Source organism: Scomber japonicus, chromosome 21 (genome assembly GCF_027409825.1).
Source record: "Scomber japonicus isolate fScoJap1 chromosome 21, fScoJap1.pri, whole genome shotgun sequence".
NCBI lineage: Eukaryota > Metazoa > Chordata > Actinopteri > Scombriformes > Scombridae > Scomber > Scomber japonicus.
In genome coordinates, this window is record NC_070598.1 from 11,503,110 (window position 1) to 11,575,198 (window position 72,089).

The window sequence follows — 72,089 nt, forward strand, 5'->3', positions numbered from 1 at the left end:
GTTTCTCCCTCCTCTGTACCCATATTGACCTAAGACACGTTGCATCCACATACTTGGGCACGCATGTACACACCCTGACACCAGTATACCCTACACTCCCATTCTTTCATCTGCAAGTTCTCGTAAAGTAATTATTGAAGGAGCAAAACCAGACTAAACACACTGAAGGATCATTCAGCCGACTCCAAAATAACTTATAAAAGGCACTTTGTATGACATTTTTTTCTCTGCTTACTATAAACGGAGCTTCTGTGGCTTCTGTCATCTCCCCATCGTCCACCCATTTTACATTATGCTTTTGTCCATAAATCAATATCTTTCTGCGAGTATGGGGCTGTTGATTGTTGTTACAGAGTGTTGCTGTGTAATTTTGTTAAATGTTACTTGCACTCCCTTTACTCTGAGATGGTAAACAGTCTGGATGGTAAAAAGGGGATTGTGCTGAGACTCATAGCATACAATCAAGCTATAATTGGTATTATGAACTGTGGATATGTTTGATTGCGTACGTGGGAGATAGACATGATGGCAGGCTCATAATAAAATGTATTACTTTGTTACATTATGGTGTGGCTCACGTTCACTGCATCGCATTTTACCTGATAAGTCTGCTTCCTTTCTGGATCCGCATATAATCACAGATATTAGCCTAAAATGAGAGATTTCCAGGACAAAAGTAAACAGGGACTACATAGTTACATTCTCATGGCCTTCGTTTTTTTAAAGAGCCCAATAAAGTCAACAGAAAAAAAAACTTTTTCAAAGAGCTGTTGTTGTTGCCAGACTGGGTGGTTTAAAGTTGTTAGAATTAAAGAATTAAAGGCTCCTTCTTTTTAACTGTTACTGCACTTTAACTTGCAATATGATGATAGAAACCCACAAGCTTCAATGAAAAACCAATTGATACAGAATATGGTTAAATGTAGATTCTTGCAATAAGTTATGGTTATAGATATAGTTAAATAGTTATAGTTTTCTGTTTTTAACAGAAACAAAGTTGTAAATAAGTTGTGTAAATGCCTGGTGAGGGTATCCAAGCATGGAGTTCTTTTTGTTTGCTTTGCGCTTTTAAGACCAACAAGTTCCTCATAAGCCAGTGGGGTTCATCATGTAGACATGTTCATCTTTATTCATTATAGTGGTGAAACCCACTGACATTTTGCAAGAAGCTGTCCTAAACTGTAAACCCTAAACTTTTTATTCAATGTGTCTTAATTTAATGCTTAATAAACAAGTATCAAATCAGCAGTAGGCTTCAATATCCTTCTCAAATAGTGTTTGAAAATGAGGACGCATGGCAGAGGTTTCAAAATGCCAATTAGCAAATGTACACCGAGGGGGTCTTGTTTCAGAAATAACTAAATAAAATGTATCTTGCCCACACAAAGACCCTAGAATGCTTTGCTCATCTAAGTCCTGCCTGTATGAACTGTGAAGTTTAATTAAACTTTCCTTGAACTGCGCACACAAGTAAATATCCTAGATGTACACGTACACCCACACCCGCACCCACCCCTGCACTGACACACACATGCACTCAAAAGCTTTTCTGCACAGCTGTATTGTAAGTGTCCTCACTGCATTTGTTTTTATCCCAGTACTTTTCCACTAATGTCTGACTCACAATTGCACTCAGCCTAAACCCGGATACACCCTCACCCCCCTCCCCCTTTTCCAAACATAATCTAAGAAATTTATAGTGGGCTAACCATGCTGTACATTGTATATATCTATCTGTCACACACACACACTCACATAGCTGACCTACTTGAAGATGGTGACACGTCGCATTGCGTTCTGTGCAGATTATTCTTTAGGAAGCACTGTATGTTGGTTTTTAACATGATTTCAAATGAGCCAAAGTATTTTTAAAAAAACACACAGTTTCAAAACAGAAGGAAGGAGAAATGACTTTTTTACATAAGGCTAGTGATATTCTGTATTTTTCAACAGATTCCATGAAAAGACTAAATAAATAACTATGAGATGTGTTGCCATGAAGATTTGTACAGTGATTTATAGACCGCAGAAGATGAATCTTACTTTCTCTGGTGACACCATGACGTTGACATTTGTTGTTTTGAATGAAATATCTCATTAACTGTTGCCATATACTTTGGTAAATGCATTCACGTTTCCCTTCAGGTTGAATTGTAATCAGTATTTTAATCCCCAGACAAGGACAAAAATGTATTTTGTCTAATATTTTGGCCAAATACCTGCAAAACTGATGACATTCCCATTATCCACAGCTGTGCTCTCTGTTTAATACTAAGACTGGTGCCCATGTATTAACAATTGTGTTCATAGTCCCAAGTGGTAAATGTGCGACCTTGGGTTTCGTGAAAGGCGCTGTACAAAATAAAGTTATTATTATTTTATTATTATTATCTGTAAATCAGGAAATGGTGCATTAGTGGCACTTTAAACAGGCTCGGAACTGCCTGTGCCTGCCACATAGGAAGATTGGCTTCCTCCAGACCAGTAACACCATGCCCACACGTAGGCTGGCCTCAGGGCCTTCCTTTTCACATCATTGCAAACACTTAATTTAAGTCCTTTGTTTAGTCAAGACCAGAGTGCACGCCACAGTAATAACTAAATCACTAACTGTCACTGGGCACCCTGGAGTTTGTGGCACACTTGAGTTTACTTTGGTATATGATTGTGTTTCCTATGTCTAGAGCCATTGACCTTAAGCATAGGTATTCATGGGGTTAAATAGAGTTTGTGGCCTCCTGGTGTGTTCAGATCTCACTATTAAAAAAAAGGAGCTCTCTTGCTGGATCCTCTTATAATTCAAAGAAGGAAAAGGATCTAAAACATCCTTCCTTTCATTTCAAATGTCCATTCTGCTTTGTTGTTACAGAAATAGGTCATGCTTTAAAATGTATTCTTCTGAATTTCTGTCTTGATTTGATAAAATCATTCCTGTGCGAACTTGCTGGTTTAGTCGGTATGTGGATTTTCCTTCACGCCTGGCTGGGATCAATGTCACCTTTCAGAGGGACTGGACACAGGACAGACCAGGGGAAACGATGGCCACAAAGGGCTCTTTCAGCAAGAGAGCCTTTCCTCCATGCTGACCTAAATCCCCTCCTCCTCTCTGCCTCATAGCAGCTACTCAGACATTCAGCCTTCATCTAGGTTTCACAGGAGCAGAAACGTGTGCCGAGTCAGATAGTCAGCCCTGCGGGGGAAAAACACAGGACTCATGAGGGGAAAGCCAAGCCTCCAGAAGCTACGGGTACTAAAAAGTGATGAGCTTTGATAAGTGATGATGATTCACAAGTGACATGCTGACCTAAGAGTGAGATTGTATTTTGATTACTGGCTCCAGTAATCAGCAGTTGATCAGGTTTCATCAGATAGTCCCAGTTTCCAAATCCAACAGTCAGATTAAAATAACAGACGCAAATAAATGAGCTCTTGAACCTCCTTTCTGCATAAACAGACTTTCTGTAGGCTCCACCTTCTATACTTCCCTTCATTCATCAATCTTAACATTTCTCATTTGTTTAACTTTCATGAGGTTTGGGTTAGAGTTCCAAAGGTAAACTGAACTATATTTGCACTGATGTATGTCATCATACCACGCCCCAAATACCCCACCACTGGTCCCTGCAGCAGAAAAGCACTTCATTCCAGACCGGGCCTGATTGTTTTTACATGTGGCGTGTTCAATGGAGAACAAGTTGAAAGACTTGGAAAACAATCTGATACGCTGATAAAACAATAGGAGGCTGGCTGAGGTCGTGATCACTTCTAGACCCCACTAACTGTCTGCCAGGAATATCAGTTTCCTGATGTGGAATTGTTGAGTGTCTGACGTTATGCTGAGTTCTCCGAAAAAGGTGTATTGGACTGTTATAATGATGACGATAATAATCCGAATAATAAATCCCAAAACATGTTTTTTATAAACACTTTTTTATTACATTTTGACAATAAGTTAAACTTAATTTGCTGAATTACAAAATCATTCACACATGTCTCTTAGAAAATAAAAGCAGAAATATTCTCAGGAAAGAAAATTAATGTTTTGATAAAGATATAAACTAAGAACCTTTCAAGTAAAACAGAACCTTTTAAACTTCATTCAAACATAACTCATACTGAATTTTGTTCTTCTTTTTTTTCTGGGGTGCAAAATTACAAAAATAGATTTATTTTTCATCGGGCACAAAGCAAAGTTTAATTTATTCAAAATCATCAATTGATTATTAAGTGTACGAAAACACTTTAACTCGTACCCTGCCAAATAATGAATTTTATCTCGTCTATTGCAGAAACACAGAGTTGATTAGCACCAGTAGTAACTGTTGACCCAATTACGAGTTTTTACAGTGTAAATGCGCTCAGTGACATTTTACCTGAAACACAAATAGATACACAAAAACAATCTGCACGCTAGCATGGTACAGCTAAACGCTAGCAATTAATGACAGTTAGCATGACAATGGTAAAGCAGAATGGTTAAAATCATGTTCACAAAAATTCCTGCAATTAACCTAATTTGCAATCCAAAAATAAATGGTTTATATTTAAATTGAAGGTAAGACACAACCGTGCACTCTGCTAGCATATTGTTCTTCCCATTTTGTGTATCTAAAGCGTGAATTACTTTTCGTCACTTCCCTTTCCACTCTACACTCTGTTTGACAGAGATTAGTTTAATGTAATCACTCGATCTTTTAAAGCAACTGCTTTAAAAATTTGTCAGCAAAACCTCAGGGGCACAAAACATGAAATGACAAAACAAACATGATGGGGAAAAAAAGCAAAGCTCGGACAGGCTAATTTACAGTATAATCAGACAGTTCAAGGGTCGATGAAGGACACTGCAATGTAGCGGGTGCCGTTAGTTGTGGGCAAGCCTTCATGGAGATGAGTCAGTCGCCCTGGGTGCATGAAGCTCCAGCCTTTTCTTGGCGACTCTATGGAACAGTTATATCTATGGAAACGACAACCCCCACCCTAAAAGGAGAGAAAAGACAGTTTGATGGTTGTGTATAGTCAGAATGTATTAATAGGGTTAACAAGAATATTAAGGAGATGATGTAAGTGGAAATGACATTCGTGTTACATCTTACCTGAAAGTCTGTCTCTTTGCTATTGAGAGCAACGTTGATGGTGAAGGTAGAGGAGTCATGGTGGGGCCTCAGGTATGACTGTCTGCCAGGCGTGTATTTTACCACAAAGTTCATTACAGCGTAACCCTGCGATGAAGGGACAGAAATACATCAAGTTAGCTGACAGTCAGTGTATCTTTGAAAGTTTCATCCAATGGAAAACCTGTCAGCCACTGTCAAAGCTCACATTCCATTAAAGAATGTAACATACATGTAAAAACAGGTCCTATGAACAGAACTAACTTTTTCTGCTGATTCTGACTGCATTGTAGCTTTCAGGCAAATAGAGGACGGGTTTCACTGTTTATCTTTCCTTTATTTCTCCAAGGGGCCACAACACTAACCTTAGTGTAGTAGCCAGAGAAAACTTTTAATGTGACGGGCGATATGAACTCTCGGATGAAGTGTAGCCACTCCTTATCAAAGCCGATTTGCTTCATATGAATGTCATCCGTCGGTACGGTCTCATAGCCTCCAGTAATCCGCTTGTCCTGAGAGAAAGAAATGAGAGAAAATAAAAGCACGCTGCAGTGTGATTTACAATGGAACAAATGACCCACCATCCTCAATGTGTGGGTTACCACATCTTTCAAAGTGATGATGATGATGACGTGTCTCTGTGTATGCGTGTGTATTTAAAACCGCAGAGTGTACTGTTGTCTGCGTGAGGCTTAATGACCCATCCAACTCAGCCTGTTTCCCAAACAGAGTTAGTCATAGTGCCTGCATTAGTCCACATATGGTCCCCTGAGCAAACTTTCAGAGACATTAATTACCAATTTCAAACTACATAAAGCAGGCCACGCGAATAAGACACCATAAACATAAAACACATCACCATGATCTTGCTTCTGTTATACCTTTGGGATGGACCTGGAGAAGATAGTAATAAAAAGTGTGTGTGTACAGGTAAAATAGAAAAGCTCAAATAGCTTAAAGTAAATAGCTTTTACTCTGCTGCTACTGCTAAAGCTGTAAACATCTCGCCAGATCCAGCACAGATCTCTAGATGTGCTGTGTGGGATCTCACGATATTTCGACGATGTTTACAGCAGCAGAGTAAAAGCCATCAGGTAAGTGTTTATTTTAATAAACTCCTGGTGTACTTACAAACTTTCCAATGCATCGATTTATGAGTAAAGACCCTATTTGTCCTACTGTAGAAGTTTGATAACAATCCAGGCATTATTAGTGGGGTCATTTACGAGATACACTGGTGGTCCGGTTAGCGCCTGTACTAAGCCATTCAGCTGATGGCTCTAACTCCATTATTTTGCGACCAAATGAACAAAAAGGGCTGAGGCACTGATTAGATAGACCTCATGGTGCATATGACGCTAGGTCGAAATTACATAGAACCATCGCTTTAAAAACAACATCAAATCAAGTACATTGTTTTGATTTATTCATAACACACAACACAATACTTTATCACAATGAGAACATGAAGTGTTATCTTTACTATCATAATTATCTAACTCCAGCATTTGTTGAGTTTTCAAAGTTTAAAAAAAAAGTGTGCTGAATACATTACAGCAAATTGCTTCTTCTGCAGGTGGGAAAATGAGCCCTGGTATCTCCAACTGTGTAGACTTTGCTGGGAATTATGTGTATCTTAGTGGCAATTTACTGTCTCAACTTTAAGGTATTCATCAGTCCTAATAAAAGGTGTTGAGTGATAGAAAATATACAAAAATTGAAACTATTTGATCTGCAGCTCATATGTTACTAACTTAATCTCTTTTTTCATAGGTTTTCAAAAGAAAGGAATTAGATGATGCCTTTTCTCTGGATACATGTAGACTCCGTATTTTTTGACATTTTATCGAAACAATAATTTAAAAAAATGCTTAAATGATCATAAAAATAATTATCTGCAGCCCTAGTATTCTTCACACACTGCTGCCCTTTCAAAGATGTGTGAACATAACCACAGAGAAAGGGTTCATGTGTGTGACAGTAGTGCTGTGTTCAGTGAACCCGAGCTAACAGGACTGACCTCGTGTTTGCCTCCAGACCATGATCCGTAGTGCTCCATCTCCTCAACCAGTTCGTCACAGGCCTTCTCTGTGAAGACCGGGAACCAGAACACATCTGGACAAGGCTGCAATAAACATACACAGACTACATGAACAAAGAGTCTTCTGAGATTAGACACGAATCTCACCCCCACCTGGAAATGCAATGACTGTAATGCGTAATCCACAAATATCTGAAAAGCAGATGTTGGGATTTCTGTGGAACATTATGTCATTCTCTAACTGTATCTCTTTCAAAAGGAACACGTCCAGATTTGCACGCGTATATACAAACCTCCTCCATGAAGTTTTCAGTGAAAATTCGTGTGTAGTTTTGGTGGATGTACTTCTCCTTCCAGTCCTGAGAGATGGAAAAAATTCGGATTAGTGGGCATTTTTTTCGACTGTTTGCTGACCTGCATACCTCACAGAGCTAATCCCCACTCCAACAGGACAGGCCCTAGCATGCCAAATACAGTGTTGAATCACAAAGCCTTTATCAGTAGAAAGTCTTATCACATTGAAGTCATTATTTCAAAATCGTCTCAAATCTATAATCTTTTCATTATAGCTAATAATCTTTACAGGTGGTGTTTATCTCAGCTATTCAGAAAAGAAAAGTTATTTTTGGGGAGGGGGGTGGGAATAGTGAGAGATCATAATGACTTACCACAGGGTTTTCAAATATCTGCCACAAGTCATTGTTATAATGGGAAGTGTTATAATTGGCTTTGGAAATTAGCCTCCCAAAGTCGTGACGGTTTGTTATGTACATGAAGACTCCCTGCAGCAAACAGGAAAAAAGTTCAGTCAGTTTCATAAAAGTTTGAGGCAGAAAAAAATCTCTAATATCTCACAGGAAGGATTTATAACATATCTACATAACCATAATACATGCAGGTCTACGGTGCAAAAGTGCACTGCAGGATATAATTAGGGTAACTGTTTATGACTTGAACACTCATCAATGGTTAGCACTGTCATAAAACCTGTCGAAACTGAACAAAAGGCTGCATTTGCACAAAATGAAAACTGTGATTTAAGTGTGTTTTAACACACTGAAATCAAATGTTTGACTTAGATAGAACCAAAAGAGACACAAAATATAAATAATCTAAGATTATTTATGGGCGGTGGGAGTGGCAGGGTTGGTTGTGAACAGGACAGGGTGGGGCAGTGAGAGGAGGGTGGGGGCAGGAACAGAGGGTCAAAGCGAATCTAGGAATTATATTCCCTCTACAGTGAAGCATGGGGAGGACGCGTGTGTGGGGGATTTGGACTCAGTATCAGACTAGGCTTTATAGAGGACAAAAACTGATGAATTGGCAATGGTTTTGTAATCTGTGATCAGTTTCCTGGTGTAACTTTCCAAATTTGAATGCACAAAATCATCTTGTCGATTCTATGATTCAGACCAGATGGTTTATGGGTGTGAAAAGAAATACTTTTGAAGCCTAGTCTGAGATCAGTCTGGGTGTTTAGAGCAGCTGGTTACATGTTTGCTGTGAGGTTTGGCTGTTGGGGCTAAAGCATCAGGACAGGGGGACTTGCATGTGGACTGTCTCTCGGACCTTCCTTCTCCTCCTTGATCTCCTCTTAGAAGGCATTATGAAAACAGGACAGAAAACAGGTCTCTTTCTCTCTCTAGCTTAGACAAATATCTGCTTTTGGACCTAAACTCATCACAACCATAATGTCAACATCAATTTCCAAAGAGCTGCTGGACATCCTGATTTCTTCTGGAAGGACATAGGCAGCAACTCAGTATTACAATATTGTGTTTCTGAACTTTGTATACAATTATATAATATAATTAAAATAATAATAATACTAATAATTTAACTTGACCTAAATCACAAACAATGCATATGAGTATGCCTATGAAATTCATCATCCACTTAAATATTAGCCAAAGCTTGGAATGGCATCTTAGTGCTAACCCATTGGAAATGGATGTTACAGAAAGCAGAATAATCAAAACAAATGGAAACCTTTGGGGGCCTGAGCATATGGAATGATTCCGGAGAAGGGGAGTCTTTTTCTCTGTGACTGGTCTAAAATAAAGGAGAAGCATCATGTAAATAGTATAACATACATGATTGTTTAAGAATAAGAGAAAGGGTGACAGTTGAAATATATGTGTCACATACATAGCAACCCAGGAGGAGAGGAAACGAGCCTGCATGAAAAAGGAGCAAGATTCCCTCTGAAGCTGATGTTTTTGTGGGTTAACATGGGAGGAATGCATGCTGGGAAGAGAGCCGGGCAATACAAAAGACACCAAATCAGAACTGGTAGTGGCTTAGTGCTGAGCATGGGTGACAAGTTAACATGTTAAATGGTGTAAACACAAACACATAACAGGCAAGAAAATTGGTGTCAGCTAGCCATGCAGGCATTTGAACTGCACTAGCTGGTCTTTAAAAAACAAAGAAGAAAAGTGAAGAATACTGTATTCAAGTGGAACAGAGAACCATAATAAAGGACTGTAGTGGTGATCATGAACAGAGAAAGATCATGCCTTGATGACAGACAGAGACACTTCAAACCATATATACTTGCCATCTTTCAACTTTGGCTTCTGGAGAGCTGTTGACTTTTTCAGGGTTAAGATTCATTGCATTTGTCTTATATAAATGTTTTCTAAAACTGGCTATGTCCTCATGCAGACAACACTGGTATTTTAAGGAAAACACTACTAAAATCTCTTCAGAGTAGGTTCACAACACTAACACATAAATTCCTTAAGATGGAGGTTGAGCGTTCTTACCATTTCTCTGGCGTTTCTACAAAAAGCCATATCTGGGTCCAGTTTCTCAAGAACAAAGTAGTTCCTTTCTTTCAGCTCATTCCTCAAGGTACTGCCCTTGACAAGGTATACATGTGCCATGTAAGGAATGTTCCACACACCCCTAAAAACAACAAAACATGGTGAAAAGAAGCGCTCATTTTGCAGTAGCCATTGAAATTGCATTCCTTTTTATCCCTCATGCCATCCATGACTTCAGGTGTGTTGAATGACTTGTTAGAACATAATGGAGAACTACATGGTAAGAAGAGGCAGCATGTAAATGTCGGAACATGCTATCCATTCAATATCTTTTGAATATTAAGTTACAAATACATAGCATTCGGTTTTTCTAAATTTGAATTTGTTTTTCTCCCTATCCGGACACACACCATCTCGGTGGCAATTAACTCCCACCTCTGGCCTATCAACACTGGCATCCTGACCAACCAGTGGGAGTTGTTCCTGCTGCGACAAGAACCTGATCCCTCACTGTCTTCCTCCCCACAGGTTCATGGGTGATTAAACCTTGGTTTCTACTGTGGTGGGCGGGTGCTTATTCCTTCGCGCCATCTGGGCGCCATTTCAACTTATTTTTAAACACATAAAAAATGAGTCAGTCAGAGAGAGGCAGGGAATTTAACTGTGACTTTATTCATGCCTCCGGCTTTGATGCTCAGTGCTAGATCACAGCTCAGGTTGGATTGTTAATTTAATGATTCTTCTTGTGTGTATTCTAGGATGTAGCTCATAATTAGCCATCTTGTGTCTTGTTGTTTATGGCTAAACATGATTAGCACAACGGAACAACATTTATTTATAACACATGAGAGATCCAATACTTGCATTGCAGATGTGTGAGCCAAAAATGCAAAGCCATTGCTGTGTACACATTATGGAGAGTGTACCCTTTATTGCACTTCGTACTTACATTCGTTTTCTCTGCACAATGTCGACATAATCTTCAGAGCGAGCATAATAACCATCCAGGCTCAGGGCTCCCCAGAAGTTGGACCACAGCTTGCCATGGCGAGTGACAAGGGGACCAATTATTTTTCTGTAGGGAAGCAGGAGGCAGAGTGGACAGATGGTAATTCTGTCAGAGCAGATAAAACTCAGTGACATCTCACAGACAACCACCCACCTAATGTACTGGGTTTCATACTGGTAGCATCAGCATGCTGCATCAAAAAGATCAACCTCTCAGTGAAAAGATATGATCACTGCCAAGTCCATAAAGAGATTATAAAAGTGCATAATATAAACTAGAAGTACATGGATTACTGCATCAAGTTCCAGTTAAAAAAACAAAACAAAAACTGAATCTGGTGTATTTGTTTGAATTGGTATAGAATATAGAGGCTCAGAATTTCCCACTGCTGTTTTTTTAAGTCGTACAAACCCAAACCACAATGACAGGGTTGTTTTTTTACTATGATATGAAATGAACTGGACAGCCTGAACATAATTGATTTTGATGCAAATGGATGCACAATACAGTACTAATGCTAAATGTTCTTCTCAACAAAGGCTGGCATTTTCCTCCCACAACTTCAGTGCCAGCGGAGAATTCCCATACTGTCTTTAAATATCCTAGAAAGCCTTGTGCTTTGCATGCCTTCAACAGGTCACAATACCATGCCGCGGCCACAATGACATCTAGTTTATGGGAAACTTGCTCCGCAATCATGAGCTGCAAAAGGGAAAGACGGGTTTGCATGTTTGTTTGTATATAATGCAAAGTGGCATTTCAGGGTTAGTGCAATAGACTCTTTCACTCTTTCCATGTGCCCAGTGAAAAAAACAGGAAGCCAGAGTGACTTATTTTTAAACTTTCATTCACTCTGCTGTAATGTTCCTGTGGTTTTGCCACATGGAATAAATTGAGGAATAAATTCAGTGGTTCAATGATCACAACAACTACCCAGGAGATTTGTTGAACGGGTTCCAATGTGCCACCTATTTCAGTTTCCATATTATTACCTGTTTTGCTCAATGAGGAGCTTCAGTGTCTGTCTGTTGGTGAGCATCACATCTGAATCTATACTGAAGTAGTAGTCGCATGTGGTGTCCTTGCGGCAAAGATCCCTAATGAAATAAAGAACACAGACAGGACAGAGGAAGTAGTGATTATTCAATCTGGAGCTGATTACAGTCAATGAAATACTTGGATATTATCACAGTCACAAATTAAAATTTATCAGCTCCTAAGTATAAGATGTCATTTTCAATTGCAGAGTCAGGCTCTCACTGACTATCTTTAAGTCTCACACAGACAATGTGATTTTAAGGAAGATTAGAGACTACTAATAAACCTTAGACAACTTCATCATAGGGCTGTCCTGGCCAATGCACTGAGGCAAGCTGCACTTTTGATGAGGATCTCTGTGATGGGGCCACACAGATTGAGTTATCACCATGGCAACAGGCTGGTACTAAACACTGAGCAATGAAGGAAACGGCTGATACAAGGGAAAAGTGGAGACCTCATTTGTGTGAATGCTATATTTTGTATCATACGCAACACTGTATTGTCTGGCCGATTAAATACACTTTATTTTAACTCTGTAGATATTCTACAGGCCAAGATGGCCACTATAACCCCATGGGAAACAATGCATAAAGATTGGTAAATATTAATGCTTCTGCAACATAAAATAACTGTACCAGCATGATTTAGAACTTTAAAATCAATTTAACAGGGAAGTATTCCCTTAAACTATGATAAATTTGGGCCAACAACACCATGATCTGGTTTCGTCAATTTTGCTCTTCTAACCACTACTTTAGAGAGATGATAGATTTAAAGAGAAGGCACACATACATGCCCATGTTCCTGGCTTCTCCTTGGCTCAAATTTTCCTCTGGTCCCACAACCTTGAAACTGTTGAACACATTCCTGTTTTCCTCCCAAAACTTCTGGATGTGCTTCTCGTGGTAAACCTCCTGAGAAGGGGAGCCAATATTAATGAAATTAGAGGCCACATATACAGAGGTACCGTATAGACATGTAGAAAAATCGTGGCAGCTGCATACACTCACATTGTTATGGACAAAAACTTTGAGTTTATCTTTGGGATAATCCAGGGTCAGCAGGCGCTGGAAGAATTCAGGGAGAAATGGAGTCGGCTGCTCAATGAACACTCCAACCAACACATTTGGGTAGTCCTAAGTAGATTTGAGAAGTGACAGAAATTTAAACAACATGCCTTAGTAATGCAACACTGTTTAGCATAAATCATGGATCATTTAGACAACATGCATAAACAATGACTTTACTACAGATGGTATTCACTTCAGGACAGAAGTTTCCTATGCTTTATTGTCACATGGCTCTTGATTACATGGTATGAGTTCATATTTATTATTCTCTTTTTAAATATCATTTCAACTGTTTACAGTTAAGATTAACACTATCTGCAAGAAAGTGAACATATGTTCTTTCTACAGACCAGCTGGCTTTATTACTGAGTAAATTTCCCCCTTTAAAAACAAAAAAAGTATATTTAAAACAAACAAATGAACATACTGCTTCACAGGACTTTAAACCTAGATTGCCACGTATAACTCTTTTCAGAGGACAGTAAATGTACAACATGATTGCTCGGACAGTTGGGAAAAGGAAGATATAAAGACAAATAAAGAAAGAGACAGAAGAGCAGAGCAAACATTTTCCCATGACACTCAGCTCCAGCCCACACAGCTCACTCTGGACTCATGATCCCCTTGACCAGTTCACAGAAAAGGTCTGGGCCAGGGATGAAAAGGGATCCGAGCAGAAGCGTCTAATTTGCAAGTTCCGCAATGTCTGAGTTTTAGGCACAAGAAGGGAAACTTGTGCATGTTGCCAACGTGAGCTCAAACTGTTACTAAGATACAGTGGACTGGCAGCAAGGGGACAGAGTGGCAAAAACAGCAGAGCAAATATGATCAGAACTTTTATTAATCAGACAAGAGAAACACCTTGACTTTCATTTGTACACAAGAGACAAAGCTAGGCAATTAAGGGATCTGGCTGGGTTTTGGCGGTCTAACACTTTGCGAGGCTTATGTTCAATCCCAAAACCAAAGTACACAATGAACCAAGCCGGACTGCCAGTGACCTGGGTTCACCCCCACTAGAAAGGGATGGACACAGTATGAACAGTGTTTCCACATGACCTGATCCCTCCAAACTGTTGCATAAAGCGGTGAAGTGGAATGAAATGCGTTCACTATCTTGCTTGTTATTCAGAAGCAGAATTTTTCTGCATTCACTTAGGCAGGTCAATAAGAACAGCTTTCATAGAGCTGCTTTTAATGCAGGGTTTGCACTTAATCAGCTACAGCTACTGAAGAGCATTTATTTACAGAGAAAGTGATTCATGTCTCATTATTACAGTTTGTGGTGGTATGTTTTATTTATAGTGTGAAGAATACAAAGATAATGTGATACACTGAGTGAAATCATGTGTATCTTCAGCACTATACCCACAAAGAGAAGTAAAGTAAGTAAAGTTTGGCAACATTTTTGACAGATGCAACCACACAGCCAAAGACATTTCCTAGTGCATGCCATTTTGCTGTCTATATGTCGCCAGCCTTAGCTGAACTCAGTGACAAATTTTCAGCGTAACCACTATAACTTACTATTGTGGATAAAAACCTCATACTGGCAAGCCCACTAAAAGGCAGGCTGGTCGACAGTGACACCCCTTTAAATGAGACCTTCTGAAAACCCCAGAAGCCATATCCTGCACCACAGCAGTGCAGTCCTTCCTCTTCCCCCAAGTAGTTTCCCTGGCACTTATGCTCTTTTAAAAGGATCCAAAAGGACCAACGGGCACATGAGCTATTATTGTTGGAAAGGGAGTGTATGCAGTACCAACCATCTTGCTTATCTGTTGAAATAGGACAAGCTTTGCTCCACTCATACTGTCTAGACAGTCACTGACAGAGGGATGGTTCATGCTAGAAGACTAGACTGTGTTTCATCCTTTCCTATGTCCATTAATAGTGCCTATTAAGAAATTCCCTAAAGGGGACAGTAAATTGAAGGAAAGTGTTTTATTTGTAGCACTTACTTGTAACTGAGACAAGTCCACAAGATCATCATCACAGTGGCTACAGCCATGTTCATAGTTCCATGCATTGGGGACATAGTTGGCCAAGTAGTTCAAGTACATCTGCAAGGGTAAGAATTCAGAGCAGGTGAATGACTGGTTATAGAATATTAATATCAGCATAAGAAAAAACCTCAAGTTTCTTTTCCTGGTTCAAAAGAACTCTTAAAACACGATCATGAATAGCCTACTATGTGAATAGAAAGTACAGTCCACTGGGGACAACCACGTAAAATCACCTACAAGTCAGACTGAAGACCACATGGCTATAAATGTCTTGTCTACTGAAGCTGAAACTTCATAATTAAGAGTAATTATCACTTTTCTCTTCAATTCTCTTCGTAGATTTCAACATATTATAATCACATACAGACATAGCTGCTCTGTATTTACTGTGCAAGACAGGTGCAAATTATGTGGGAAGATATAATTTCCAGACAGCACACTACCATTTACAAATCTCTTATCACATACATTAACATAGTGGACACATGTTTGTCAACTGGTAGGGATGGAGGGTTAACTGGAAAATAGTCATACATTAATGGTCAGAGATCCAGCTATTGCAGCTGCAATGGTAGGACACTGATTCTGTGATCTATCATTTAGAGTTTCTCCTCCAGATGTTAAGGCCTCTGGGGAAAATTACTCAACACTTTGGTTGATTTGGTTCATTACCAAGAAAGACCAGGAAGAAGCAGCTGGTGGTAGAGTGAAATGTTAAGAGTTAAAGGGAAGGAAAAAAAGACCAGGAAAGATCTCCAGATGAATGATCACAGAATCACGCAGACACCCTGATCATTGTAATGTACAGAGAATGATGGCGAAGGGACACTTGGACAGAAGCATTATAGCCAAGTTTTGGCCAGACCTCTCTCCTCCACTTAGTAATGAACTTGCTTTTACAGCCAGGGTAACTGGCAAGTATCACAAGGAGAAGTATGTATATTTTCACAATATGAGAGGATGTTGAATGTAAGTTGGATAAAAATCTAAAATTGCAGGCCAATAGAAACTCAACTGCAAATGGGAAAGAATAGTTTGATAATTCCACCCAAAGCTACAGTGGTGTCCTAAATAAGGATGATTATCTCAAAATGTATCTATGGTGTGCTTTGAGTAGACTTCATAAGGTGTGCTCCAGTGCATAATTTATTACTCACTTTGGTGTTTCCGTTGCCATGGACGACCACTGGCAGAGAGTCGTACGCTGTATTTCTAACTCTCACTCTGTCTGTTCCAAACTTGAGAAGCACTTCATCTGCCAAAAATAGGAACAAGAGACGTGTTAGACCAGGTTATGAAAATCAACTTACCACATGTGTAAGAGCTGTGAAGGTTTTATGAGGTAAATTGCCAAGCCTATGACTTCTTTGAAAATATGCAATGTGTGGGAGCAAAAACATAGTGCAGCGAGACTAAATTTATCATTTTTTGACTTACAAGTGCCAGAGTAATACATAGCTTTTAAATCAGTGAGTGAATTATTGAATTGAGTTCTTGTGATTTCTCACCAGCGGCCCCGTTCAGGTTTTGGAAGATCTGGCACTTGTGGTCCAAAGTCATATTGAGACTTTCCTGAGAAACATGAAAAAAGGGAGATTTGCTCGGCTGTACAGATATGCTTTCTAGGGATATATTTTCAGATTAAATGTTGGGTTTGATCATAAACACTTACTCGTTTTAAGGGATCCAGGTATACTTTAGTGTAGAAGAGCTGGTCGTCATCGTTGTCATGGAGGTTCCATTGTGTAACGATTTTGTTTATGTATGGGGCATAACCAATTATACCTGCAAGCAATAAACAGTGTGAAAAACACTTGCAGCAATAAAATATAGGGTGACCAAAGTTTACGAGGTCATATACAATTGGCAGACTGTTGGTGTCAATTATGTATGTTGGCTTCTTAGTATACGCCTTAAACAAAGTGCAACTCTGGCCAGTACTCCCGAGCACAGAGGAAACTTTTTCTTCCCACAGTGTGCAGATAGGACGGAGCACAGTAATGGGCAGTAAGAAAGCTGTAATCCATAAGTTTTAACTGTCTCACAACTCACCACTAGCCGAGTTTCTGGAACAGTGTGTGCTAGTATGTAACTCACACCCATTCTAAATGCACATTCTCATGGCAATCTCCATTCCAGTTTTCCCTTGTCTCCTCATTTTCCTTCTCTTACTCACAAACACTGACCACAGTAACAGATTGCAGGGTTTGGCTATGTTGTTGGTGTGCACTGTCTTGCATCCCATCATTTCAAAAACGCCTGAGAAACTGTAAACAAGTCAATGGATAGACATGACATAATCTAAACAATTAGCACTGAGAAGAAGTTCAAAGGAAATCATGACATTTTATGCAAATCATGGCCCAGTCAACATTAACTTGCACTGTGCTTTAAAACACAGCATATTATATTCTGACAGCAACTTTTAAAGAGTGAAAACAAATGAAACTTTCTATCATGGTATATCTCCATTTTGGCATTAAAAAAACAATAGAAGTTATAGCTCTTGCAACTCCCATTGCTATAATTGGTTTCAGGACCCAGTTTAAACTATTATTAGTTTAGTCATTGAGTTACCTTTTTGTTAGTCTACTTAAATAAACACACAGCCACACACAAACTTACTGTATCATGATTCCATTCCCGAAACTCTGTGCTCTCTGTGACACAGTGGTCCAGATGCTATAAAACTTTCTCCAATGGTCACTTGGGCGGTAGCCGTAAGAACACAAACAAAACCGGCAATTTTATATAAACTGTGGCACATTCGGGGGGCCAAGACAAATCCACATGTCATGTCAGTGACAATGAATGCTAAAAACAGTCTCTGATCAGACTGAGACAACTAGGCTCCATTATGGGAGGTCAGACCAGGATGATGGCCACAGGGAAAGCAGTAATCCAATGGCCTGAGGAAGAAGTGCAGCTGGCCATTCCATTTGCATAATGCATAAGCACATACTGCTACTGTCCTTTTTTAAAAACACACAAAAAAACAATGTCTACACATATTTAGTGTGTTTTTCAACAGTCTGCATTTTTAGATTACTTCACATTCACTATACCGAGAAACATCTTCATATGAAATGGGTTGAAAAAAGAAGGAAGTATGTAGTTACTGTGCACATGAATGGGCTTCTGTCACCTCTTGTCCACTTGGACAGGAAATACCACCAAGAGTCTGTTTACAGGGAAAATATACTCCCATTTTACAGCAAGAGATACTAATACAAGTCCTGTGTTTTCATATTTAAAAGCTAACACCAGTCTATTGCCATTCCTTGGAATCATTCCACCATTATTTAAACCAATAACACTGAGGAGGCTTTGCTGATTAGCTCCCTGAATTCCAGAGAGGCCTGCAAGTCTTCAGCTTTCGATAGCTAATGGTAGAATGTAAACAGTGTGAACCCATAGAAACTATGGGATTAAAACCAAGTTCCACAAACACTATTCTATCCTACCATACAAGTTACATGTAACAAAAAAAGACTATTTTGCCTCACACATGGTTGAGAAGTTGAGGGTTAGGGTTAGGTGTTAACACACCATCATGTGAGCCATGGCACAAAGGAGAGATTCAACAGGTCATAACAATTCAGCACATTTTGAAAATGTAAAACCTACCTCCAGAGTTGAGGTAGCGCTTGCCACTGCGGACTGAGGGGTACTTGTCAGCTAGACGCTTATCTGGCCAAATCAGTCCTTCTGCAGCAAAAAGGACTTTATGATGGGCTTGCTGGAACTTCCTGAGAATCTCTTCTGGTCCCCCAGCAAAGATAAGATCATAGCTAAAAGAGAGTGGTGAAGATAAAATAAGACCCTCACCCCTTAGGGACAGTGTGACAGTTTTCTTTTCAAAAATACTACATTTCTTACAACTAACAAACAAATCAAGCTACTACTTGCTCAAGGTAGATCGAAATCTTAATGTAAACAATGGACATTCTTCATGAGTGAACATTTGTATAGGCAAGCATTCCTGAATTGCACTGAGACAGAAATGTATCATGACAGAGAAACAAGTGCCTATGCTTTTACATAGGCCTGGGAGCAGCTCATTTAAAAGCATGGTATTATTCAAAGGGCAGATATTTTAGCATGTGGAACGTTTAGAGTGATTTTGTGACTTTTTGGTATGAAGTCATAATGATAAAAGAGCTGACTAAATGTTTTGTTTTATTTTCTCTTTGTTTGTGTTGCCTATACTGTCATCATAGATCATTGATTAAAGATTACTGTACTAAATTTGCTCTGATTACTACTACAGAATAGTTGAGTTTTAAGCTGCATTGAGCATTCTGCTGCAAATTATGTAGTGTCATACGTGTCTTCTTCAAGTAATTAACAGAGAACACTTAAAGCCAAGGTTTAAATATCTATTTAATTATGCACAACACACTCCATAATGTGTTTGGGAATATATAGGGTTCATATACTGAAAGTGGGAAGCACCACCTTTTTAATTTTGTACCAGTATTAAGAAGGTGTGATGTTTGGAGCTAACCTTGATTAAGTAAAACCTTAATCAAGGAGTCTAAAATCATTACTATACACATGAAAAAATTCTGCCAGTTCCAATTGTGCATAAAGTGACTGATGTAGAGCCAACTCACACACATACTGGCTGGGAATAGCAATTGTGGTCTCCATTTAAGGTACGCAGCTTTTTAATTGCATGCAATCATCATCATTTTCATCTTTTTGGAATTTAGCACATGCTCAGACACAGAAAATGAATTTTAATTTTGCATGAATTTCAGAGAGTGACTATCATATAAGACAAAATGTAAGGGTGTGAATGACCTGCACAGCCATGGTGGCCCAACAGGATTATAGATTTTGAAATGAATTTAAATGGCTCACAGTCTTCTTTGTAGTTTTTGACACTACAACAATTTTCTCTTAGAAAAAACAAACATTCCAATTACCTGTTTCAAGGGTGTGACAACTTTGCACAGCAATTATAGCTTACATTATTCATGTGACACTGTACACAGTATCATCTTCTTCTGCTCTATTTGAGGAAATATGGCCCGCAAAGCTGTTATTATTCTAAACCACTCACATTAAGTCAGTGAAACTTTCCATTGGCCTTGAAAACTCATAATAGAGCTACCTGCATGTGAGAATTACCCAGCTCATATATTTGCAGATGCTCTGTAATAATGCCTTTGCATGAAAGAGTAGAGGGCGTTTTCGGGCTACATAATTCCGTCTGTGATTGTGGAAATTAGTTTAATTTTTAATTGAGAGATCTACATAGCAATTAAGGGTGTCTTGCAATTATTTCTTGTTAAGGAAATGTATTATGTGTCAAATCAGAGCTAAATCTTATCAAAGCATCAAGCCGATGTTTCAGTAGAAGAAGGCATCGACAGAGCAGCTTAAAGTACCAGCTGATCATCATCTTAAAAAAAGAACATATAAGCAAGCTAAAAAGGAATAAAAAAAACAATCTGGTCTTTTTCTTTATTGGATTAATTGCCTACAAACTTATGGATACAGAATGGGGACTTAAGATAGTATTTCCTTTAGGAATATCAATCTTTCAGGAAACTACTTTCTGGACTATCAGTGAATATTTCTGTGATCCGTCCAGTGGAACACTGAACAATGACTACAGCAGACAATGAGAAATATTTTCAACAAAACTCTGCCTGAATCTTATATATGAAAAGGTCCAAGCTACCAAAGAAAGGTAGGAAAAATATATATTTGTATGTATACCTGTCCACAGATAGTACAACAAGGTCCTCCTGGTCAGCAAGACCCTCCATGGCCTCCTTCAGTAGTCTGACTTTTTGCCCTCCACCGATAGAACGGCCTACGTCGCCACCCTTCCATGCTTCTCCCATTCCCAACACCTGCAACAGCCAAATATGAATGCAACATTAGCAGGAGGCAGCACTGCAAACATATCTATCTTCACATGTACTTTTTTTTTGTTCACGTTTTCCAAAATGGAACAATTTTCCACCTCCTTTCCCTATGAAACACACCGAGATCAGGAAACGTGATCAAGTTGGCCTGCATCAGACAATTGTGTTACCGTATCAGCAGATGTTTTTGCTCACTGAAAGGCAGAATTGCACATTTTACTGACTTGAGTGCTGCCAGAACAAACTTCCACATAATCTGATTGTTTTGCAACAACTGTGATTGAAAAAAGCAGAAAACTGTGGCAGGAGGTTTAGATAGGAGTGTAAGTCTTGGAGTGAGTGGTTACGTCATACTGATAACACACATGGACCAAGTTAGCTGCAGTACTGAGGTAAAACCGGAGTTATAGTCCATTTATCAGGTCCTTGTTTTTCTTTGTTTACCTATGGGGCTTGCTGTGGAGAGTTGAGTGTGCATCAAGCCCAAAAAAACAATTTAACCAAGCACATAGCACAATAACAGCAAAATGCTCTAATTTAGAAAGGGCTCTTAGAGAGGCACAGGGTCATAGCAGACAAATATGGTCAGGACACTAACTCCATGCCATAACAAAAATTATTTTTACTGCTTGTTTTAACCACAGTGATGAATTCTGGACCCATACTGAGGAGTGTCCGTGTGAGATGGGTGTTGTTGTAGATTGTTGCACTCCGTTGTTCTCTTTAACAACCCAAATCTATCTTGAAAGTGTGTTTAAAACAACTGGTCCTCTGTGTGCGCGTGTGTGTGTATGTGTAAGGTTAGCACTTTTAGCTTGGACAAAATCCACATTTTTTGACATAATTTTAGAATATGAGAAGACAGTCTTACCTTCACAGTGTAGTTGAAATAGTCTGCAGACTGCTTAAAGCGGATAAAGCCATCTGTTTCCTCAGTTGCAACAGTAAGAACAAGCAATTTTTCTGAAAAAGAACACATTTTCACAACTTTACTTTTGTGACTTATGAAGTTATCACAGTTTTTTGGCTACCAAATTATGGGGATATGGAAATACACTATTGCAGAATTGCAAAATCTTGGTTTCTTTTGAAGGAAATCCACAGAAATATGTGTATTCTTGTATAGCTACGTATATGCTACTATTAAGATTCCCTCTTATGCAAGCCAAGTCCTTCATAAACCTCAGACCTATGTCAACAAACTGGCAACTATTTGGTTTAGCAGTCTAAACCTATATCTCAAATTAGGAACACTGACTGTAGTTTTGATCTGAAGCACATTTTTAACATGGACTCTGTAACTTCTAACTATCTTCTTTGGTTAAAAGAACTCCCACAAACCTCCAGGACATTTCCAGTGGCCATGAGTGCTGAAGTTTGAGGTTGAGGAAAGGTTAGACCAAATACAAATTAGCACCATAGCCTCATGTGAAACTAGAGAAAGGCGGGCTACACCCACTAAGCTGGTTTTCACTTGTTCTATTATGTTCTGTGAAACCAACTAGAGGGCGTTGATTAGAGAGGCTGCAAGAAGGAAGTACCCTGGATCTCTAGATCTCATTCTTCAAAGTCTATTATTCCATGAAGGGGGAGTACTATTGTATTTCATTTCCAGCCTCAAACAGATAATTTCAAACTGAGCAAAACATTATTCTACATTGGCAGACAGACACTCCAACAAAAAAGTTAATGACACTTTAATATTGTTTTATAGGACCACTTGAGTACTAATCCGGCTTTTCATGTTTCAAGAGCCAGTCTTCCTTCTGTTCATTATACAGCATTATGTTCCACTAAACTCTTGTAAATAATTTATTGTGCACTGGCAAGTAGATTGAACGTATGAAAGAGTATATATTGGGGCCCTTTCAAGGCCTTGAGAAGATCTGATTCAAAAATGCAGTGTGGTCCAGACGATAGAACTTATGCTACACCTTTGAAAAACAAAGATGAACAGGTCTTTATTTTTTTAAATTAATTAAATGTTATCTATCCTGGAACTTTGAAATCACATTTCAAATAGAGGATGCTGGCATAATATTTTCATGTCATATGGCCCACCTAACCCTCACTCATTGGCCAAAAAAGTCATTACTGCTTCCATAAAAGGGAATGTTGTGATTCTGGGAGCAACCAAATGTGTTGAAAAGTTAAGTCCATTGCAGTCAAAAAATGAGTTGTACTACTTCACAATCACTCATTTCCCATTCACAGTTCGATACAAACAACTAAAGCACATTGCAAGAAGTCACTGAATAGCTCTTTTCCTTTCATTTCCCGTCAGTATGTACTTAGCCATTCTCTCATCCCAGTCTAGTCTGTGGCCCTGTCATCGCTCTAATAGCTATTCCAGTACTTCTCTGACACAGAGGTTCTGTTACAGGTTGGAAATAGTTTCCTGTCTGCCTTGAACCTAAGAGCATCAGATGACACACAGCAAATAACCGGTGGGACTTCAGAATGACTTGAGTTTTAAATTAAAAGCGGCACAGAGGGAAAGGGGCGCCTATTTCAAGCCACAGGTGTGTCCCTGTTCTTGTTCTTGGCTTGAAGGTCGAACAGTGCAGGGAGAGAATGGTGTCTTTCACATCTGGCAAACACATTTTCTATGCAGCTCTGTAAAACAAGTGATTTTAATAGTTACAGTAGAGGTCTGGATGCTTCCCATTTCCCTACACCGTATTATCACAGTGGCAAAGTTGAATCCCAGGTCGGGTCAAAGTAATTAGATATTCAGAAAGCAACATGTGCATGCCTTTAGAACAAGCCCTCTGGGGGAAAGATGTGTCATAAATCAAACTACTCCTCTTTTTTTTTTGCTGTGTGAAAGCAATCTTGGTTGAAGCTATGGGGGAAAAAAGCTTTTTCTAACTAGATTTGATTTGCAGATTAAAACACAACTACTCAAGTGACTCAACCTGAATATTCATCATCTGATCATCATTTAGCTAATGAGTGAACACCATTTGCATATCATAGTATTTTCGTGCTAAACAGTGTAGCAGGTCAGTAATGCATCCTGGTTTGTGGAGTACTATAAGATACTGTATCAATGACACTTAAGAAAAAAATGTTGCATTCTAGCAAGAATTTTCTGTCAGGATTTCCTTTGCCTCCATGAAAACCCTATTACATAATGATGTGAGTTAATTCCTTCATGCCCATGAAATATGAATTAATCACGAGCAGCTTTGTTTGTACTTGGGCAATAAAAGCCTGTGGTGAGCTTCACATTGTGATCTCTACACTGTTCAGTTTGTATAACATTTCTATTTTAATTTCCTATGCAGTATTAAGAGTACTGTACTTTACACTAAGCCATAGCACACATGTGGAGAAAAACTGGCTGACTGGCCCGTGATGCCTGGGAGACATTTCCCAGCAGGAAGAAATTGATTGACAGCTCACACCAATTACCCTCTGTGACTTTACCCTGACCTTAAGAACCACACGCTTTTTTCTCCCATTGTAAACATTCAGGCCACATGAGTGTATCCTAACAAGCAAGCTCCCAGTTAAGTACAGCCTGGGCCTGCAAATCCCCTTTGATTTAAAAGGGATCAGTCATATACTTTTATTTCTTACATTGCAAGTGTTACTCAACCACTGTGGAAAGTCTCTTTCACTGGTTTTCCATAAAAAATTCCCAGTATGGAAAACTGTCTCATGTGAACTATGACTGGAAACCTCGGCTGGACGTCCTAACTTGGTCTATAAATAAAACACAAAGTTCCTAGAGAAGAATTATGGTAGGTCAGCATACACCAAGACAGGGCATATATCATATTGTATATCATATATTAAGTTAAAATGGGGTTTGTCTGTAATTTCCTCAATCAGTTAGGGGAAACATTTTAAATTGCACAAAGTATGGATCAAAGGGCTAAAACGGATAAGTCTTGCATACTGTAAGTGTAAGTTAAACTTTATGTCCTTGCACTGCTGCAGTTTGTTTCTGTTGCTTCTAATAGACCGATTTCACCATAGTTCAGAGAAACCCAAGTCTATTTGCTTATGCTTTTGAGCATCCCAAAATACGTATATTACTCTTGTAGGCTTAGTCTTAAACTTGAATATAAAATGTTTGTATAACATAATATAACAAAGGGGATGAGGAGTCTACAGTTAATTCTGGGTATGCCCTACAGGTGAGTCCTTGATTCTACATTATTTAGTTATTTGCTTCTGCTGGAGTCCATCTTTCACAAGCATAATATCAAATTGTACTCATACGCAGATGACATCCATATGTATGTTACACAGCATTATTTGCATCTACTTGACATTTTTGCATATTCAAAGTATTACCAAAACAGGCTCATACCATTTCATTGTTTTGCTTATGTTTTCAACTGAGTGAAAAAGCTCTTTAATGGAAACCATATTGTGCTTCACTGTTTAAACTGGTCCCCGCATGGAGAGGAAGAAAGGAATTACAGCACCACAAATCTACCTGTTGATCAATTCCTGGGCCAGTAAGCCGGTCCTTTTGATGTGTTTTTATTATGCAAACACCATTATTACACTAATTATGAAGCATAGTTTAGAGACAGATGGCAACACTAAAAAGGAGAGATTTTTAGACAGCCACAATTTTTGGGCATGGGTGTCTAGTCAAAATAAACACAGCATGTTCTCTTGTCAGTACTGTATGAACAGCCCATAGAGGGAGAGGAATGTAGCTCATACAGCACTGCTGTAAATCTTCTCCAAGAAAGGTATTAGAAGCCAAGCGGTCTTTCCCTCTCCCTCTTTCTCTCTACCACATGGAGAGCAGCCGTCTAGGTAAACTTTCACACTTCGATGAGCAAAAATTCTGACTCACTGGCTGGGCTGAGCTTAAGTAAGCATTTCTTGCAAAACGGAAAGAGGTATCATGGGAATGTGCCCTGGCCTTGAACATGAGGATAACAGGATCTTTCCTCTTTAACAAGACAGTCGTGGCCAGTAGACACAAACCCCTACTCTCTCTATGTTCATCATCCAAGAAAATAACAGTGTTCAACTAAAAGCTCACTAATGGTATCCAAAACATGTCATTCAATTGAAAGTGAAATTAGTTCAGTGAACCAGCATTTCTTTTACATCTTCATGTGAAGCCAGACAAAAATAACAGGTGAAAGAAAAAAGGATTCTTCCAACCACATAAGACCTGATTCAGATTTGCATGCAAGTATAGCACAGTGATGCTAAATACAGCTTTTCTGAGTGTAATCCAGCGTGTCATTTCTGATCCTGGAGATTTGCTTTAGGAGAAGTCCCCCACCATAAAAAAATATGGATTTACTTCTCAGGACAGTCTGTGTGTTCCTTTCTTTCTGCATCTAAAATAATCAAAGTCATGGTACAATGTCTTGTTTATACATGGTAAGCTTAAGAGACTCTCCAGCATTTGCTTTTTCATGGGTGAATATTGGCTGTTTAGCTGCGTCAAAACTTTGCCAGGTTGCACAGCTGAAACCCCTCCTTGTGTTACTCAAAATAACATAAACCCTTTCCATCCGGGCAATAACTCTCTTTGAACGGAAAACATTTAGTGCCAGGTTGAATAGGGCAAAATTCATTGGAGGAATCAACATTGGAAGCGTATTCTGCTATTGGACAACTACAGCATGTTTTTGCTAAGTTTCCAGGCTCTAAACAAGACATGTTGAAGTCTGTATAGTTTGGCCACCAAAGTAACTGTAGTAATAAAAGTTGGGAGAGTTTCACACAGTATTTAAAGGTGAGAGAAATGAAAAGGCAAATAGGTCAGTGGCCTGATTTTACACCCTAGAACAGAGAATTATAGAAGCCAGCATTTTAGATAAGCACAGACACACCCACGCTCCTTGTTTTGGACACTGAACAGACTAAGACAGAGTAGGAACTGAGCTTATCTCAGTAACATTCCTTTATGTCATTCAATTCCATTTAGCAAAACATGAAACAGCAGGCGCTTATTTCTCCTCTGCTTTAAAGGTTACTATGACCCTAACTCAACTTCATGGCATTAAAAAAAAAGAAAAGAAAAAACAAGATTGCCATTACTTTATTGTTAAACACTTCTTTTAAAAAATGGCATTCAAAAGTTGCCGCTTCTCAGTCACAGCTGTAACACGAGGGGTCTTCATCTGACGATTAGTACAAACGTGGATTTAATCGTTTAAGTACATCACTGTCCTGGCCTATGTAGCTCTGCCTTCCACTCATTTCTCAGCCATCAGCTGCATCTGCATATATACATACTACACGTCCTAATTTTGCATTTTCCAGCTTTTTTATTCATTGACATTCTAATAGAACCACAAGCTGCTTTGGTACAGAAGTACCAGTTTAGATATCTAAAAAACCAGGAGCCGTGAGACATGCAGACATTCCTTCTCACCTAACAAAATACCACTGGTGCTACCTAAATGAGTACTGCATGTGTTTGTAATTATCCTTAGCAACCAAATTTGCAGGATGAATACACAAGAGACTAGAAAACTCTGATTGTTCACAGGCCGGTTAGTTGGATGTTTCTTTACTGTAGCTGTCCATTACAAAAAATAATCTATTTTTGAGTGACGTTTCAAAGTCGCCATAATTGATAAAACACACCAGTTCCATAATACACGAGCCTTGTGGTGCATCTACAGAAAAAAAGACTGTTTTTTTAAATCCACATCAAACCACAGGAACTTCAGCCTTAGGATGTGGCATGATGTCACCAGCATTTGGCCAGGAAACAATTTTGGAGTCTCCTCGCACGTCACTTTAAACAAGAATAGTTTACTCGTTACACCATGGAGAAACAAATATAATATAGAAAAAATTACAATTACTCCCATCTGGTTTATGTCAAGCACTCTTGTCAGGGGCAAAGTCTACAGCTAAGCCAGTCATTTATTCAGTCAGTTTGCCACAGAGTTTTAAATCTTCCATTGTTGACAGGAACACCAACCTAGTTTAATTCAACAATGCACTTACTGTAGATGTAGAACATGCTAAGTTGGCTTAAATCAATTTGTCAATTTGTTTTTGTGCTTAAATATTATAAGTGGAAGGATGACATTCTAACCACCTACTGTTATCTTGAAAATCATCTAGTTCTACTTGGAAAGGGAATTCAAAATGCTCTTTAAAGATAAGCTGCTCCCAAACTGCATACTTTGGCATCTGCATGTTGTTCTGAGCTAGCTGATTTATTTTAACAGGCTACAATTATTACTTAATATAAACTCAAATTGCAGGCTCAAAAAGCCAAAATAAGGCTCAACTTTGAAATTTTTCACCGCAATATCCATTTTGTCAGCATGTCAACTAAGTAAAGATCCTCTCCAGACATGTATTAAGATGTAAAGATACTCTGCTTGGAACAATAATGTGTGTCTGACATGTCTTTTCCAGGGGAAAAAACAGCAACAAAAAACTATAATTACCATTTTTAAATCTTTTAAATGATATCTACTACTCTCATTAAAAATTCCTGTATCTAAGCAGCAGTGCAGCAGCTTCTCTGGCTTCTGGTTATGGTGTAAAGAGTGTTGGGACATTTTACATGGGTACAGATAACACGATCAGTGCAATTAAGCCAAACATGTACAGCCCAACTGAACTTGTAAACCTTAAAAACAACTCAGCCACCTCATTTGCACAGAACCTTAGAGTGGCGTTCAGCTCAGACTGCGGCTCCTGAGGACACAATGTCCTGCTGCAACAGACTGACGTAGCAGACTACAACGAGGCAAAAGGAATCAGTGTGTATAGAAGCAGAAGAGGGGTTAGAAGAGGGGTTAGCGAGCTGGTCTGTTGGCCAAGCTAAAAATTAACGCAATCAGGCCAGCCATCACATCGCTTTTTCTGGTCAATGTTTGCTTACTGGATAACAAAATAGATCTGATACAACTGAGACTAGGTGTTGAGTTGGAGTTCAGGAACTTGTGTTTCTCTTCTGACAGAAACTTGGCTAAACAGTAATATGGCCGGAATTGGCTTATCAACTCAATGGGTTGCTATTGTTCCATATAGATTGGAACCAGAAAAGGTAGACGCTACATATAAATATAATTATAAATGACTAGTTCCTTAGATCTGTGACATAGGAAATCCTGCCTGACTGAATCCATGGTTTTGAGACTGTCCGTGGTACACTGCAGTTTCAAAGCAGAAATACTCAGCCATGCCGTTGACTCCTTATTTAGCTTCTGATATGTCTTGTTGCATATGAAAAACACCACAGACATGTTAACTGGATTAAAAACTTAATTTTCATTGGAGGTGGTCTTTAAGGAATGACCTTTCTCCTCACTCACAACATGTGTTTACTACTGATGGATAAAATTCAACAGAAAGTTTGAAAGAAATACATGGCAATTTGAACAATACAAACCCTGTCAGTTGTATCCATACAAGATTTTGCCAAGATGGCTCTTGCCAAAGATAAACAGCTGCTCGATTCTTTCATTGTCACAGTCATCATTGAAGTGATTTTGGGGAGGAATAATGAGTTGTTTGTATGAGAAGCCCATCTCTGTTGACATTCCTGATGTTATGTTTACAAAAGAAAAATACTTAATATCACGGAAAGTCAGTTTGACATTAAACAGTTTTATTTTTCAGTTTAATAGTTAGCAGAAAATACCTCAGACATAGCTAACAAAAAAGTTAAAAAAAACACAGACAACACAACACAAATTTGGCCAAAAAGAAGGCACAGGACCAACTTTGTGGTGACATAGTGACAATGTTCTAAGACACGATTACAGGTTTGGCCTGCCAGCAGGGTTTGTTAGTTTGTTAGACTGGAATTACATGCAATTGAGAGTACCATTATATAGTATATAAGGCACGGACAACCTTAGGTGGAGTTTCCTTTCTTCTCAATAAAATGCTGCCTGCTGACACGTCAGTGATGTCTGAGAAATGTCTTATTCTAAAGATGCCTATTCTGTGGGACAGTGGAACAGACAAGATCTTACTGAATAACAACGGTGATTGTCCAACATATTTCCTAGTAACTGTCAGGAAAACAAAAGTTGTTCATAAGTAAATAATGTCTTAATATTTTTGTAAAAAAACATTTGAAATAAGACAGTAGTTGACCTCGTTGAGACCTCCTTTAGATCACCCATGTCTACAATTTTACGATACTGGGATTTTCATGTTTAAACTGAGTAATTTACCAAGCAGCTGGGCAAAATACAATGAAACACTGGAGAAACATTATTTTCAATGGATTGCCTGATGGAGATTAATAGTCGGGGTAGTCTGCTGACACTCGTATGTTTCACACCAATACTGTAAACTGAGCATGAACGCAACTCAAGTGAACTAATCAGATTTATTAAGACAGTATTTGAGTGAGCGTTTATGTGCTGTGGCTTCATCAAACCACAAGAACTACATATTAAATCCAATATACACTGTCAGAACTGATGTTCACACAGTCAGTTAAAAACCAGTGAGAGGCTTCTTTCAGACAGCCAGACAGCGGGGGTCTGCACTGCCCAAGTTTTGTAAAGCTTTCCAAAACTCACAGACCAACAGCCACGTCTACTGTCCACAGTGGCCGGCCAGGTGCACACTGGTGCAAAATGTGCAGACCTCCAAGTTCTCTCTACATTCCTATGTTTTTCTCTGTGCCCATTCACTGCTGAATCACATGAACTTTTTCTGTGCTACAAACAATAGAGAAGAGTTGTGCTATCAGAGAGGAGTTTGAGGATATCTAAACACTTTTCGAACATCTCCACAACCACAGCTGGCTTTCAACAACAAAGGCATTACCACTAAACACAAAGTTCTTTATACCTGGTCAATAACAAGGAAAGCTACCCTCATTACAAAGGACCCCTCTCAATTCCTCCACCGCTACTTCCATAAGGCCTTCACAATGAGGTTTTTACTGATTCTAATTTATCATTGTTACATTTGTCTGCCTATTGAATGCTTTCGATTAAGTTGTGTCAAAGATGAATTTCTGTTACAAAGTGACACAATAACCCAATTATCTAATGGAGGACACATCATTCAACCTTATTCTAAAGCACGTATGTTCCTTCGGCCTGCTTGTCAACTGCCCAACAGGATCGTACTAAGTCATCACTTGTTTGCTTTACTTTTTGGGAGAAAGAAGTAAAAATGGTTAGACTGTGAAGTCAGGGGGGAAAAAATTACTCATCAAGTTGGTATTCCACATTAACACATCGTATAAGAGGTGCAGTGCATTATTATTTTCTGATGTTGTTACACACACTGGCCCCAAAGTGACATAATGTGGAGTTTTGTTTCATAATGATCACCAAAATCTTGGGTTTGTCTCTCTGTCTTCTGCTTCAAGAGTTACATGAATCTTCTCAACTATTCATGGAATTATACTACAAAAAAATATAAATCAGTCTGTAGAGAAAACAGCTGCATACACCAGTACTTAGTACATCAGTATATCTTTGTAAAGTATTTGCTGAAACATCTGTGCATGATGTTCCTTTGGCAATATATACCTAATGTCCTCTTTAACCTCATTGATGGTTCCAAGTCTTTATTAATTGATGAAAACATATTAAAAACTCAATAATACAAATGTGTTCTATTCAAATCTGTACTCTTTTAGCTTTCAACAGTTATTTTCATTTTTTCATCAGATTCTGTTTCATGGCCTTTAAATGACATTTTACATAGACGTGACCTTCTTTGGAACGTAGCCAAAAAACAACGTCAAACTGTCTCTTTAAATATGGAACCTGAGTAGAATCAACAAAGTTAAATACAACCCAATTAAAATACTTTGATTATTCCCATTAAATTACATGTTTGTTCACCACACCCGCTTTTCTGTATGGCACGATCCGTACAAGGTGTAGTAATGGAGCATTCACAGGCAAACATTTTCACTCTTGCAAATTGAATGTGGCTTCTGTGTGTCTGACACTCAGTTAATCCTGAGCCTGTGGAGACTTGAGGGCAGCTGTTGTGCCCTGATAGTATACTGCCTCCCCCTGTTAAAACGCATCATTAGACAAGTACCAGATTTCTAGACTTAACTTAAACATCAGCCCACAGTATTTACGAAACCATATGTATCCACTTATGTTGTTGTCTGCAGGGTTTTTAAAGGGTGCCCTATGACTGTAACAAGAGCTCTGTTTTACTGAAATGATGTTAGGGCAATTAAGAGTAATTCAGCAACAGCTACGTGTCAACAGGGGCAGAATTATCAAACAAGTCAATAAAGCTGGGGGCCCATACAGTAAAGGCTACATGTATGGTATAGCTTGCCCCAGTAGCTGAGTACTCAACTTCAGAAGCAGGTTGTACACTTGGCTCCGAGCCTTCAATTATAACAGGTTTACAGGTCTAACCCTAACCCTAACCCCCCCCCCGATAATTTTATACTGATGTGGATTTAATTCAAGTAATGCTGACTGTTTAAAAAAGAAATAGAATAAGTGAAAGCATCTAATACTTTCTCGTGGTGACACTTTTACAGCCTCACATCTGTTTATTTTAAAAAACAACAGGCACGCAGCCAAACAACAAGTGGTGAGAGACCGCAGACGGGTTTTCTCTTGTGTTGAGAACAATTAAGTAATTTTACGCTTCACCATAAGCTATTGTATGTGCACTACACATAGTCTATTCAGAGTCGCATACAAGCAGCCACAGGCATGCAACCTGCACCTTCAGTTAACATCATGCTGCCGGTAAATTACATCTTCGCTCGTAGCTGCCAGACAAGTTACACGGTTGCTATGACACTTCTGAAAATGCTTTTGAAAGCTGCGTCACTAAGCAATTTGATGAATAATAGAAAAGTAATCAAATGTGCAGTAGGAAAGTACATGGAGCTCTATATGAGTTTGGGGCGACTCACAAAGAACAGTAAGAGGGTAGGGGTAAGCGGGGAGGAGGAGGGGGGGTAGTTTTATCTTTTCTTACCTTTAGGAATAGGCACAGGAGCTTGAGGTGTTTCAGTAGAGTAGACAGAATTAGCAAACTTCACCCAGCATGAAAACACAAAACAAAACTTGAGGTACTCCATTGCTGTTATAGTGCGTGTTCCCGGACAGAGTGCGGTGGACTGGCTGGATTATTACCTCCCAGCCCAATAGCAGTGGTCACAATCAGATCTGGATGGGCTTTTACTGTGCGTTCTCGCGATAATAAATTATCATTAAAAAAACAACATCCAATGAAAATGAAGTTTTCTAGACGAGCAACTCTTGGGACAGCTGTTGTCGCTTCAGGCTATATAAATACTGCAATTCAGGGACATTAGCGCAACAGGCGTGGTTCCTTAATTGCAGCTGCAGTTTCTTCTGTTCGTGGTAAAGTTTCAGACCATAAAGAGAGGCGGTGGAGGAGGAAAATTAACGGTATTCACCCCTGGCACAGGGACGTCCTGCGCGAAAGTGTGTCTGAATACAGCAGTATTTGAATGTATCCCCCCCCTCCACCTCCACTGCCCCCCGGCTGTTAAATATCCCTCCCCTCGTCTCCTCCCTCTGTGCGCACCCACCGCCTGTCTGACCAACACTACACCCCCTCTACACCCTCCTCATAGGAGACTTTTCATTCAGGCTCATTGGAGCAAGCCATGGAATAACACTGCAAACTCGTACAATATAAGCCTTTATTCACTACTTACATTATAGTGATTTTCTTTTTTTTTTTTTTAATTAATCGTTTCTCTCTTTTTTCAAACCACATTAGACCAGATTCAAACCATATTATCTAACACAGATAACTTTTCCCTGCTTTTAACCAGCATAAAAATGTATCTAAAGAAGTATTCAGATCCTTTACCCAATTTTATGTATACATCTGCAATGTAACATACTCAGTTAAGACTCTGCATTTAAACATATTAAAAACAAAACGTAATTTAAGTACCAAAAATACTCATTCTTTATACTGTCATCATCTTTTGTGTTTTTAAAAAAATCTACAAAGTAATGTATGTTTCAGATACATTTAGAGATATATGTCCCTGTGAATTGAAGTAGAGCAAAAGTATAACATAAAGTGGAAATACTCATGTAAAAAATACACAAACTCAGTTATGTTGTTCAAGGGATGCAACTAATGATTATTTTAATCTGTTTATTCTTTGATTGATCAGTTAATTGTTGGTCTATAATGCATTAGAAAAAGCCAAAAAGTTCTGCCCAAGCAGAGAAGCTGAAACCAGATCATTTTAGGTGTTTTTGCTTTGAAAATATCTTAAATGATCAATAAATCAATTCTTAAAATTGTTCCTCATTAATGTTCTCTCTATCAACTAATCACTTCAGCTCTACTGTCCACCATTGCTCCATACAGCTCATAACCCCCTTACCTCAACTAGGCAATGACAGTATATGTCATCTGAGGCTGCAGATGTTCGAGCTGGTCATGCTTCCCAGCAGCAGTGTGGACACACAAGGGAAAATTGAAGAGGAAAACAGAAAGCGGCCATTAAGTTCAGTTTAATTTACCATCGGATTGTGTGTCTCCCAGTGTCTCAGCTAACCTTGAATTCAGTGTTTTGTCTCATTTGTGTCTTTTATTCCTTATTAGGAGTAACAGACTTGCCCCCCCGGCACAAACCATTCCTGTCTGGCAAACAGTTTGCATGGCAGTCGCGATGACTGCCAGTGTGCAGATTGTTTTACTTAATGACCTCAGCGAGCTCCGTCTCTGAATGTAGAGAGAGTAGGTTCCAAACCTTTTTTTCTTTTTTTGTAATGAGATATAAATTACTTCTTTCCACTAGAGCTCTGATAAACCTAGAAAATGTGGAGCCAGAAAACCCAACACATATAGAGTACTTGACTTGGACATGAACTGTTCTTTTTACTGTAATTCAGCATGAAAGTGACATTAAAGTGAGCACTGGGCAGGCATATTCATGGAAATTAGTGAGTCATGACAAAATGACTTTGAATCTTAGCCTAATCTCACTGAATCTTACTGTTTGTCCAGTAGAAACATTAAAACAAAAAGTATAATCATATCTACTGTTTAAATTGGAAAAACACAAGCCTTGTTAAAACAAATATGAGCAGAGGTATCAATCTTATTTGTTGCAATCAAAATGAGCCTTAATGAATATCTAACTAAATTGCTTAGTGACCAAAACTCCACAGGGACATTTACTTTGTAGGTTAGTGAGGGAACTCTCTTCAGCTGGAAAATATCATTGATTGTGGTACAGAACCTCATGCTGCATCTTGGCAGCATATGATAGTGAATATGCTCTTTTGCTTCAGTTCACTGGCTGAAGTCTGAACACCCACCAAATATTTGGAAAGCCCGTGAAATGTACTCTGGATTTGATTATCCCTTGATAAAATGTGCAGAAGTTATATGAATGATTTAATATCCCAGCAGAGTTTACACTGGAAGTTGTGAGATACTGTAGAGCTTTCATGAGACCATCCATGTGTTTTTAAGCTGTCTGAGGCAATACTTGCAGAAGTGGAACACATTTTAAGTGAACATGGTGGTGGCAGTGGCGCTCCTGGCAAGTTTAAACTTGGGATACATGAGGTGTGGGTGTGAAAATTACATTTAATTACACAAAAAATGGCAGATGTGGAATACAGGAGCTGGGAGACTGCTGTGGTAAGTGGGGTAAGGATGGAGTAGAAATCCTGGAGCTCACCATAACAACAAGGCACACCTGCAAGTAATTATCCCTAGTCTATGTGTTTGAGTATGGGAAGATGCTAGAAGACTTTGGACTGCAGCACACATACAGTAGACGCACAGCTAAATACAGCTTTTTTATCAACCTAGGAACAGAGCACAGACTGTTGGGAACCTTACTGCTGCACAGGTGGTGTCTTCTTGAGCCTGCTTTTTAATTTTGGCCTATTCCACTGCCAAATAAAACATGCACACCTCCGGTCTCCATTGTCCCTGCATTAGTGAAAGACTAAACAGTGCTGCAGTTTCCTGATGACAGCAGATCATCCTCTTTTTTGTGGTAGGGGAGACAATGGGTTTACAGGCACTATTTAAATTCAATCAAGCTGAAAGAAGAAACAGATGATTCGCTCGGGAGGCTGTTAAAGAGATGTCCAGTATTAAACATAAAGTTAAAAATCCCTTTTAAGGCAGAAGAAAGCTCAATAAGCTAAGCAACACAAGGGAAAGTAAAGCTGGATTTTTTCTCTACTCATTGACTGATGACTTCCTTTAGGCAGTATCTAAGCCAAAATCACGTAACTGTCAGTGGTTAGGACACACCTTGATTTTTGGCTATTTTTGAAGTAACCCTCTTTTGACAGTACAAACTAATGGCTTTCCAATTGCACTGGTGAGTCGCATACCCTAGACACTTGGTCCCCTAAACCTTACTTGGGAACCCACAATTGCCCCATGTTTGTAAAAGAATGGGTCTTATTTTTATCCCAGATGCTGTGATCACTCCACAAGAAATGTAATTACTAGCCCAGATCAATGGAAAGGGCAGCTCTGCTTTCCTTCACTCAGAACTTCCTCCTGAGAAATCATCTCTACGTCATCCCTGGCCCAGTTCTGTCTACGTTGATCCCACTTATGAGGCCACAGGGCAACAAATGACTCAGGGTCTGGTTAAGGGGCTGCTAAGAAGGGGGGCAAGTTAAGGATTTTTTTCAGAAGTGCATTTACTCCAAGACCTTTCCAAGAACTTTTAACAAGCACAGCAAGAAAATCTTTATTTTCAAATATGTTTTATTGAATTATTGAGCTACAGATAAAACAGATTACATAAAAGTTATAGTATTGTATTTTCAGCATCAAAAATGAACAAAACTCAAATAAGTCAGTCTTTACTTGTAGTCTTCCCTAAACCTCTCCTGTTTTTATGTCTTCTGCACTTTTCTCATTCGTTTTCTCATTAAATAAAGTAGAAAACAGTGCATAAGTAGAGACTACAGCTTAGGAATTTATATATGCAAAATGTGATATGCAGGGTTGCCAAATTGTATTATACTGCCCGAGGTTACCCTTTAAGATGTAGGCTTTATTAACCTTCCACCAATTTTAATTTTTGTCATTTTTTAAGATGTGTAACACATAATTATTACACAGTTTATGGGCTGCATTAAAGTTTTAAAGTGCTTAATTATGAGGAAGTAGACTGGCACACAATGTATGTTCTCATACAGAGAACAGATTACCCCAAGAGAGGGTGATTTCTAAGAAAGTCTCCGTAGTCCATTCAAAAGGAATTGGGAGAAAACACTGTGGAGTTCAACATTAATCTTCGCTGACCACAGCTGTTTCTTTGCTGAGTCATAGTTGGACCAAGTTCACAGTTAAGTTAATTACGCTGCTGTATAACACAGCAATCAATGTCAGTCTACACTACAGAAACTAAATAAATGGTGGTCAAGATACAGAAAAGAAGATAAATGCAGCCATACATACACATAGCTTTATGTGTAACAGATGTGAAGAGTAAGGCAGCACAAAACTGCAAATTTACTTTTTGCCCTGTTAATTTTTAACAATGACAGATTGGCCATTTGATATCAGTTTTGCTTACCCTTTCCAAATGGAGTGTACAGCTAGCCACCATTTGGAGGCAGGGACTGTTTCTTTAAGAAGTAGATTTTTCTCTGTGATTAGGCAGTAAAAGAGGAATTATTGTTGGGCTGTGATTAGTCTTCTTCATGCTTCAGATATACCAAAAATATTTAATAAAGGTTCTGGGTCCAATGAAGTATTCATCATTTTAGAGATGTGTTGAAGAGATCAGTCCAAAAAGATGTAAGTGTTGCCTCTGAGGAATGACATTTATCATACGTGGGTGATACTTTTGGATATATGCTGTGTATTTTCACCTTGGAGTAATGGAGTCTATGTAATATTTTACATTTTATAACACAGTGTCTGGCATGATTTGAGCATTTGTGTATGTGTTGGAGACTTTCATCCCATATGTCATCAGGTATTTGAATACCTGTTTCCTTTTCCCAGCTGGCCATATAACTTTCAGAAGATATTTATTGATAGTTGGGTATCATAAAAGTAGGGGACGAAATTCTATTGATATGATGTTTTAACAGTTGATTTTTGTTGTTTATCTTTTATCCTATGACATATTCATAATCTCTAATGTGTAAATATCTGAAAAAGTTGCTGTTTGGGAGATGACATTTCCTTTGTAGTAGTGCAAAGTTGGCAAATGAACCCTCAATGTGTAGAGCAAGTCCACTTTTAGTGTGACCCCAGGGTCCTGCCACAAAACCGGATAGAGTGTAGACATCGATTAATTCACTTTATTCATGGGCTGTCTTTTATTTATTATTTCAGATTGCAAGCCTGTGCTTACCGTAAAGACTTAAGCAGCAAAATATTTTAAAAGCTGAATGAATGTTCAGCTGAACCTGTGCTATATATTTGAATTTCTACACTGGGGATAGATTGGGGTTTTTGGGCAGTGCTCTTGAAAATTACACATGATGAGCCCTTTCGCTGGCCTTTCATTTAAATGTCATCATTAGGGGGCCATTTTAAAACCACAAAGATGCAAAAATGTACCAGAAGTAGGTTGAAGAGAAGAGGATCCAGCCATGTATTACTACTGTCCATCCAGTGCCACTCTGTCTACTCAAAGATACGGTTATATCCCACTAATTTGCCTTGCCAAAATGAGCTTGGAGGAAACATAGTCATTACTTGGATTACATTTAGTGCCGCCCACCCAGTACAGCAAGGATGACATCTTTATATTGCCCAGAATTCATAGGGTGACGTTCTAGGTGGGTGGTTAGATGTACCAAGCTCAAGACTTTAAGACTGTAGATTGTGATCCAGGCCCTGGGGTTACACTTCTTAAAGACTCAGTAAAGGTTGGGTACTGGTCTGATCTCTGTTAAATATTACAACTGTTTAACAAAGTGCCTTAACCAACAGAAGTAAGTAGGGGAGAACAAATAAAATATGTTGGCAGTAAACAATTTGCAGATATGTTCAATATGATGTCTTAAATATCTTGATAAAAACATAATCCAGGCATTTCCTACAAAATGTATTCACTAATGGAAATCAGTAGTTTTTACATTATTAACATTAGTTTTAGGAGATAGGGTTGTGTTTTAAAGATGTTCTGTTTCTCACTCAGGAATACCAGTGTAAGAGTAAATAACCATCCCCCATTTTATATTTTACATCTGCTTTCTTTCCCTCTGTCTTGTGTGAATATGGTGTTTGCCAAGGCTTCGTTTGAACAGATGTTGCTTCAGCCATTTGTTTATCACAGTGGGTTTAAAACACGGATACCTCAAATTCCAGTTACTCTATGCTGTCTGCAGGAAGCCACCCCAGTGGTGAGAAAATGGCACATTTGTTGCATTGTCAATGCATGCAAGGTCCAAAACTAATCAGAGCAGTCTATGTTCTGTTCCATTTTGGTGAGAAAGAGAGTTTAAACATAGTTTCCATTGAGACATTGGTTTGACAAATTTGTTATTATAACCCTAACAGTGCATACTTACAGGAAACGTTCCCAATCTTTCTTCAAAATGTCATTTTAAGGTCTTCCTACAATATTCAAAATGTGTGTTGTACTTAACCAAGCTGTTGAGTGAAACATAAAACGTGAGGTCCATTGCTCTTAAATTTAAAGTGTCAGTGATATAAACACACTATGATTCTTAGCTGGCATATCTGCTTTAGTCACAGGACCAAGCCCTGTTAAAGTTATTGCTTGTATATCTTCTGACTCCTATACTTCAAACTCACTTGTGTAACCAACTGGGCTGTGTTTCAATTTGAATGTGCTTAATTCTAAGGAAGTAGACTGGTGGTATGTTGCAGATAATGTGTGTTCTCATACAGAATACCCCAAAGGAGGGAGATTTCTAAGGAAGTCTCCACAGGCATTTGGATGAAACCGTATAGGAGTTGAACATTAATCACTGACCACAGCTGTTTCTGTACTGACTCTTGGACCAAGTTAATAGTTAATTTGATTAAAATGTCAGATTGCAGAAACCATATAAATGGTAGCCAAGATACAGATAAAATGTAGCTTTTATGTGTTGCAGGCAGCACAAAACTGCAAATTTGTTTTATTAACATTGAAAGATTGGCCATTTATGGTTATTTTTGCAATTTTTTGTGAGTTTCTGCAGTTACTTGAATGGAAATCAGGTATCATTTTCTATCTTTATTTGCATTTTGATGCTTGTAGACCTGGACCCAGATTAAACATTTCTAAACATTTTCTGAAATCACTCAAAGAGCATATCTCTGCCAAAGCTGCACAGTGCTCACCGTTTAAACTCATTTGGTGTCTCAGAGAAAAACTCCTATGTTCTCATGACTGCAAAATATTGCAATCTTGAGGGCAAAACTTAGATTTATTGTGAAATGAGAAATTGTTAGTTTGGTTAGTCTACAGCCATGCTAGTGTCTCTGTAAGGCTGTACATTAAATGCTAATGTCAATGTGCTAACATGCTCATAGTAACAATGCTAAAACTAATTGATTTTAAGCAAGTATAACGTTTACCATGTTTATCATCTCAGTTTTAGCATGTTACCAGGAGGTGCTTAAGTAAAAGTCAAGTTAGTCATTGAAGTCATTAGGATTCATCTTCCATGCACCAGGATTATGTTGTAATCCATATTTCAGTGTGTACCAAAGTGGGGGACCAACTGACAAATTTAAAGACTGACAGAGGAAAAAAAAAAAACCTCATGATCACAAGAAAATTGGATAAAACTTCACCCCTACCCACGTACTCTCTGAACTTCCATGAACACTCCTCCACAGTTCACGCTGCTTTCCAACCACAACCTAATTAAGCAAGGCCCTCAAAGCAGTGTTGCATCATTTATTCCATGAACTCAGAAAAGCATGCCAAGCAATGTGTAAAAAGTATCACAATCACCCAGATGGCTAAAATCAAGTTTAGTGTAAGATAGCGCAGCACATCGAAGTGTCCGCAAATATTTAGTGTTCTTGTAATGTTTTTAAATGTAGGGGGATAATTTCAGGTAAGTGAATATCATCATCATCAATCAAACATCACAACGGAGACATATATGGTGTACTATTGTTTCACAAAAATATTGTATAAGCATTTAACTCACTGCAACAGAAACAGCATTGATGGAAGCATAACCCCTCTGTTAGAGCCTTGTTCTTTAGTTTTCATTGATGTGTGACTAAAAAAGGTTTAAAAAGGCAGCTTTAAAATAGATTTTTTTGGTTTCACCCAAAGTTAACACCTTCAAGTTAATGGCTACTTGAAAAAAGATAAAAAAGGTCTCATTTCCCTTTTCATGTTTCCCTTAACAAGGACATCTGGACATGACGTAATCGGTCCGGTCAGTTACTCCACAAGCCAGATTTTTGCACCACATAAAAAACATCCAGATTTAAGGAGGACAGTTTAAGAAAATTGCAAAATTATTCAAAAATTGGGAAGGTGGTAGGCACTCAACATATTAACAAGCAAGGATTTTACATGTCCATTTACAAGTTCTCACTATTGTTAAACTCAAAGTTACAAACAGGGACCACAAGGACTATATCCCAGAAGGTCCCTAACAGTCAATGTTAGTGGTTTTAATGCCAGATGGATTTTGGTGATTGGATGAACAAAAGTCAGAAGAAACACACACAGCACAATATTACTTTTTTATTGAAGTGATTCCATGGACTATTTGCACAACTGAAGCTCAGCTCACAGAGTCTGTTTGCATTCATTGGATGATTAAATGGTTTATTAGTTCACAGTAGTAGTGCAAAAGTAGAAGAATAAGTATTTTAACTGTGTTTTAAATATAGGACTGTGTGGGAATGGCTAAACTCCCTTTGTGCCACATTCCAATGTAACTTTTTGGCTTTTAAATACAATCAAAGAGCCTTCAGAGGATGTAGCACCAGCATCTTATACTATTCAACTAACTATACCAACAGCACATGCCAAATGATCCACCAAATCTTAACAGAAAGAACCCAAGTTAGATTCATTGAGTACTTTAACAATGATTTAAGCCATGAAAACAGAATAGACTGCAAAAAATTATCCATCTTAAGTCCTTGATCATATCTTCAGGCTTAAAAGCAAATTAAGATAATCCACTTATGGTAGACTAAATCTACAAACAAGAGTAAAACAAGAAATAAATTGTGATTTCACTGAAAAAAAAGTTTGTAATTTGTAACATTTTCCATAAAAAATAAACATGAGACTTTAATATGTGTTGAAAAAAAAGACTTGAGATGAATTTTTGTTTGTTTTTTTCACTTTAACATCTTCTGTACCTTAACCACATACCACATAGTATAGATAGGAAAAAACATTGTTCTCATGGTGTTACAAGCAAGCTCTTAATGGCCCTAATGTTGATGTAGCACATGGATTATGTCTGTGCTACAATACTTTTACTTTAAAGTGTATCATCCATGATAGGACTGATTGCCACACTCATTAAATCATATTGAATTCCACATTGAAGCATGGTGCACATCCGTATCAAAGGAGATTTGATACGGAATTAATGTTTCACCTAACTTGTGTATTTTCAACATGTGAAACCATAATACCACGTGTAATGTAACAGTGAAAAAGATCCATGTATGCAACATAAAGGTATTTGAAAGAAAACGTCATAACGTACAAAACTTCTTCCAAAATATTGATCAACTTTTATATTCATAGTATAAGTTGCAGGTGTCATTCCTGGGGCAGCAGTTGCCAACACTATATTACAATAACATGCATTTCAACCTGAGTTTGTCCAAAAATATACAATGTCATCTGACAGTAATATTTTAATAAAAACTTATGGCATAAGCGGGTATTGAGTTTGTATATTTGGGCTGTGTTGGGTTACTCTTAAATGAAAAGCTAGCTCCCTCTTGTGGACAAGAATGGGACAGTAGAAGGTTTAACCGTGTCCACTTCCAAAAAAACAACCTTTCTACAGAGCTAACAGTGCATAATTATTATGGCATCAAAACCATTAGTTTGTATCCTATGTTAGTTTCATTTTTAAAAAACACAAGTACACTCATAGCACACAGACACACAAACACACGCACAAAGCAGTGCCCAAACATACATAGCTCTATATTGACATATTGTTAACATACCAAAATATAAATCAATAAATAGAGGCTTTAAATATCTGAACTATAAATTACTACATTAAACAAGTCCTTCAGTTATCACACAATACAGCTACAAGCATAGTGTTCAAGGTAAATTAACATCTTTATCAATATCACCAAATGACACAAGTGCCATTTTCTCATTAACACTTTCAAATCATAATGACACCCGTCTTTCAGTGTTTGCTTGTAAAGGTGTTCCCTTTTAATCTACTTACACATCAAAGTGATCCTTCTATTCAAGTTCCTTTTAGGAGTATCTGAGGCTTCTGGGCCCGGATAGACTCCAGGACAGAAATGTAAACACAAAAGAAGAGCTTGTCTAAAAACACTGCACTGTGTTCTCACAGCCCTGACCAGATCTGTATTCAGTGACGTGTTCTAACAACCAACCTGAGCAGCTAAGACTAAAAACAAACCTTCTATTTCATTGTTCATGCAAAATTATAACATTTAGGTACCTTCTGGTACTTTCGTTTAACTATCCATTTGAAGGTTGTTCTTATATTAGGGCATTTGGGACTGATCACCGTGGTGTTATGGCCTTGTTCTTCCAGGAATGTTGTATGCTTACATGGGAATCCTGTTTGGCTCCTAGTTAGTGGTCTCAAAGAACATGAAATCCTGTCAAGGGGGAGAAAAAAACAAAACATAAGCGCTAATAGAAAAGAAAAAAACAACAACATAGAATTGACATTGATCTCATGCCTAATTGCATTTTTTTTTTTTTTTAAGTCAGCCGATGTTTGCCTTTGCCAAATGGACAGTGAAAACTGCACAGTCATTTTACTATTTTAGCAATGGTGAATTGTGTTACTGCAGCTCTGACAGACTGTTTTTTATTTGTCATGATTGGGGTGGTTTCAGGTCACATTATTCACAAAATGTGGTACATTTAATGGTAGGTACATGAAATTTACGACTCCCAGTTACTGAAAGTCGGGTCATATAAGGATACTGCCTCTGTAATAGCGGCATTCTGGCCACAGAATGTACAAACAGTGTTACTTTAACTTTCAACAAGTGGTGATACATAAAATATTGCACTTACAATGAGAAAACATGCACCAATCATAACAGCCTTCATTCTAACATCCAGATCCATGGGAAACTGGATGCCAAAGTTGTCTGAGTCTGTGAATGCTTCCCGTAGAAGTCCTGTCCACTGCTTACTGATTTTCCCAATCTTACTGACTTCATCCATTGTCAAAATCTGGAAAAAAGAGTCAAAGAGGAGAGAAATTGCTGACATGTGTTGCATTAGAACACAGATCAATCCCTAGACTTGTTTGATTTTATTGGACGGAGATCATGGAAGAACTCATGATGCCATCTAATTCCATCCTTTTTCCCCTCTGCCACACTAACTTCAATTTTGGATCCCCAGTAATTACTTCAAAGCCAGCAGGGGAGGAACTGGGATGGTAATATCATGCTTCAGTTACCCCTCCTTTGGGCCTGGTAAAAGGTCTACATCACTGACCCAAATCCCCTTCACAGCTCAATCTAATAAAATCAATTGAGCCATGGAACAATGGACACACTGTACCATACACGAGCATGCCCTGTGTGATGGTTTCATCCTTGATATAGCCTGTTCTGATTGAAAACATATTCCCTGCTTTCGAGCATGAGGAAGATCCCTTACAAAAAATGTCCAAAGGGTGAGAATGTTACCGTGTCGGATAATGTTTTCACAAGTTTAATGGATTTCTGTGTTTAGATCATAAACTCACCTCAAAGTCAACATCTGGAAGGCAGCTCCATCCACAGAAGGGCCCATGGATCTTCAGTACAGGCTCATTGTGTTCGTTAGCAATGATGAATTTAGGCGAGAACGGGTGCCACTGTTGTATAATGTACCCCACTGTGTTACCTGGGGGAGACTGCACTTCCAGCTGAGTGAGGGATTGTGGGAGAACAGGCCATGATTTGTAGACATATCATCATAATAAAATGTTTTAAAGGGTCACGTAAAACTAGAAGACGTGGAGTGTAAACAGTATGTTGTGGTGGACAAAAACAACCTTTAAAGACTGTAATTTTCTGACAAAAAGTGTCTCTGAGAATTCACTAACCTCTTGTAGACAACAAGGGAAGAAGCAGGACATGCACTTAAGGGGCCTGGTGACGGTAATGACCTCTTGTCCAAAATTGTCGAGGACGTGGATGGTGAAGGAACGCATGGGACCGCAACACTGCCGACTCAGACAGTCATTCTCTTCTACCGCGTAGAACACATTCTGACCCATGACGTTACGTACTTCATACTTGTTGTTGCTTTCGAAACCAACAAGAGCTGTTTGGATGAACAGTACATAACAAGCTGTTATTTGCTGAACTGAACTAGCAGCAAAGTTGTTGGCGTGTTTGCATACTGTACTATACCTTCAACAAGTTCAACTTTCTGTTTGATGAGTAGTTGATCCACCTAAAAAACAAAACCAGATAGGAGATTTTTAATTTTGCATTCCTTTTTCCTCACAAATTCCGCAGCTCAGTGAGTGAGAGTGGGTGTGTTAAAAAAACTGTTGGGATAAACAGGCTCACATTGTGTAGCTGGCCACTAAAACCACGTTCTGGTGTGGGCCGCTGAGCTGGCTTAAAATAGAGTAGTATACACATGCAGTAGAGGCAGTGAACCTGTATTTTCTATTTTGGTGTAAATACAGTACTGTGTAAAAGTTTTAGGCACTTGAGATGTTTAGATTCTTATCCATTATGCAACACCATCAGGGAGGCGTCTGATCGGGCCCAAATTTATTCTGCCGCATCACACCAACCCCAAACACACAGCCAGAGTCATAAAGAACTATCTTTAGCGAAAAGAAGAAGAAGGAGTCCTGCAGCAGATGGTTTGGCCCCCACAGAGTCTTGATATCAACATCATGAAGTCAGTTTGGGATTACATGAAGAGACAGAAATAACTGAGGCAGCCTAAACCCACAGAAGAACTGTGGTGACTTCTCCAAGATGCTTGGAACAATCTACCTACCGTGTTCCTCGATAAACTGTGTGCTAAGAGTGTATCGAGGAGAACTGGTGCTGTTTTAAAGGCAAAGAGTGCTCACACCAAATATTGACTTGATTTAGATTTCTTCTGTTTACTAAAGTTTGTAGGAAGTTAATTGATAAATAAAACACATCTTCACTTTACTTTTAATGCCTATAACTTTTGCATTGAACTGTAGTAACACAGCACCATTAATAAGTATACTCGACATGCACCAACAGAGAAATCTGTGCGCAGTACAGTTTCCGAGACCTCATTCTGCAGAAGTGAAAGCTGGAAGATTGACAACAGCACCATCAACTAATCAGCAGCTTCCTTACCAATAGACACTTTTCACAGCAGACATTTTGACTTTTCATAGTAGAAAAAGCCAAAGTGTAGCAAATAACATTAACGCTAGCTCCATTATATTCAAGTGCCCAATAAGCCATGGCACTATGACAGTGTGATATCATGCACAATACCAACACTTTGAAACTGAAGCAGCTAAATGGAATTCAGCCATCATAATTTTATTATTTATACTTGTGCTTTTGTCCAAAAGTCACAGTAAGCCTATCCTTTGTAGCATCCATGCACTGTAATATATTTATTTTCACACATAGTGTGTAAAATATGTTTTCAAAAGGAAGTGGCTGCCCACATTATGACAGCCAGGGGTGTATTTTGATAATATAGCCACTTTTTCATGTTATACTTGATGATATTAGTATCTTAAGCATATGCTAAATATTTAGAGAACTGCATCTCTTAACTAACGTAAGGTAACACAATATATTATGTAGGCTGTAGGTCACCAGACAAATGACAGTAGCAGCTATTACTTACACAAAATATGTGCAGTGGAATAAAGTAACTAAATACATTTACTCAAGTACTGTACTTAAGTACCATTTGAAAGCACTTCTACTTAATTAGTTTATTTCCATTTTATGCTACTTTATACCTATTTCAGAGGGATATATTGTACATTCTACTCCACTACATTTATTTGACATCTTTAGTTAGTTTTCAGATGAAGATTTAACACAATAGCTACTATAACGAGCTTTTAAAATACAACACATTGTAAAGTGGGCTGCATGGTGGTGCAGTAGTTAGCACTGTCGCCTCACAGAATTATGGTTCTGGGTTTGAACCCACCGGCCATCTGGGGCCCTTCTGTGTGGAGTTTGCATGTTCTCCCTGTGCCTGCATGGGTTCTCTCCAGATACTCCAGCTTCCTTCCACAGACCAAAAACATGCAGTTTAGGTAATTGGAGACTAAATTGCCCGTAGGTGTGAATGTGAGTGTGAATGGTTGTTTGTGAGCCCTGAGATGGACTGGCGACCTGTTCAGGGTGTACCCTGCCTCTCGTTCAATGACAGCTGGGATTGGCTCCAGCCCAATCAAGAATTAGAAAAAAAGTCCAAAAACTGAAACCAGATTTGTGTATCAACTTTGTTTTTTCTTCTTTCATCTAATTAATCATATAACGACCCCTCTGATTCATCTGGTGACCCTTTAGAGGGACCTGACCCATAATATGAAAACGGCTGGACTAAACAAGCAAACTGTACATAGAGTAGATCACACTAGCCTCCACCTCCAGCAGCTACAACAGTAACATGCTGCTCTAACACTGATGCTTCAGTAGATTAATAATCCAGTGATGTCATAGATAATATCAGTCAAAAGGACCAAGCCACTAATTTTACATCAACACTTTAACTACATTTTGCTGCTAATGCTTGTGTATGTTTACTTCACTAGGATTTTGAAGGACTTTTACATGTAATGAAGTATTTTAGTGTTCTATTGGTACTTTTACCTAATAAAGTATCTGAATACTTCTTCCATGACTGAAAAAGGGGTGTTATTTTATTTAATTAATTTAAATGCTTTGAAAACTTACCTGAGTGAGGTATTCTAATCCCGGTGGACAGCCTGGTATTCCCGGACTGGGCACAGCGTACATATTCATTTTTGTAACACTGGATGGAGACCTGTTGATGAATGAAAGTGAGAGCTAGCGCCATCTTCTGGTCGTTGAGGTGACAGTCATAAACAAACGGGAGTTGAATCGCGGCAGCTGGACAGCGAACAATACCACGTCTCCATTGTAATTTAAGCTCTATTGTCCAGTTCATAGAACAGTCTGGAGCACCTCTGTCCTTTCTACTGTATTTTCCGTGGCTTTAGTAAAGTGAGTATCAGAGTATCACAGCCTGGGGGAGCTGCTGCAGACATACACGGTGGACAACAACCATCGGTTATATCTGGAACTCACGGTCTTCAGTCGGCAAGACTTCCCACCATGGGAAATCCTCTTATTAACAACAAGCCTAAACCCCTCCCAAGCTGCACACTATCTCTCTGTTGTAGTGCCGATTTCTGTGTCTGATTCGGCTCTGATACATTTGTGATGTTTACTGTCTATTAATGTTTTCTCAGCTAGTAATGAAAGCGCACGCCGTGGTTTGATCTGCCTACTTTTGTTTTTTAATTCAGAGCAGAAGGCGAGTTATTTAAAGCGATGATCTACCGTCAAGCCGTTACAGTACAAACATTGTAGGCTTTACTAGCTATGAGACTATGAAACTGTTACATCAGATTCAGAAATACTCACCGATATTTCACCTGCTACTTGGAGAATAACAGGCCACTCCGGAACCAAGCCTATGGAATAGATCTGTAATCCTATTGGGAGACGTCATCGTACTTCCCATCTCGTGAGCCAATGAAAAGACAGGAGAGTAAATGAAAACGTCACACAACCCGTAAAGTCCTACTAGAACAAAAAATAACAGCAGACTCAATAAATGCTCATTTAATGTAAACAGTCAGCATGATAGAAGGTATACACTATTAATGTGTGTGTTAACTGTATACCCCTTACTCTGGAATTTCCGATAAATACATGATCTTTTATTGGGAATATTTAGGCTATTTATAGATGAGCAGATTTCCATTTTTCATCCTCATGATGTCGCCATTCATACCAGCAGCTGATACACTGTTTGAAATAAGGTGTTTCCCGTATGCAAAGCACAATGGGATGTCATCACAAACATCTGTGTTTATAATAACCCCTGATGTCTAAATCATATGGTTTATTTCAGACAGGTAGGGCTTAATTGTATTTATTTGTAACATTACAAATAAATACAATTAAAAGGATATTATTTGTTTTATATATATAAAAATGTATAACATCAAATCCAGACTGCAGAACAGTTCCCTATCTCCTGATACACAGACATTCACTCACACACATGCACACAAAGCTGATTATCTAACTAAATATAAAAGAAGTGGTGGAAAACAACTTTCATACGGGACTAATATTGAGGCTCTTGATTGTGGATTAAAACTAGTGAGTCTTGCTGATCTATGATAATCTATACTAATTCTACTGTGAGACAGTGATCAATTCTTTAAGTCACACATTGACTGTAGGAGCCTCTTCTTTCTTCCAGTTCATAATGAGTCATTGTTGCTGTGATTAAGCTAAGAGAGGACGTGTTGTCTGGTCATATATTTTAACTTTAGCTCTGACATTATATTTTCTGATGTATGTACTGCATTCATTTATTATTTTGTAAGTGCAAGTAGGCCTGAAATTCAACATAAAGAGTGTAAATTAATTACAAATAGTAACCAACTTTGTTGAATTTATTACTGTTAGCAAAGTCTTACAGGTTTGCCCCCTGATACAACAGTGGGGGTTTGTGATTTGAGAATTAGAGTGGTTGATGTAGACTGATGAGAAGTGACAGTTTGTTAGTTTTTTTCTAGCCCTGCTAGTGCCATGATCCTCGGACTGGTAATGTCTGTCGCTCAATGTGTCTGCTGGCTGGTACACCACTGTGATCCAGACTGACATATCTCAACAGCTATTGAATACTTTGCCTTTACATTTGGTACTTATTCATTATTCCCTAAGGATGAATTCTAATGACTTTGGTGATTCCCTGACTTTTCTGCAAACACTTTAATGAGGTTGGCAAGTGGTTTTGTGTGAAATATCTCAACAACTAGTGGATGGTCTGCGATTTAAATTTGGTAAATACATTCATGTTCCCCTCAGGGGAAATTGTAATCATTATGGTAATCCCATTACTTTGCATCTAGTGCCACCATCAGATCAACATTTTAGTGTGTTCAACACTTCGGTTAATGACCAAAGTATTGGTTGATTACCCACAAAACGAATGACATTCCCATCAGCCTTAACTGTACTTTGTGTTTAGTGCTAATTAGCAAATGTTAGCATGCTCATATACTAAACTAAGAGTGTAATTATATCTGCTTAACATTAGCTTGTTAGCGTGCCAATATTAGCATTATCCCCAAGCCTGACAGAGCCACTAACATGATTGTAGACCTATAGTCTAGTTAAAGATGCTGTTGCTAAACTCGTCCCCCTTCACTCAAAAATAGTTTTTTTCTTCTTGTTCCTACAATTGGATGGTTGGGCATCACAGATTGATGTGAGTTTGACACTTAAAGGCTGTTTTCACATTCAACTGCTAAAAGCAGAAAGTTTGTCTGTGCTCACTGGAAATTAGATTTTAAAGGGCGGGTATGAATATGATTTGTGACATCACAACTAGTTTGGAGCCAATCCCAGTCCAGTATACAACTTTTACAAGTGTGATGTGGAAACTTGAAGCCTTCAGTGTACAAACACTGAGAATAGACTTAACAGTGAAGTTTGAGACATCTTGTGTCTAGCAGGAAATCATTTTAAATGAAATATATCTGCATATTCATAAATTGTGGAATTTTTAATGAGAGAGAAGTAGTAGATATCATTTTAGCGATTTTAACATTGGTAACTATACCTTTTTGTGGAAACCCATATCAGACAGATTATTGTTACAAGCAGAGTAATTTAATATGTCTTAATACATGTCCGGAGTAGATCTACACAGAATGCAAAACCATGGATAAGACATTCACGTGAAAAAAAACATGTTGTCATCAATGCAGTGTGTGTTTGCTAAATTAATGTAGTACACATAAGTAAGTAAGGAAACACAATGAACATTACCTGCTTAGAACCACTGCATAGATCACCAGAGTAGGAATCCCTGAGTCAGCTTCAATGTAATTCACAAGTACTAAATGTGTTTACATGTGTAGTAAGTAGTCTCAAGTGTATCTCACAAGCCTGTTGAGGTCAAATACATCAAAATCTGTTCAAATACATGAAAAGCATGTTCATATACTTATGACAGACATATACATATGTGAGGTTTGAAAGATGTTTTTAAGCCTCATTATCCCTGGTCTGCAGATATCCCTGTAACACTGCCATTTGTCTGTTTTGTGACAATAAAAATATGATCCTGTGCCGTTATTAGGCCATATAGAGTATTAAAACCAACATATCAACTTTAAATAAAACAAACTGCTGTATAATTATAACAATCTATGTGGGCAATATCTCTATAGACACTCGGTTGGACAACATGCAGAATGAATGGATATAATCCTAAAACAACAGTTTCACTCTTCTGGTTGAAATGTGTGGTTATAACATCATATGCCAAGCAGTGATTGTGTTACATCTACTGCTATATTCTAGCAAATTGTATGTTATGGTAGACACTATAGATCTGCTGCCCCTACACTGCAGTGGTTGAGTAATTATTAAGAATTGTAACCACAAATATTCACTCAGCAGTCAGCTACATACACAAGCAACAGCAAGATAGAGGTAGAAGTCCTCTGGATACACTCAGATCAAGATTGTACCCATAAAAGTATTTTAAAACAGGCTTAATAAGTGTAGGAAAAAATAGCAAAGTGTTTTTGATATTATCTATTTCCTTGGGGAACAGATGCAGATGAAGTGGTGCAAAGTGTGTCAATTTATAGTGGGAAGTCTGTTTTTTGGAGCTTGGTTTATCATAAGGAGGCTGTAGGCGCACTCGTCCAAGGATTGCCGTATAGACTGCAAACTGACTAAGAAAAAGAAAATATAATCTGTGTTATGTAAGAAGCAACCATTGGAAGACAACAGAAATATGATCCCCTGAAAAGCATAATAACCTTCTACTTTTTTCTATAGAAACACTTGAATATTTGTCATAATACTTTCTGTCCACTGGAGAGCAGTGTTGAGCTAATGATGCTCGGTCTCATGGCCATTACTAAGACTAATGCAGAAATTGCATTTTCACTGTAAAACAATAAATGTTCACAAATAGAAACACACACAAATACACACTTGCTACTCTATTACAAATGACATGACGTTGTTGGGTCGAATATCCTTATTTATGAATATAAATTACCTGATTTCCTCAAGCGCTTCTGATTTCTCCAAGAAACACTAATGAGAACAAACGATGACTCGCACACAGATCTGCTGACACTTCAGGCACACACAACTAAAACATGTTTTAATTGAATCATGTTACAGCAATTGCTTATCATGGCCTAAAAAACACTGCATACAAAATCAGTTGGGTATTTGCTGCTGCATTAACATTTGTTTATTATTTCACTATGAGTATACATTCCCATATGATTTAGGTAGGAATTTAATTAAACTTCAAACGTGAAGAATAACACAAGTGTTTTGTAGCATCAAGGGCCCGTTTTATCACACCAACTGCCCAAACGGAGCACTGAAACTAATGTTCTTCATCAGCAAGATCAAAACAAAGTAATGCAATGACTTTGAAATGGTGGCGTTCTCCGCTCCCATCTGAATAAACAGTCCGGACAGTCAGGGGTCTTTGAAAGCCAGTCAGATTGTCTTTCTGACTCCAAGAGCCCAGTTACTCCCACCGTGTGTGTGTGTGTGTGTGTGTGTGTGTGTGTGTGTGTGTGTAAATTGTACAGTCTTTGCTCTCTACATTCTGTCCTGTTTTACAATTTTTATGTGTTTGTGTTGTGTTTTTTTTTCTTTTGCGTGAAGGTGGTGCTCTTTACTCGCATGGGTAATCTTTCGTGCACTCCTAACGAGGTTGTCATATTCAGCGCATAATGAGGAGCCTAAAGATGAATGTAAAAATGCCTCCATTACACCGCTTTCATCCTCTTGTTCATTAGGTTAGCATAAGGTTACAATACATTACTCCAGTCACTATGTCCCACACATAAAATCGCATGTGTCACTGTGGAGGCTGTGTGTTACTTTGCCATGATCATTTTCATTCATGCAAACACAAACACACACACACACACACACACACAATTACTTGCCTAAACTTAACCCTTAACTGAACCATATTCCTCGACTAAATCTGACATTTTCTAGTGATCTTTTGAAAATTGTCAACATAAAAGACCACTTCACAAGGGTTTCCTAATACAAAGGGGTCTGTTATTCACACCCACACATAATACAATTCACATCTATTGTGTAGACGTGTGTGTGATGGATTTTCATCATTTGTGGATGTCCAAATTTGCCACATTCACCGCTTTTGTTATTCCATCTCTGTCTCTTCACCTCTGCCCATCCTTCACCTCCCTCCCTCTTTTTTTATTTCTCCCATTTCTGCACCCCTGTCATGTGCTTTGTTTGCTGTGACTTTCCATGCGGTTATCTGAGCGGAGACAGTATGCCTCACTCTGGCACAGGACCTCAGTTTCCACGGCAACTTTATAATTGTTTTGGATGCGTTCCAAAAGCCACTGGATACCGAGGCATTATTGATGTCAAAAGAAACATGTATGAAATGAGGAGATGTGGAGGCGTCCATATGGTTCTGTACACAGCCTCATGCAAAGCCATTTAACTGTTTTTCAATGGGAGTTTTGTGATACTGCTGAATAGATCCCACATGTGTCGCATGATATTTCATAATTTTGATCTTTCTGTATCACAAAGGGATAATAGCACGCAATACAAGCCACTGAACTGTGCAATATTTCCCCTATTCATGTCATTAAGTCATTGTCACAGTATGCACTTCTGGGTTGGGTATTGCGACCTTACTGAATACAATATGTCCATCATGATGCATTTAAATGAAAAAAAAATTCTGAATAGTGATGATGAGGATGAAGTACATGTGAGCACATAAAGGAAAAATAAAAGTCTGTCGCACCAAAGCTTTCTCCAGTTGCGTCCAGTACGTCCCTGCCAGCGTCATTCACTTCAACTAGTCTTTGTTTTGACAGGAGAGGCGGCATCAGTTATCCCAGTGCTTGTCACCATAACCATATTGTGACCCCCCCCCTCCCTCCCCTATCCCCTCCCAACTCTCTGTCTCTCTCATGCACAAACACACATACACACACACACACATTCACAGCCTTGCAGCACCTCTGAGCCATGAGCTGTGGCCACATTAACCACTACGCCACAACACTCATTAAAATAACATATAGTGTCAACAGCAGTGTGGCCCCAAGTGGATAAACCCAAAATGCTCTGCCTTAACTCACAAATCCACAGGCTTGTCTTTACATCAGAGAATTGCACTCTGAGCAGCAGGTTTACTTCTTACCACTGTTTGCGAGACTTTGACTCTTCCTGCGTCATTATATTACAGAATATGCGATAAAAACGAACTGAAACAAGGTCCTGACTGATCTTTTTTCTCTGATCTCAGCCTCCCCTCCCTCTGCTTAATTTATGACCTGTGAGGAGGAACCCAGGGAGTGAGAAGTGAGTGAGACTGGTGTGAAAGCCCTGAATAGAGCAGGGGCAACAGGCCCTCCAAATAACACAAAAGAGGCACCACAGCTGTTTGGAGGCAACACAAGCCTTCACGAGGCACTGTCTTCTGCACTGAGCTCCCAGACTGGCACTCACGCTGACTTTGTAAGCCGAGTTGTTATATGAATACTGTAACACATTAAATTTACGAGGAGAAAACCTTCCAAAGCAGGGTCCATGTGAAATTAAGAGTTTAGAAAATGACGTATTACTACTAAAATAAATATTTTACTTGAAAAGGAAAAGCTTATCTGCCTTATCCAGTTCCTTAAAGGAGGATGTTCATATTTATGACTTCTACCTTTGAATTAATTCCAACTTTATATGGTGCCAGCAACCAAACAAGGACGCATAAAGAGAGAAATATGTAAATTATTCAGAAAAGGGATCAAAACTATTTCATTCCTCAGTGAGAGCCAAGATGAAAAAAAGGGAACAACAGCCGATCGCCTTTACAGAGTGTTGGATTATTCGAGGGTCCTGCAGAGCCACAGGAAAGTGTCACCAGCCTCCGCAAGCTTGCTGTCATGTGCCGGTTACCGACTGTCAACTGCAGCTAAAAATGATTTCAGAATCCAGGGTTAGAAGTTCAGTGCACTGTTTTCTTCCCCCAGACTGAGGGAAAAATGCTGTCACCATTGCCGGGCCCATAATAATTTATTCCCCCCTGTACAAACTCTGTTGGCTCCCCAATCCTATGTCTGCTCCTTAGTTTTCCACTCATGCCCATTAGCTAACCACATGCAGGACACGTGTGAACGTTCAGAATGATGGCGGCTTTTGGTGTAGCTTAATTGCAGCACATATTCATCATGATGGATGGAGAAGGTACTATTGTAAGTGATTACTGTTTAGTATGTTTGTAATGCACCTAGTGTGCATACACACTGATGTATTTTCATATGTTGTCAGTGATTTTGAGCATGGTTTACATTCTTTCTTTCTTTTTTTAGTTTTTCTGTGTCCCTTTACTGAGCTGAAATTTCAACGTCAGATCAGAATAATAAATGATGTACTTTCCAAGGTGAGATAATAGTTTTAAAACATGAAATGCATACTTAGGACATTACAATCCTCTCAGAGTCGGAAAACCAAATTAAAAAAAGTTCTCAGATACAAAACGGTTGAAAAAGAGCTTAGTCTGCTCCCTTTCTCCTTCTCTCTCCATCTCTCTCTGTCTTTCCCATCCATCCATCCACTGAGAAAGTATCCGGAGCCATCTGCGACCACGATCCATCCCCAAACACTGGGGATCACAAAGGTGTTATTTTTCAAAGCTGGCCCTGTCCACCTCCTGCCGAGGGTGTGCGGCTGCGGTTCAAGGGAAGGTGGGAAACTTCTGAGGCCCTGTTCCCCTTGTACCCCCCTCCCTGTCGCCTGCCTCCTCGGGGGCAGCCCTTTGAGGGTGTCATAACTGCGGCCTGTATAACATGGGTTACTGCTGACGGCGGTTGGTCACAGTTGATGAAGCCTTTAAAGAAGCCTCCCCTCTCATGGTTTCTGTTAAAATTCTGGAGAGCTGGAGCAAGGCCTGGCTCCCAGACAATTACAGACATAGTAATGGGAGGACTCTGGGCCAGAGTGGGCCTGCATTTTGACTGCTGATGGGTAGAGGGTGCTCCAAGTCTATGTTTGAAGAGAATGTTGTGCAGTGCATTGCAACCCAACAAACCCCCACCCCCACCCCCCACCCCAAAAAATGAATTCACCCTCTCCATTTTAGTTTTGTGCCTGTATGCTTGCAAGTTGCATACACAAAATGAGTCCTCTGTGTTTTGTGCTAAGCAGTCATCTCCATTTCACAAAAGGAGAGGAAAAAAATAAATCCATGAAGACTATGAAATATGCTGTAAATAGACAAAGCTGCAGAACATGCAGCTGTTGCAGTGCCATCCTGTTGTCTTATGGGCTTAGTAGAGGGTGTGTGTGCAAGGTAAAATGGGACAGAAAGCCTTGACAGTGTGGTAGTAATAGCACGAGAGCATTCACAGCACCTGGTACTCACCTCTTTCTCCACAGAGTCCCTGTGGACATGGTGTCCTGCTGGCACACCGTAAAACTTGATTGTGGAAAACACCATCACGCTGAGACTGATAAAGGGAAAAATAGGAGATGTTTTTATTTTCAAAATTTTTGGGTGTAACAGCAGAGGAGGGAAGAAATTGATGTGCAAATAACATTTCTCTTTCTATATTTATTTTACAATCATTTGAGACTACACTACAATGTTTTAAAGTGCAGAAACTTTGATTTAAAAAAACAAACAACTTTCTCATAACTTTGCATCAGGATTTAATATTATTTTTGCTCTATTTTTGCATCATTTTCATTAATTTTGGTGTAAATTATATCCAAATTGAAATCTTGATGACCTCCTTGCTGAATTTATTTTAAAACAAAATTATGACTAGAAACTGTGTAATTAATATCATTATATTATCATTTTAACAAATGTATTTCTTTAAATAGTTTAAATATGCAGATATACTACATTAAGTATTTGTTTTAGAGTAGCAGATTGTTTAATTTGAAAAAGTTTAATTGTTAGTAAAAATACATGTTTTAAATTTTTTAAAAAAACAACGTTCCATATAATCATTTTCAAAAATACATTTCTAAAATGTTTTATATACGTGCTTTAAAATGGTTATGAATGTTAATAGTGAAGCAACCCATGGATATAGTGAGTGTGCTGTTTCTCTCCAGTTTATGGAGTGTGTTTAAGCTGGACTAGACAGACAGATACAGCGAGGCGGCCACCTTGCCCTGTGTGAGTCAGTGTCAGTGCAAAGTGCAAAGGCCAGTGTGGTTCAGGACTTCTCCTCAGGCTGTACTACGTGAGCTGCAGCATGTGGACGACATGCTTGCAGTGGACCTGAGGAGGCTCAGCACCACACAATGCTCCTCTGTTCTTTGTGCTGTACTTCTATCTCACTCTCTCACTGTCTCTCTCTTTCTGTCCTGCGAGCACACACTCGCACACACTCATACGCACACACGCTGAAGAGTTCTCTCCACACAGTTGGAAAGACAGGGGTCACTGACTGGATGCTCCCAGCTGAGTACTTCAGTGCAGCCCTTCTCTGAAACACACACATACATGAATGTGCACACTTAGAGACACATCCACACGTGCACTGTGTTAATGTCTTTTTCCATGCTGGCACCCTGCACAAAGCTTTGGCATTGTTGCAGTCTGCATTTCTCTCTGAAACATTAACTGAATGTTTTTCTCATTCATTATATAATCAGTCAAAATTGACAAACAAAAGCATTCTTCAGCAGCTGAGGGCTGTTGCTAAGAACAACAATCATGATAGTAACATGTTTTTAAAAGTATACTTTTAATTAAAACTGAACTCTTCAGTTTTTCCATTGCATAGTTTGATTTTAGTTTAATAAAAAAAAAAGTTTTTTAAATGAAATAACAGTATAAAGTTATAAGATAATTCAACAAAACTTTCTCTAAGTCATCATTGTTATATGTAAAATCTTGTACAGGTGTTACAGGATATTCTGTATCTCAGCTAGCGGAGCAAAGTAAACCTTAGGCCTGGAATCGTACTTTGGGATCCCTGTAAAGTGAGCTAATTCTATGTAAGATCATTTTTTGTGTTTTTTTTTTACAATAATGCGACCATTAATGGTTCAGGAAAATTGAAACCAGACATACAAGGTATTTCTAAAACAAGGTTTGTGCAGTGAATAGGTATTTCACTAGTCCTATAAGGGATGTCCTGCAGTGATTAGCTGGAAAGCCCATAAAGGTTTCAGTTTATTACAAGACAGGTTGTTCATATTATAATATATTGCAATAACTTGTAATAAAATAATGTTTAACGAAAAAAGCAAACAGAGTTTACAAAAAGTGTGGCAGGAATTATAAAATTACACATGAGTAATAGACTCTTACAGAACTGGTTGGCAGATGATTCAATCGACAAACCCTCAATGCTCCACTGGATTAATTGCCGCCATAATGCTGCGGGATCGATCAAAAACACAAGTAAACCTGTGGCCGTTAATCATTTGTGTCAAAATCAGAGAAACATAACCCAGCCAGGCAGTGCAGGGGGTGGGGTGTGGAGGGGTTGTAGAGGAAGTGGTGTGTATGAGGAACAGGGAGGCTGATCCCTCTGCCGCTTTGACGTCAGGCATCCATCTACTGGTGTTATTCCTTAATCTGATTCACTTGGCTGCTCAGCAGACCAGCGTTGCCTGTTGGAAAGGTTTCATGTGTGTGATGGATGCTATTGTCAGAAATGCCAAGGTCAATATGCGACGCAGCACCAAAAAAAAGAGGACTTTCTTATTTCAGAAGTGCTTCCCATGTATCATCATCCCTGCAATCTGACCTTGCTTCCCTCTGTAATAACATTCAGAGGGAGGACAACTGCTGGGCGCGTGCTCATGGGCTGGCGTTGATCTTTAAAACGGGTCACGGCGCTGCAGAGAAGAGGCCCGTGTCACTCATGCAGGCATATTACTTACACTAAGACAGATTTGGAAATGGAGTTGTACTGTCTTTTTTTGAATGCTGGGGGACAATTATGTCTTGATTTGAGCATCTTAACCGACACATCAGCACATTATCATGTAAATCGACTCAGAGTAATGGAATGTCATTTTTGGCAAATGGAGAACTTGTCGCACAATCTTACAGTTTGTCAGTTTGACTGACAGCATCAGTTTTATTTACTATTGCTTCACATTATGTGATTCACTCAACCACATCACCATTAAAACTTAATTTCAACTCTGACAGTTATTAATATATCACATGAGTGAGTGTGAGAACTTTATGTCAATGTATCCTGATGGAACTGTGCTGGTTGATGTACTTCTGGTCAAATGAATAAAGATCCCTTCCAGCCATGTTTTAAGAACGTATAAAAGTACTTCAGTTAAAATTATACTTCATGTCTTACATAGTTTTTGCATGGAAGAGTTTAATAAAGTTACATTTATTATTGTTCTCTCATTGAAGGAGAAACAGAATATGTGACATATTTCAAAAGTTTAAAAACTCCTATTTTACTATCCTTCAAGTTTCGAAGTCCTCAAGTTTCTGCATCATACTTATCTAAGTTTGAATCAGGATTAGCTTCCAAACTACATAGTATGTACACATCTTAAACTCATATTTAAAGTGAGCAAAGATAAACTTTCCCTCTTAGTGAATGTGAAAACAGCCTGCAAGTGTGAAACTCTGCACCATGAAAGTCAAACATCCTAGGGAGGCACTAATAACATGTTTTTGATTGAAGAGGGACTTTAAGCTATTATAGCCATTATATTATATTTAATCTACTAAGTGGTAATTTTACATATTCCACAGCTAATAATTTAATCACTGTCACAGTTTTAATGGGATTGCCTGATGAGGAGAAAAACATTACATGGTGTGTTATAACAAGGTGGACATCACACCATCCACTGCTTTCTTTGTGATATAAGGAAATGGCTGCTAACCTGAACGGTGTTTCCCCACTGAGTCTTCATCTCCGACTGTCCACTGATTCACCGCTCCCACAGGGGAGACTGACCTCCTCAGCCACCTGGGGACGACCCCCCTACACACAGTTAAATATGCTCACAGGAAGGAACCAGAGAGGAGAAAATCATGTTGTTAAGACTCTACACCAGGCTTGCTACCTCCTCCTCTGTCCAGCTTCTTTTTCTCTAAGGCCAGGGAATAAGAAATACCCCAAGTCTTGGAAAATGACTTCAATTAACCATAATGTTAATCACTATTGCTCAGAACAAAAGTCAAGCTGAGAAATCCCTTGATGGAAATTGTTATAATTGCCCTAACAACGGGGATGAATATTTCTCCCTGCTTAATTACATGTGACTTAATATTTAAATATACCATTTGCCGGTTTTAAAGTATCTTAATCACAGCCATTAATTTTAAGTATCTAGAATTTAGGGTGGCAGGGGAGCAGACAAACACCTTTTACAGTGTGACTGGTTACATGTGGCAGGTAACGTTAGCAGAATGTCAGGTATGTATTATGCACGAGGTGCCGCTGACAGGGCCTGTATGCCTCGACAAGAACAGGTAATTGTGCTTTCCCCGTACAGTAGGAGGTAAGGAGCGATCTGTTACACCCAAGCTGGAGTCTGACTTGTAGCTCTGACCCATCCATCGTAAACAATGGTACCTTTCAGACAAAGACTCAATTTTCATCACCACGATTAGATAAGAAAGGTTGTACTGTACTGTAAGACCAAAAAAAGCACTCCATTTTACACACTTTTTACATGCATGCAATAGTTAAATTCTACATTTACAGGATTCAGTGTTGAAAGAATTAGTCCATAACTCAGTTGGCCAAGAAAGTTTCTATAATATATTAACACTAACTGGTTCCAGCTTCTAAAATCTGAATATATTTGAGTTTGGACTGGTACACGGATAAAAAAGCTGTTTGGAAATGTAATTTTGGACTATGGTAAACTGGCACTGACATGCTTCACAACTTTGGGATATTTGTTTGCCTAAAGGATGATTTCAATAATATAAAAATGATCATTAGTTGCACCCCCATTCGGGCTTCACTGTGGGCAAAAAATGCAGATATTTTTTGCAAAAATGATTGCAGTCCTGATCCTCAAATGTTCATGCCCTGTCTCCCCTTGCTGTGGTCATTTAGGAACTCGTGGGATGGCTTCTTGAGGATCAGGGTTGGCAACCCCAGTGTCCTGGCCAACAGCCAACAGTGACTCTCCCAATCTGGCCACCTAAATCACAGCCTCATCTAATTGGCCAAATCACCCGCTGTTCTCAGACCCCCGTTGCTGCATGGCAAAGGCCTTCTGAGGAATCAGACAATGTTTGCAAACTGTTAATGCTGTGTTTGGTCAGTCTTTGGAGACTCTCCGAACAGTTGTGGACATGCACTTTTGTGATGTTTTGGGCTCAGGTGTTAAGGTCTAGGGGGGAAAATGGTTCAAATCAATACCAAGTAGAACCAAATATTACTATTTTTGGTTGCATTTTTGAGAAAATAACTTTCTAGTTTCAGAGCAATTACTGCAATATACACAAATCAAGCAGACACTGGGATGCAGCATTTCCACCACGCTGTTACTTATCAGGAGTTGACAATAAGCTGAAATGCTGCAGGGCGAACAAACACACAGAAATACATACTGTAGAGAAGCACACACATCAACAAACAACTGCGCATGTACACACACACACACACACACACACAGTCGTACACACACAAGTTAAGCAGGCCTTTGGGTCACGCAGTGTGAGTGAAAAACAGAGTGGGAGTGAGCGAGCAGCTGCAGGAGCCATGGGGTGGGTTGGGCCTTACGGCGAGCAGTGAGGGGTTGGGGGAGGCTGGGGAGGGCTGCGAGGAGACCCGGAGCTAGGGGCCGCCTGTTTAATTGGAGCTCATTTACACAGCAGTGGAGCAGGAGACACCTGAAGGGTCTTCCCTGCCTTATCAGCTAAATGGCTGCCTCTCCCCATCTTCCACAAGTCAGATTTCTTTTCTTGTTTCTTTCTCAGAAAATAATTTCTGCCTCTTGCATTTCAGCTTTTTCTGCATATCTAGCTGTCTGCCAGGTTGTCAGACTTTGTGAAAAAAAGTCATGCACATAGTATAAGTTCTTATTAAAATAATAGAAAAAGACAGCAGCAACATGTGAGTACAGCTGCCCATACAGGTTGTTAACACGCCTCATATATTGATTATAGATGATCTTTGTGTTTTAATATGTTCATGTTTCTGTAAAATCCATTTATCAGCTCGTGTTGATATGGTGAAAATATCCACCATACCACCTTTCTGTGGCTTTGACAATGAGGTAAAGGATGGTGAGGAAGCAGCGTCGGGGGAGTATGATGAGGAGGAAGAGGAGGAGGAGGAGGAGGAGAGGAGCCAAAAGAAGGAACAACTTACTGTAATCATAGTCATATTCAATCAGACACCTGCTATTAAGTTGATAAATACACTTTTCCCAGTGTGAGTCCAGATACACTGAGTACCCCTAAGGCACTGTTCTGCTCTTTAACTACCTACTCTGCCTGGCTTCTTCACTCAACCACCGACTCTCTTCCCATTAACTCACATTTCGCCCAGTCCCACAAAATGTCCCGAAATCCATTCCTTATAGGGCGCTGTATGATTGACTAAATGTAGTCCTCAACAGTGGGACTGAGAACCGATTTGGTGAGTGGTTTTCCTGGCTTTTGGGAAAGAGTGAAAGGGTAGGGTGTCAGAGACATTTTTACTCCATTAGTAAGTACTATTTTGTCCTTTTTTCCCTTCATGCTTACGGTAATAAGAAAAAATGGGAGCAGAGTGTGTCTGTGTGTGTGTGTGTGTGTTGCAGGGAGGAGGGTGTATGGAGAGGTTGTTGTGTTTGAGGCAGGGAGGGCGCACAGACAAAGCTTCTTGCCTCCTTAATCTCTTGTCTCGCCTTTTCAGCTCCCATTGTTGCCCACATGCTGGTAACGGGGCCAAGAGGATGCCTCCTATGAAGAATCTTACTCAGCACGGTGTCATGGCCGCAACGACACCTGATAAAGTTTAAGTACAGGCTGTGATACCTAACTGTTATTATTGTTGTTTATTCATTTTATGTGCCTTTAGTGCTTTACAGCCTTCCCAGCTTGTCTGTAGCTGTTACTTGGTGAGATAAGGAAGCGATACAGGGACTTGCATGTCTTTAAAATGTCTTTTCCTCAAACCAGAAGAGAAAGAAAAGTACCTACTTTAGACTAGGCTCCAGATTTACGCTGGCTTTGGGATTTCTCTGGCAAAGTTATACAGACATCTTTTATAATCCTGCTTTTAAAGTCAGGGAGTCTCTAAAATAGCAGCAAGGTGCCTACCTTACAACTATTTTAAGCCTTTCTGATTAATCATACCCTAATTAAAACCTTCATATTTTAATAGAACTTCTGTATCTAAACTATATGCAAAAACACAAAACCATTACACATTATTGAAAGAGAAACTAGCTGATACTGGTACAGCATATGGCAAAGTGAATCTTATGGACCATGGTGGAAGTTGTGTTTTAAGAAAAATATTTGTGCACTCGTATCTCAAAGGAAGACAGAAATTAAATATAAATTTAGGACAAGGAATATAAAATGGAAGACCATTTCCTGCTCTCGCAAACAAGTCCCCCTGCATTACCTTCAACCTCCAAAAATAAAAAAAATAAAATGAAATTACAATACCCTCCCCTCCCCTGATAATTTCCTTACAGTCCCTTACTGTGCACTTTGCTTATATACAAAATAACTCCCAGCATCTTTGGCAGTTATCACACCCCCTGAGTGGCTGCCTCAGGCATAATCACGGGCCACAGGGTTGTGGAGAGGCTGCTGTGTGTAGCAAATCCTATCGGATCAATAATAAGAGATTAGAATTTGTTAGCCTCTAATTCTCCTGTTTGCTTTTTGTGTTTTTTGTCAAAATAGGGAAGCACAAAAATGATCTTTTAATATAATTTCTTCCTGAGTAAATGAGCTGCAGCTACAAGTGTCCTATGATCGGCAGTGTAACAATATTGTATTTGGGTTTTCTAAACTCTTTGTGTCAATATTATGAATGTTTTAAAGAATGAACAAAACAAACTTGTGAAAACAGCATGGTTAAAAGCCAGACTTCCCAGTGTTATTGAAATCTCTACTTGCTTTGAAACATGAATATCCTGTGTACATTGTCCTGAAAATATTTTCCTTAAGTTCCTCAGAGCCTTAAAAGAAAATTCATAACTTTGCGGTCAGAGTTCAAAACCATCCCTGGCTTGAACATCTGAAGAAAAAAAAAAAAAAGTGGCATAGCATACAATTCCCCTCTTAAAATTGCACATGTCACTGATTGAGTTGCAAACTGGTTGGGACGAGATGCGTCTGGAGGCAGCAGAGGGGGGTCTCTCTCCATCTTTCTCTTTACCCTCCCGTTCATTCTCTCTTCCTCTATCTATCTATCGGCTGAGTGGAATTCATCATCTGTTGCGAGGGCGCAGCACATGATAAGCATGCAAGCGGGTGAGCTGGGCTGCTATATCACTGGGAATGAATGAACGACCTCACTTTGACCCGACCAGGGGAGGAAAACACATGTTCTGCTGGTCTTGGCTGGCTGGCTACCTGCAGAGAGGGTTGGGAATTCCTCCAGCAGGAGGGATGGGGAGATGGAGGGATAGAAGAAGTGGAGAGGGAAGAGGAGGAATGAGGCAGACCCTGGCATTAACTTAGGGAAGATGTTGGCATATTGTCTTTTTGTCAGATAAGGCTGATGTCTTGCTGAAAAGTTATGGGTTAAATAATGTTACATGTGTGGCAGTTATGAGAGGAGTTTTACTGAAGAGCTAACATGTATGGACTTTTGGTGCTTTATATTAGTGGTTCATTGAACTTGTTACGGGAACAATATGTGAGAGTGTTAACCTCTGCAGCAATGGTAGACTAATGGACATTTAACATGATGTTATAAAGCTGCTAAGCTCTCTCAGACCCAGCTCGTACTGCAAATCCTGTGTTTCCTGCTAGGAGCTCAGCAAGGTCTATGGCTACCTATTGTTTTTTTATTACGTGCAAAGCATTTTTCCACTTTCTAAATCTACAGGGGAATGTGAGCTCTTTGTCCAGCATCACCTCAATTCTGAATCAGTCTCTATACTTCCTCCACCCATATTCCTATGCAATGCAGCTCTGGATTTCATTACTGGTGAAGTTGTGTGTCTTATGTGTGCATATTTGTGCATCTGTATTGCATGCATGCATTTGTGTGCAATGTGGTGTAGTTAGCCACACTTGAAAAACCTAATTCAAGGTAAACTAGTGTGCAAATATGTAAATGTATGGCTACACACATACTAGTCATTTGTTTCAAAGCCTGTTCATGTGTGCATGCATGTTCACACTTGTGACGTCTGGACATGCTGTAACAGAGTGTATTTCATATGTGTGTGCATGTTTTAGGGTAATGTGTTTGTCATATGCATTTGTGAAAATTTCACACACATGGAGCGACACTGTTTGCACCACCACCAGAACCCATATACTGCAGCTACCCGGCTGTGTTTCTGTGTCAGAGCTGTTACAAGCTGTGGAGAAGGGGCCTTGGCCTCATGTCTGGACATGGAGCTGGAGAATGTAGAAAAGGCGGCATGTGGCAGCGGAGGTATAGATGGCTACAGGAGGGCGTGGTCACTGGATAAAGAGGCCGATTCCTGTTACTGGGCTGTTGGATGAAGGGCGGAAAAGGGGCTGGTAAGGGGGTTGCTAGAGGCGGTCCACATCGCCCCTTTATTTACTTTGACCCCAGGTCTGCAGGAGGCCCAGGGAGGGCACATGCCAAACTCCCCAGGCGGGCAGAGCCGCCCTGCCCTCTCTCTCACCTCTCTGCCCGCCCCTCTGTCTCCAGTTAGATATATGTCTGTTTGGAGCCATGGCTGCATGAGTGCCGATGATACCCTCTTTCTCTTTTCTTACATGTCTCTGTTAAGACAGTTGGTCTCAGCTGAAATAAGGTTTGGATATGTGTGTTGGCCTTTGAAATGGATTCTTCAGTATGCTGTTTTCCATTTCATTTACATTTACGGCTGTCAGGCTGTCTACCTTGTAGTACAAAAGTCAACACATGATCTACAATTTGTCACTGATATTTTATATTTCTTTCCTAGATTGAAATGCCTTTTCACTTTATCTCAGACCTCACAGCAGCTCAGTTAAATGACAATTCATCTTCAGATATTTACACCAAGCTGTTTATTTTAGGTTTCACTATAAACCAAACTACAATATGATTTATATTCTTACAGAATAGCTGGGGGATATTCTTAGACAAATTAATTCCTCAGTCACAAGCAACAAGACATATTCAATTTTAATCTTAAATAAATGTGACATGTGTAATTTGAGGATGCCATTTTATAAATGTGTAGAATTAATTGGTAAATTATGCATAGGCCTCATCAATTCCTTCCTTAATAAACTCACAATTAGGGGATGAAACGGAGGATGATAGAAAAAAAGAGAAAAGGAGTAAGAGCAGTGGCTCTTAAGATGTTAATTATTCAAATGAGGCAAAGTGTACCTGCCTGATGTCAGTGTCAGCACAGTAGTAATTATTACCATAGTAATGCTATTGCCATGGTGTATCAGAGTGTGATGTATTTAGTTAAAGCAATTAGGTGCTGTGATTAGAAGTAGAAACATAATTGCAAATTTAAGCAGATTTTTCACTTTCATAGACCGTTTCAGTGCACATTCCTCTCAGCAACCTTTGACATGACCCGTCAACATTCATGGCAACATTTGAATATTTCTTTAAAAATGTGTACATCATATAGAATGAAGAGACAAATTTGGTTCACATTGCTTTTAGATGTTGGCAGAAATGAAGGCAATTTACTGAATTTAAAACAGAACTTTGGTGCAATCAACTGAGCTCAGCAACTTGAAAGCCAATAGCACTTATAGGAACACTTGATGTTATTATTCTTTAATTCCAAACTTCCCTATTCACCCTGACATGTCTGACAGCTGCGATTATCCTGATGCTGATATCATCGACTGTGTTTCGGTAGTGAGGCGTTTGGAATCGAGAAGTCTTGTTTAGCAAGCGACGGTTAATTGATTGTCAAATCGTGTCATAGTGTAGCGGGTAACTGAGATGACTCCAGGGCAAATATGTCCTTGTGAACGCAGTGCCCTCCTGCCCAGTGAGCTCAGTGGAGTCAGTCGCAGCACAGTGGCAGTGCTGAAAATGTCACCCCAAGATGACAGTCATATTCCATTACAGCTATCGCTCAATATCTTCATGCAGGGCAAATTACAGCATTTAAAGAAAGCATAAAGTAACAAAGGAAAAGCCATATGGATATAAAATAAACTAGAATTATTTTTGTGAGGTCTTCATTACTTCCAAATTGTACTTTATCTCTGGATTTGGTCGTTAATCATGATTTCACAGTGACAATTACACCCTACACAGAATATAAAGGGTGAAAAAGTTCAAAAAAAGAGGGAAAAATACTTGAAAATAGACATGTTTTGTGTTGAGAGTGACATGCTGTGACATATTGAATGACCAATTACTCTACTGTAAACCGCTTTGCCATTGAAAGCTGAAGCCAGTGACAAAATCTGTCCAATTCCAGTGGTTGTAAGTACCCAGAATGTATTGGACTTCTATGGGGACGCGAATGAAGCTGCTGGGCATCCAGCGAATTTCAGCTCCATCTTGTTTCTTGCCGAAAGGCTCTGGCGTGGGCCTGTGGTTGCCAGGCGCCTCCTGAGGTGACTCTATCAGAGCCAGTCAAGCCTGAAATCAATCACTCACACCCATCAAAGGCTGCCCTGCACTGCCATTGTGACTGAGCCATCTGGGCCTCAGCACACTGTCTACATTTATCTCTCTTATGAACTATATGTGGCTCTGTGTGCATGCTTTCTTGTGTAGTGCGTGCATGTGAATTTGTGTATTTGCACGGGTGTTTACAGTATAGTTGTATGCTTGTGTTCTTGCTTGCATAGATGTTTAAGCGCAAATGAGATGAGAGTAAGCGGGTAAAAATTAATAAGGCATACTGTATTGCTTTCTAAACCATAACCATTGCCAGTTGTGAATGCAGGAGGAAACAGTGGCAGGTCTTTGCATCCATCATGCAAGCATGCTTCTTTACACCTGTTCACAGCCTTCCGCTACATGACTCTCCTGCATGGCATCATCTGCTTGAACTAGTTTTCCTGTGTGGAGGCCTTTCTCCTTTGGCCCGCTTTGGTCAGTCTCCTGGTCTCCAGTCCATCCTCTCAGTGCTGAGCACTAACAGCCCAGCATTGGCAGGCAGAGTGGAGTGGAGCGGCACTGAGTGTGTGGCAGCTGCCATTGGAGGGCAGTAGAGCACTAGCGCATCCATCTCTATCAAAGTGGCCCCAGTAGCCCCAGAGGGTGCCCGCGTGTAAAGCAGTACTTAGAGGGATGTTTGGAGCACAGAGACAGGCTGGGGAAAATGTGGACAGGTCAGGCCAACATTGGACTCCAGTGGCTATATGGACTCTGTGCAGTATGTGCTCTCACAGTTTTATATGAAGACAGAATGACAAAGGATGCATGCATGGAGAGGTGAAAAATAATTGCAATTTAATAGCTTTGCTATTAAACAAAAGGGAAGGAAAACAGTTAATGCTACTTTGGAGTGAAAATCAATTTTAGTATTTAATCAGTGTTTTCAAATATGCCTTAAATGTGGTATTATTCTGCATGTTGAGTGTTGTCACTAATTAAAGGATGATGCACATAAAACTACAATGAAATACTGTACTATACATGTCAATATTAATTAAGCACTATGAATCATCTACCAACTTGTCACAATACATAATTAAATTTAAATATTTTTACATGCTGACAGAGATTTTAGAGCATATCCTTGTCAATCATATTCACAGTCTTTGAGCAAATACTGTAGCTGCCTGTCATTTTTGCAGAAGGACATCTAAGGTCAGCCCTATTCATCCAGGACGAGTCAATGTGCTTCAATACGGTCATTTAAAAGCCTTTTTTAAAAAAAAAGAAAAGTCCAAAGTACGTCTTCCCTTTTTGTGTATACATCCAATAATCCTTTTTTCAATACCATTTCAAAAACTGTACAGATATGCTGCCAATATCCATCAGCTTCACTCTTACGTGTATTATTCAAATCTTCCTCATATGCATTTGGCCAGTAATCTACCTTAATTTAAAATGAGCTTTAAACCCCATTAAATACTGTATAGACACACTGCTTCATGCATACTCATGATTTTAGAGTGGAAGTCCTTTGTCAAACATTAATCTCTGCTAGCTGTTAGACAAATTGTACATTTCTGACACTTATGCAAAGAGTCATAAGTTTGTTTTTAACTTTATCATTACTACCTTTTATGATGGGAATTTATATTTTCACAAGGCACCATCATATATATCATGTATAGTATAAAGGAAAGATAAATTAAGAATATTTTCTAAACAGACGACATGCCATTTAGAGTAAGAGGCACCAACAATGGTGTAAATTCATTCTATTTCTGCAAAGTTGTTACATTATTTTTCAACTAGAGCCATTAATTATGATATTTGAATGGCAGTCATATCATATTTGCTATATTTTTAATATTGATCTTAATTATAATCTAGAATACTAAATAATTTAGATGCTATGTTTTTTAATAGGTGTACAGAAATGATGTAATTTTGTCACTTACTGAATTCATGTAATAAATCTTGATAATAGAACATTTTTAAGAGGAAAAATTAAACACAATTTGATCCAGTAAGAGCAAACATAACTACATGAAGTAAATCATTTACACAGATGCACTATATGTGAAAACACAGGTCCAGCATATTGTCCTACATTTTCAGTAGTTTTCAATTCACTTAAGACAAACTAGTCTGGAAACTTTCATCTCAGAAAGAAAACACATATTCCTTGTTTTCTGCTTTTACATTAACGTCCATGTTTTCTCCGTTCCATTTAGACAGAGAAGTGGGATGCCCCAGTCCCGAGTGCAATGTCCCAGACCTTGGCCGGCTCTTTTATGTAAACAGAAACTCCTCGCTGTGAAGGGGTCCCATAGTTAAGAATTCCACTTAGAGAGCACGTTGAAGTCTGCCGCGATATGGGGAGATTCATGTTCTTGCTCCACACTTTAAAGGTACTTTGTGTAGTTCTAAATGTAGCTTCAATGCCCAGTTGGCTGAGTATAAGTACAGTAAACAATTCAGCTTAAGTCACAAACTTGTTTGCGTTTTATGCTTTTCGTCATTTGTGAATTTTGATCATGTTTAAACCTTTATTAAATCCATATATTAGAAGCCTGTTGATATAATTGTTGGTCAGTTTAATTCCAGTTCTGTTTTACTACACTGGTGTATGTTATCAAGAGGATAAACCTTTAGAGATTATGTTGCTGTTGAAATGTATGAACAGTATAATTAATAATACTTGGGAGAAGTCTTTGCAACCACATCATTAATCTCTGCTTTATTAAATGTACTTACATGACAATTAGGTTTATCAAATGTGTGAATAATTTATTTCCCATTTTGCAATTACAAATAAGGAAATTGTAATATTTATCTTTAATACAACAATTTTATTCAGGAGTTTTGCACTGTTCACTACTTTTACCCCCATAATGAATAAATATTTAGCAATTTTACATTTTTACAATTGACATATTCCCTTTTTTTGAAATCATTTTTTATTTGTGAGGATGTGATGGTTGATATCGATGCCAGATACAGCTGAAAATAGAACTTTGCATGATGACGGCAGCATTTTCCAAACACTGTTACTATGTTTACAAGTGCCAGAGGGCGAAAAAGGACCTTTTACTTCCCTCCTGCTAATTGTTTGATTTCCTGTTGCCCGCTGGAGAGCTCAGCATACTGTTGGGGAAGAGAGAAGGCCCAGGTTGGCACAGGAGCTTGCACACTCTCACTTCATTTGTCTCAAACACTGCGATGGCTTCAGGCTAGCCTCTCTCTGGAGCTTTGTAGAAATACCAAACGGTGACATCTGACGTTGTCTGTCTACAGTTCCTTTTTTTTTTTTTTTATCATCTCAATTTTTTTTCCTCTCCCCCATCTCAAGCTGTTATTGACACCCTTGTAGAGCCTGTTTGTTTTGAAGCCCTCACCTCTCTAATAACGCAAAGGCATAACACTGATGTCTATATATTCATCACACAAGAAAATCACTGTGACCATGAAATGCTAAATCATAAATCTTAGCTTTTAAAGTGTGCATTGCAGAGGGAGGGTCCCACGCAGCTTGGTGTTTCTTGTTTCTACCCTCGGCTGTTATTGTGTCTATCTGGAACTTGTCATCGGTTAGTTTGCATAGAGATACGATCCACTCATCCCATACTGATCCCAGTTCTTATTCCAGCAGGTGGTGGGCTTTAAAAGTTCTTGTTTGTAAGCTGCCGTGGGAGAGATGACACATTTACGATGAGCAGCGCAGGCCAAACAGCCTGGATCCAGCCAGGCAGGGAAGATTCTTCGCTCGTGGCATGCAGCGCTGTGCAGTGCATCGTGGGCCTCCTTCTGAGGGGCCATAGCACCACATAGGGCGCCGGACTCACCTACCACTGTTTAATCACAGAGGGCTATTCTCATGTAAATGTATGTTAATCAGGACTCAAGGAGATTGTTTTAATCGGATTGCTGGTTTTTGTTTTGTTTTCCTCTTCCTTCAGAACTTGGGAATGCATCAGGAACAAAAAGTGCCGTTGTCAGGTGGCAGTAAGCCAGTAATTCCTCTTGCAGCTTTTTGACATTTGCACAATCCCACCGACAGACAGATTCTCTGCAGGGACCTCCACGGTGATTGGGCTTCTGTGCAATCTCACCCCTGAACCTGGGTGCTGTCCTTTTGAATTA

At 39.1% G+C, this 72,089-nt stretch overlaps 2 protein-coding genes across 3 annotated transcripts; both read right to left on the reverse strand.

Annotated features, from left to right (window-relative positions):
• Positions 1-3,924: 3,924 nt before the first annotated feature.
• plod2 (procollagen-lysine, 2-oxoglutarate 5-dioxygenase 2) lies at positions 3,925-33,254 on the reverse strand. 2 transcript variants are annotated; one of them, XM_053342490.1, is made up of 20 exons: positions 32,830-33,254; positions 21,800-21,891; positions 20,777-20,913; positions 18,674-18,837; positions 16,719-16,831; positions 16,555-16,618; positions 16,204-16,301; positions 15,002-15,103; positions 12,981-13,106; positions 12,763-12,884; positions 11,922-12,026; positions 10,870-10,995; positions 9,921-10,062; positions 9,142-9,204; positions 7,821-7,934; positions 7,446-7,511; positions 7,132-7,236; positions 5,477-5,623; positions 5,094-5,219; positions 3,925-4,977 (listed from the first exon to the last, which is right to left on the reverse strand). In XM_053342490.1, exons 1-20 carry the CDS (start codon positions 32,930-32,932, stop codon positions 4,822-4,824), a joined length of 2,271 nt encoding a protein of 756 aa, XP_053198465.1. In that variant the 5' UTR covers positions 32,933-33,254; the 3' UTR covers positions 3,925-4,821. The 2 variants fall into 2 exon arrangements, with proteins under 2 accessions (XP_053198465.1, XP_053198466.1); XM_053342491.1 differs by lacking the exon at positions 9,142-9,204.
• An 8,896-nt stretch (positions 33,255-42,150) lies between these two features.
• On the reverse strand, positions 42,151-48,639 carry si:ch73-206p6.1 (phospholipid scramblase 1). Its single transcript, XM_053342317.1, has 7 exons — positions 48,616-48,639; positions 47,902-47,992; positions 45,382-45,424; positions 45,072-45,292; positions 44,730-44,891; positions 44,045-44,206; positions 42,151-43,617 (listed from the first exon to the last, which is right to left on the reverse strand). The coding sequence occupies exons 2-7, from the start codon at positions 47,968-47,970 to the stop codon at positions 43,588-43,590; spliced, it is 687 nt and encodes a 228-aa protein (XP_053198292.1). The 5' UTR covers positions 47,971-47,992; positions 48,616-48,639; the 3' UTR covers positions 42,151-43,587.
• Between the last annotated feature and the right edge of the window lie 23,450 nt (positions 48,640-72,089).

What these genes read in the sequence shown, in the direction of transcription:
- plod2 (XM_053342490.1), bottom strand. Translation starts at nt 32,932, where the DNA reads ATGGAGTACCTCAAGTTTTGTTTTGTGTTTTCATGCTGGGTGAAGTTT. An exon ending in TGGACTTGTCTCAGTTACAA is followed by an intron (nt 13,107 to 15,001) that starts GTAAGTGCTACA and finishes AAATCTACTTAG; the next exon opens with GACTACCCAAATGTGTTGGT. An exon ending in CTCCTCATTGAGCAAAACAG is followed by an intron (nt 10,996 to 11,921) that starts GTAATAATATGG and finishes GCTTCCCTACAG; the next exon opens with AAAAATAATTGGTCCCCTTG.
- si:ch73-206p6.1 (XM_053342317.1), bottom strand. Translation starts at nt 47,970, where the DNA reads ATGAATATGTACGCTGTGCCCAGTCCGGGAATACCAGGCTGTCCACCG. An exon ending in GATTAGAATACCTCACTCAG is followed by an intron (nt 45,425 to 47,901) that starts GTAAGTTTTCAA and finishes TTTGTTTTTTAG; the next exon opens with GTGGATCAACTACTCATCAA. An exon ending in TTGGTGCATGTTTTCTCATT is followed by an intron (nt 43,618 to 44,044) that starts GTAAGTGCAATA and finishes CCCCCTTGACAG; the next exon opens with GATTTCATGTTCTTTGAGAC.